The sequence below is a fragment of the Triturus cristatus genome, chromosome 5_1 (assembly GCF_964204655.1).
Source record: "Triturus cristatus chromosome 5_1, aTriCri1.1, whole genome shotgun sequence".
NCBI lineage: Eukaryota > Metazoa > Chordata > Amphibia > Caudata > Salamandridae > Triturus > Triturus cristatus.
In genome coordinates this window covers 557,841,629-557,913,717 of record NC_140587.1, presented here as the reverse complement: position 1 = coordinate 557,913,717, position 72,089 = coordinate 557,841,629, and the positions used below count along the sequence as shown (strand labels likewise).

General features: G+C 47.3%; 1 pseudogene; it reads left to right on the top strand.

Moving 5' to 3' along the window:
• The first annotated feature begins 37,952 nt into the window (after positions 1-37,952).
• LOC146831192 (cytochrome c oxidase subunit 4 isoform 1, mitochondrial pseudogene) lies at positions 37,953-38,471 on the top strand (annotated as a pseudogene).
• The last annotated feature ends 33,618 nt before the right edge of the window (positions 38,472-72,089 follow it).

The following is a 72,089-nucleotide window of genomic DNA, read 5'->3' as shown; positions in this document are numbered from 1 at the left end:
CTGCATAAAACTGCAAACGCAACGCCCCCCAATTCTGGGAGAGAGGAGGAAACACTGTTTGCCTGAAAAGGGGACACAGGAAGGTGCCAACGTTCCGGGTACCTGTGGCGGAGCTGGGAACCTTTGCCAACTGGTTGGGACCCTACTTATGGTCAGGCTGTGTCCCGTCACTGTATGGGCCACCTCTAAGGACTTTTAGCCCCAGCATGCATCTGCCTGGTCTGGCGCAGCACAGGACACCAGAACATCGTGGTGAGAGGAGGGGCGAGAGATCACCTGATGGGGAGTGACTTACGGTATTTAGACCTGAACGTTTGGCCCCCTAGAAAGAAGCGGCCATTGAAACCGGCACTGAAGAAGCTATTATGCGAAACGCGTCTGCCCCGGCGTTTCATGGTCTTCACTTACCTGTGCAAAATAAAAGCTGATTTAACTCCTTCAGTGCCCATGACGAGATGGTCTCGTCATGGAGCGCAGTTGTGCTGTGCCCATGACGAGACTATCTCGTCATGAACCCTGCCCGCTAATGAAAGGCGCGGCACAGGGCGGGGAAAGGGCGGGGCACTGAAGGGGTTAAGCCTTCCAATCCCCGGAGCTGAGTCGTCGCTTTTTTCCCTCCTGGGAGAGAAGTTTTGTGTGCATATTTTCACCAGCATACAGGCGCTGGCTGTGACGACCGCCCTCTCGTTCTGGTGCTTTGCGGAGGAGCCTGTGAACTCTGTTTACTGCATAAAACTGCAAACGCAACGCCCCCCAATTCTGGGAGAGAGGAGGAAACACTGTTTGCCTGAAAAGGGGACACAGGAAGGTGCCAACGTTCCGGGTACCTGTGGCGGAGCTGGGAACCTTTGCCAACTGGTTGGGACCCTACTTATGGTCAGGCTGTGTCCCGTCACTGTATGGGCCACCTCTAAGGACTTCTAGCCCCAGCATGCATCTGCCTGGTCTGGCGCAGCACAGGACACCAGAACATCGTGGTGAGAGGAGGGGCGAGAGATCACCTGATGGGGAGTGACTTACGGTATTTAGACCTGAACGTTTGGCCCCCTAGAAAGAAGCGGCCATTGAAACCGGCACTGAAGAAGCTATTATGCGAAACGCGTCTGCCCCAGCGTTTCATGGTCTTCACTTACCTGTGCAAAATAACAGCTGATTTAAGCCTTCCAATCCCCGGAGCTGAGTCGTCGCTTTTTTCCCTCCTGGGAGAGAAGTTTTGTGTGCATATTTTCACCAGCATACAGGCGCTGGCTGTGACGACCGCCCTCTCGTTCTGGTGCTTTGCGGAGGAGCCTGTGAACTCTGTTTACTGCATAAAACTGCAAACGCAACGCCCCCCAATTCTGGGAGAGAGGAGGAAACACTGTTTGCCTGAAAAGGGGACACAGGAAGGTGCCAACGTTCCGTGTACCTGTGGCAGAGCTGGGAACCTTTGCCAACTGGTTGGGACCCTACTTATGGTCAGGCTGTGTCCCGTCACTGTATGGGCCACCTCTAAGGACTTCTAGCCCCAGCATGCATCTGCCTGGTCTGGCGCAGCACAGGACACCAGAACATCGTGGTGAGAGGAGGGGCGAGAGATCACCTGATGGGGAGTGACTTACGGTATTTAGACCTGAACGTTTGGCCCCCTAGAAAGAAGCGGCCATTGAAACCGGCACTGAAGAAGCTATTATGCGAAATGCGTCTGCCCCGGCGTTTCATGGTCTTCACTTACCTGTGCAAAATAACAGCTGATTTAAGCCTTCCAATCCCCGGAGCTGAGTCGTCGCTTTTTTCCCTCCTGGGAGAGAAGTTTTGTGTGCATATTTTCACCAGCATACAGGCGCTGGCTGTGACGACCGCCCTCTCGTTCTGGTGCTTTGCGGAGGAGCCTGTGAACTCTGTTTACTGCATAAAACTGCAAACGCAACGCCCCCCAATTCTGGGAGAGAGGAGGAAACACTGTTTGCCTGAAAAGGGGACACAGGAATGTGCCAACGTTCCGGGTACCTGTGGCGGAGCTGGGAACCTTTGCCAACTGGTTGGGACCCTACTTATGGTCAGGCTGTGTCCCGTCACTGTATGGGCCACCTCTAAGGACTTCTAGCCCCAGCATGCATCTGCCTGGTCTGGCGCAGCACAGGACACCAGAACATCGTGGTGAGAGGAGGGGCGAGAGATCACCTGATGGGGAGTGACTTACGGTATTTAGACCTGAACGTTTGGCCCCCTAGAAAGAAGCGGCCATTGAAACCGGCACTGAAGAAGCTATTATGCGAAACGCGTCTGCCCCGGCGTTTCATGGTCTTCACTTACCTGTGCAAAATAAAAGCTGATTTAACTCCTTCAGTGCCCATGACGAGATGGTCTCGTCATGGAGCGCAGTTGCGCTGTGCCCATGACGAGACTATCTCGTCATGAACCCTGCCCGCTAATGAAAGGCGCGGCACAGGGCGGGGAAAGGGCGGGGCACTGGAGGGGTTAAGCCTTCCAATCCCCGGAGCTGAGTCGTCGCTTTTTTTCCCTCCTGGGAGGAGAGTTTTGTGTGCATATTTTCACCAGCATGCAGGCGCTGGCTGTGACGACCGCCCTCTCGTTCTGGTGCTTTGCGGAGGAGCCTGTGAACTCTGTTTACTGCATAAAACTGCAAATGCAACGCCCCCCAATTCTGGGAAAGAGGAGGAAACACTGTTTGCCTGAAAAGGGGAGACAGGAAGGTGCCAACGTTCCGGGTACCTGTGGCGGAGCTGGGAACCTTTGCCAACTGGTTGGGACCCTACTTATGGTCAGGCTGTGTCCCGTCACTGTATGGGCCACCTCTAAGGACTTCTAGCCCCAGCATGCATCTGCCTGGTCTGGCGCAGCACAGGACACCAGAACATCGTGGTGAGAGGAGGGGCGAGAGGTCACCTGATGGGGAGTGACTTACGGTATTTAGACCTGAACGTTTGGCCCCCTAGAAAGAAGCGGCCATTGAAACCGGCACTGAAGAAGCTATTATGCGAAACGCGTCTGCCCCGGCGTTTCATGGTCTTCACTTACCTGTGCAAAATAACAGCTGATTTAAGCCTTCCAATCCCCGGAGCTGAGTCGTCGCTTTTTTCCCTCCTGGGAGAGAAGTTTTGTGTGCATATTTTCACCAGCATACAGGCGCTGGCTGTGACGACCGCCCTCTCGTTCTGGTGCTTTGCGGAGGAGCCTGTGAACTCTGTTTACTGCATAAAACTGCAAACGCAACGCCCCCCAATTCTGGGAGAGAGGAGGAAACACTGTTTGCCTGAAAAGGGGACACAGGAAGGTGCCAACGTTCCGGGTACCTGTGGCGGAGCTGGGAACCTTTGCCAACTGGTTGGGACCCTACTTATGGTCAGGCTGTGTCCCGTCACTGTATGGGCCACCTCTAAGGACTTCTAGCCCCAGCATGCATCTGCCTGGTCTGGCGCAGCACAGGACACCAGAACATCGTGGTGAGAGGAGGGGCGAGAGATCACCTGATGGGGAGTGACTTACGGTATTTAGACCTGAACGTTTGGCCCCCTAGAAAGAAGCGGCCATTGAAACCGGCACTGAAGAAGCTATTATGCGAAACGCGTCTGCCCCGGCGTTTCATGGTCTTCACTTACCTGTGCAAAATAAAAGCTGATTTAAGCCTTCCAATCCCCGGAGCTGAGTCGTCGCTTTTTCCCTCCTGGGAGAGACGTTTTGTGTGTATATATATATATATATATATATATATATATATATATATATATATATATATATATAGATTGCACAATTCAGCGAGTTAGGCACAGGCCTATTCCAGCTCAAGGCCGAGATGCTTAACCTATTAACCATCTCCAAAGAACTTCTAAACATACACAGAGCCACCAATGCCACAGTGAACCAAATCAGTCTCCAAACTAGTAGATACATCCCCAAGGATTCACACCCAAAAAACACTAGTCAGAGTAAGCAATCTAGTCCCCAACCTAGTAGATACATCCCCAAGATCGCACATCCCGTGAACACTAGTCAGAGTAACTTACCTTCCCCATCTTGGCCTAGGAGGGCAAATAAGGAACAATCCGACAGCGACATAGATGACCTCCTCATATCTTATGCCTGGGCAACAGATAACAATAAGCCACAATGTAGCACTATGCATTCCATTCAACCCAACCCCTTCAGAGAACCGACTGTCAACAACAGATCCGTAAATAGAGACAACCTTACAAATATCAACATAGAGCATACCACCCTAAACCATTCTAGTAACAAGATGAAGTGCACACTCATTAAGTGCAGATCTGCCAGTAAACATGCTCCTGACATCTTCAACCTCATCCTAGAGAATGATTTAGACATTATGGTCCTCACCGAAACATGGCTGAATAGCTCCTCCTCTCCCATTCTTGACCTACTGGTTCCTCCTAGTCACAACCTGATCTGCCTAGACAGAAACCTGAAACCTGGTGGTGGGTTAGCTTGCATTTATTATAGCACAATCTCAGTCAAGCACGCAGACTACATCGATTTATCCTGCAAATATCTCTGTATCAATATCTCCAATGATAAGCGACTCGCCAGCAAGCTTCACTTATACTACCACCCCCCGGGTGACAACCTGACTTTCATAGATGAGCTAATGGAAGTCATTTCATCTGACGGCAGGTCACAAATACCACAAATTTACCTGGGTGACTTTAATCTCCACTGGAACAACGCAAACGATTATGGGGTAGGTTGTCTTAAAGCGTTCCTGTCAGACCATGATCCATCCCAAATCTATGACAGTCCAACTCACAACAAGGGAGACACACTGGACCTCATCATAGCAAAAACTAACACTGCCTCGTTAGAATCCATCACCGCATGTGACTGGACTGACCATCACTGCATCCTCTTCCCCATCATTATCGAGGTAATTCCAAAAAGGGGCCAACCCTCAAAAACAAAGCAATGGAAAAGGAACTTACAAAATATCAACCCCATCACCCTGGTAAACCGATGCAACTCCTCCCTGACCCCCACAACTGACATGGCTGATGTCAATGATCTCACAGCCTTTTACAATTCCACTATGTTCGAAATCCTAGACTCTACAGCCCCCTCCAGGGAAAAAACGTTTCCTCAAAAATTTCCAAACCATGGTTCAATGAGACACTGAACTCGGAGCGACGCAAGCTAAGAGTTGCTGAGCGACTTTGGAAATCAGCACCCACCACTGATCACCTAGATCACCTTAGAATGTCAACCCCTTGCATGCTCATGACGAGCTGGACTCGTCATGGCACACAATGCTTGTGTGCTCATAACCAGTCCAGCTCGTCATGAAACATGCAATGGCAATCCCTCTGGTGCGGGCACCAGAGGGATTGCCTTTCTTGCTGAAAGAGCCTCGGGAGCTGGGGAAGAGCCCCGAGGCCCCCCCCTGCTGTCCCTGTAATGACGATCGGCGAGCACGTCGCACTGACGTCATTGCAGTGAAACCGAAACTGAAATGAGCCAAGAGGCTCATTTCAGTTTCACTTTCTACGTGCTCAGGGGGCTATCTCAGCCCCCTGAGCACGTACAAAGACGGGAGAGGTATCGTTGGAAAGGGGATAATACCATTTCTAATGGTACCCCTCCCCAGTGGATCCCTGCTTGGAGATCACCACAGGAGGGCGATCCCTGAGCAGGGATCCACCCACTAGACACCAGGGAGGGGGGAGCGGCCCCTTGGGCAAGGGCCTTTGCTACCCCCAAATAATATTGGCATCATTTAGTCAGGGGGGGGGGGAAAGCCCACTAGACACCAGGGAATTTTTGGGAAATAAAAATAAGGGTGGGGCTGCCCAAAACAGGCATGCCCATGCCCCCACCCCTCCCGCAATGACACAAGTCTTTCTGCCCCCCCCTGGGGGGCAGATGGGGCATTGGCCCCTAATCTGTCCCTTCAGGGGGGCAGAAAGCTGACACAAATTTCCTACCACTCAGTGTTCCCCCATAAAAACGGTGCCTCACTGGCTGAGCCCAATGCTGTGTTACACCCACCAGTGCCCGCCGAGAGCCTCACACCTCTGTGTTGTATTCCACCAGCTAGTGTATATGCTATGACACTCTCTAGCCCATGTGCACTGTAACACCACCCTGTGAATATGTCATGCCACACTTGCCTTCGCACGGGTTATATTGCCCCATCTAACGTGTCTTCCTCGATGCCTATGTTATAACGCACAGCGCTATGCCATACATATTACAATTTGGGATCCATATCTTTGTCACAGTGCATATGCAACGTTACACTCCCCAGCACATATGTTATATTACAACTTTAGAGACTAGTTAGGTTACACAACACTGCCCTGTGCATATTACACTCCAAGGCGCATATCGCATAGCACGCGCTAGTGCCTGTGCTATATCGCGCTCTCCAATGAATCTGTCATTGCGCACAATGTATTGCATATTATATTCCACGCCCCGGTTCATCTTATATCACACTTTTTGGTGCATAGTTTATACCATATACTATATCTAGTTTTCATTTTCAACCGTGCTCTCAGGACTATGTTCTATATAACACTGCGTCCACCTACCCTTTTCACAGGCATTACATTTTGCGATGGGGGGTGGAGGGTCAGGGGTGTTTCTGACAAGTGAGCCCGGAGTCACAGTCACAAACGTCCTCTTCTTCCTGAATAAAAGTGAGATTATGCTGCATACTTGTTCATATTTTAAGTAGTTCGCACAGACACACATTTTAAAAACAATAAAGTTCCTAATACCCACCTTCTCCGAACAGTTAGCTTGCTGCCCCATCCACCTCCTCCCTATCCTCTGTTGTCTGAATCCATGGACTTGCCTCCTCCCTCCTGCCATGCATGGTCTGATGTGATGCCACTGCCCTCCATTTAGCATGATGTACCAGTCCACTCCTCCTGCCCTCCATTGCCCAATTCTATGGCCCATCATTGACCTCCTGCTTAGCCTCTGTGCTTAGCTTGCTGCCCCTATTCTCCTTCCCCCTGCCCTCCGATGTCTTTGTGCATGCACCTGCTCCATCCTTTTTGCCCACCATGTTCCATGGACCTGCCACTCCTATCTACTCTGAGTGTTCTGTTGAGCAGCCACTCCCCTCCCACCTGCCTAGCATTGTCAGATGACTGTAACCTGTCCCTGCCACCTCCACCCTGCCTGTCCACATGCCATGCCCCTATCCCCTTCCTCCTGTCCTCCATGGTCTATTTTACTGCCACACCCTTCTGCCCTCCCTGGTCTGTTGTGCTGCAACTGCTCCTCCTGCCTGCCCCGTGCGGTCTGTTGTGAGGCCCCTTCCCCTGAACTCTCTTGTCTGTGCCCAGGTCCTGACCCTCCCTTCTATCCTCCATGGTCCATTGTGCATGCCCCTGCACCCTCCTTCTTGCCCATCGTAGCCATTGTGCTGCCACTAACCCTCCCGCTTGCCATGCATGGTCTTCTGTGCTGCCATGGCCCCTCCCACCTTCCCTGTGTGGTCAGCTAGCTGCCCCTGACCCCCTCCCACCTTCCCTTTATGGTCTGTGTGTATGCCATCATAGTCTCATTGTTGCTCTCCATGGCGTGTCTTGTTCTAGTGCCCATCCTGCCTGACCTCCATGGTCATCTTGCTGCTCCTGCCCTGCCCCCTTGCCCCCAGCCCTCTGTTTCCATGTGCAGACCCCGATTCCCTCCCTCCTGGCTTGTCTGTTCCATTGTAATGCCCCTGATCAGTCCCTCCTGCCCTTGTCTGTTATGCTGCAGCTTTCTCTCCGGTCTGTCCATTATGGTCAGCTAGCTACCATTGCCTCTTTCCCCTCTGTTCTCTGTTGTCCATGTGCATGGTCCTGTCCCCTCCCTATTGCTTTCTATGGATTGTTGTGCTGCACTCCCGTCCCGCATGCGCTGTGTGGTGTATTGTGCTGATGCAAACCCTGATGCCTGCCCTGTAGGGTCAGTTTGGTGCACCTCTCCATGTCCCCCCTGTCCTCTGTTATCCGAGTCCATGTCCCTACCCCAATTCCTCCTGCCTACCATGATCCAATGTACCATACTTGCGAACATTTTGAACTTGGTAAGAGGGAGATTTTGAAAAAAAACTGGGGTATTGATTTTCCCCTTTGAGTTACATTGAAAAAGAGGAGATTGTAGATAGGAGACAGATCAAATAAAGCCCATTTGAGCTTAAAAACATTGGACGTTTCCTGGCTGAAACGGGTCTGTTGGCAGGTATGTTTGTACTATCACTGCCTCTTCCTTCTGCCCACAATGGTCTATTATATTGCCACAGCCTTCTTGCCAGTCCTGTATTGTTGGTTTGTTGCCCCTGCCCCCCTTTCCACTACCCTCCATAGTCTGTTGTGCTGCCACTGCCCTTCCTGCCTGCCCAGTGTGGTCAAATTGTTGCATCTGCACTCTCCTACCTGCCTTCAATTTTCAGAGTCCGTGCCCCTGGCCTCTGCCTCTCAACAGTATCCCAATGAACAACTGGATTGCTAACATTCTATATTTATTACAAAAGTGTGGAACGCCTGACGTCATGTTGATGTAATCAAAACTGTAATACCTAGAGTATTTCCTTTAGAAATTACATATATGAGAGGGTCTTATTCGCATCAAAATTATGGTTAGTGCTCTAAGAATCTAAAATGAGGACATATTTTCTGAGTTTCAAATAGCGACAAAGAACTTTTAAATTATTTGTAATCTTTATGTTGTTTTATCCAGTTGACCACTTGATTAAATGTTGCACCTAGGGGGGAGGATGTGGTGTTACTTCCAGAGCTGCAGACTTTGCAACTGGGGAACCAGGTTGGAGTTTCTGCTTCAGCTCAACATTCTGTGATTCTGGTCAAATCACTTAATCTCCCCATGTCTACAACCAAAATGAATGTGATCTTGTGTGATGTAACCAATGCTCATGTAAAGCACTCCAATACCTGACAAGTCTGCAATATATAAAACTGCAAATACACAACAAATAAGTGTTTTGCACACTTCTGTCATTGGGCTATACTTGGGCTACATCTGGGTGATATTTGGGCTACATTTGGGCTCTTTTGTCTCTGGTGGCTATCTTGGGAGATTTATTTGTTATGAAGTTTCCTAATTTCCTCATTTACTGCAGTGTCCTCAGTGGGAATACTTTCAGTTTTTTATTTTGGTTCCATCAAGAAGGCATTCAGATGTGTCACACATTTGCCATAAATTATGAATGTTAGCACTCTAGTTGCTCATTAGATCACTGTAGTAAAACTACTGCTCACCAGGGAAGTCCGCTGCTGGTATTCAAAGTGCATGTTTCAGTCTGCATGTCAGAATTTTTTCATGAAATAGAAGAGGATTTGAGAAGTCAAAATGTGCCCTAATTTTTCTTTCTGCAGAACTAATCATAATTTCTATTGCAAAATGAACCCCCTCATTTTGTTTCTTTGTAAATTACATGTTTTAAGTGTTACCACTTTATTCCAATCAAGATGGCTTCAGGTGTGCCATACTCTAGTTGTTCGTTAGAACACTCTGGGACCTTCTGTCATTGGGTTATACTTGGGCTACATCTGGGTGATATTTGGGCTACATTTGGGCTCTTTTGTCTCTGGTGGCCATTTTGGGAGACTTATTTGTTATGATGTTTCCTAATTTCCTCATTTACTACAGTCTCCTCAGTTGGAAATACTTTCAGTTTTTTACTTTGATTCCATCAAGAAGGCATTCAGATGTGTCACACATTTGCCATAAATTCAGAATGTTAGCACTCTAGTTGCTTATTAGATCACTGTAGTAAAGCTACTGCTCACCAGGGAAGTCTGCTGCTGGTATTGAAAGTGCATGTTTCAGTCTGCATGTCAAATTTTTTTTAATGAAATAGAAGAGGATTTGAGAAGTCACTCAAAATGTGCCCTAATTTTTCTTTCTGCAGCACTAATCTTACTTTCCATGACAAAATTAACCCCCTCGTTTTGTTCCTTTTCAAATTAAATGTTTTAAGAGTTACCACTTTATTCCAACCAAGATGGCTTCAGGTGTGCCATACGTTTGTCATAAGTAGGACTGTTAGCGCTCTGGTTGTTCTTTAGAACACTCTGGGAAGCTGCAGTAGAACACAAAGGAATCAACTGACAGTTTCTGCCCTTGTTGGATGTACATGTTTTACTGAGAATGTCAGACTTCATTCTCACATGACTGAGAAAGATAATGTGAATTTACAGAAAATATGCTCTCAGTTTAGCTTATAGATCACCTTCCAAACCTCTGTGGGAAAAGCATGAGAAAATAGTTTTCTCTCAAACATGATTCATGATATCACAGCAGAAGGCTTTTTCACATGGTAAAATCACCTTAGAACACACCACAATTCCTAAAATGGGTATGGTACCATCAACAAATGATTTATAATGTAACTAAAGTCTTAAAACCTTCTATTAACTGCAATGCTTTTAAATGAGGTGCTATCATGTATATTGGTCCCAAGATGGCTGCCAACACTTCTTGGATGAAGTGCTGACAGCCAATCAGATCTCACGATGAGATGTGTGATTAGGCTCCGCCCAGATATATATGTGATTTTACTTTTGATTTTCTCAGGAACTACTGAACGGATTTACACCATTTAAGCAAAAGGCACAAGTCTGAACTGAGGACTACCTCTTTGCCAAATTTGGTGTAATTCCGTTCAGCACTTCGGGCTGTAGCTGCGTCAACAGGTCCTATGGGAAAATGCATGGGGAAAACAGTTTAGGGACCCCCCTTTTTTCTCGGCCCCTGCTTGACGAATCACCGTGAAATTTTCAGGATAGGAGCAGACCGGAGCTGGCCAAAAGTTTGGAACATTTCGCGAAGATTCATCAATCGACGCCAACGCTATTCCAAATAGAATGTTGCGGATTTCCTATGGAAAATAGGTCCTAACTATAACTACCTACTGGCGACTGCCAGTAGGTAATATATATATATATATATATATATATATATATATATATATATATATATATATAACCATCACGTAAGCTTACCTTACTTGTGATCATGTTGTTTGAAAAAAATATTATCATTTTTAGAAAACAAAAATATTATTTACTCACTGAGCCCCACAACTTCGACACCCAGCAAATGGAGCAGGTCCTGCTCCTGGTCAAGGACATCTAACCAGCAGTGTGCCAGGTGCTGCTGGGTGCGCTGGATTCCTGGCTTGCAATACACACAATTCCGCACTCACCACCATATCAGCTGATGCTCCCACAGGGCATAACCCTTACCGGGCCTGCTGCTAGCATGTATGGAAGTGGCGTTGCACCCAAAAGATGGTGGCCACCTCCTTTTTGCTGAAGATAGGGCGGAGTCACACCCCTGTCCATCTGCTTCGACCACAGGGTGTTTGGTGGTGCTGCCTGCTTCTGCCTTTGTCATAGAAATATAAAATAAACAAAGGGAAAGTAAGATAGTAACACATCAATTACAAAAAAACAGGATTGGCGATATGGAAGATCAGAAGGCGTTTGATTGGGTTGGATTGAAGATAAAGCAGCCAACAAGGAGAAAGAAACAAAAGCAGGCAAAACAAAATGGCTGCACCCTTGCGTGGTGTAGCTTGCGCTGATTTTTCAGTCTGGAATGCACTACTTGTGGGAAAAGCAGCACAGACAGCCGAACAAGCATTTTCTGTCCATTGGCAGAATTCCATAGAATCTTGTGGAGTTTTGGGGGAATTCTGTAGAGTAAAACTCTGTGAGTTCCATCCAGGCCTACTTAGCAAGTGGACTGCAGTGATTATAATCCATGGTAACCTTTTGTATGATATGTATAGATGTCATCTTTATTTGTGGTTTGCACTATTCAGGTTCTGTACTTGTACAAACTTGTGGCAGTGGTAAAGTGTTTTGCTACCCTGGCGGACCTAGTTTGTGTTATACAAAGTTACTCAAAGGTACTGTGAAATAATCATTTAGGTGAATCATAGATTGTATTTCTGTACTAGTAAAACTTTGGTCCCATTGTGGATAGGCATGTGGAAAGGAACAGAAAAATAATTTGCTTCAGTATAATGATGATCACTCAGTTTGTTCCATACTCTCATTCACTGACAACATCATTTTCAGACCTTTATCTCCTGGAAAGATGGCAGATCGTTACTTTAACCCACTGTCAAAACTTAAATCTTCTGCGATATCCAGTCTATTGAGTATAGTCTCCTTATTAAAGGTGAAGGTGGTTTCGTAGCAGTCGAGACAGGTTTGACAGTACATTGATTGGAGTATTCTTTTAACTTTTCAACGTGCGAACAAATTCACTGTATGCTTGGTTTTAAAATGATTACAGACTTTTAGCTATCTTGTATTTGGTCCACCTGTTAATTATGTTTGATATATCTGGGAATGGCATCCGCTTAGCTCTTTTTTAACATAAATGTATCGTGCAGATGTGCATCTCATAATGTATCAATTTACATTGGGTCATGGGACTGTGTATACTCTGTTGATTATTCTTTGTTTTCTCTTCTATGACAGCAGCTTACCTGTGCCCTTACTTTTGAAGTTGCGAGAAATGGTCTTGGTTAATACCTGGCCATCACTACATGATTTAAGGAATGGGTGAAAATCCTTTATATTCTTTTTATGTTTCATTATTTTGTTATAGTGTATTTTAGGTGAGAGTACATTATATACCTTTTTCCAACTAAACAATATTCTACTGGGAGTTTTCGCAGAGTGTACTATAATGCTAAAAGTATAGGGTGCCCATGAATTGGATAGTTTAGGGTGATTAAATATTTTTATGTACATTGGATTTTATTATAATTTAGGAAGTCTAAGAATTGTCCACTTCATGAATACAACTGAAGAGGAGGTGTTGAGTACATGTCATGTACCTTGTTAGGCCCTGATGGAAGTCTGAGGACATATTTGATGTGGCATCATGTATGGTACACAACAGTGACTGTTAGAACGGGAAGTCTCTGGTGGACAGGTTTGTACCCAGTCCAAGTAGGGACCCTTCTTTCTTGTCAGAATACGGAGGATTATACTCCGTAAATAACCTCTGCCTACCCCCTTGGTAGCTTGGCACGAGCAGTTAGGCTTATCTCAGAGGCAATGTGTAAAGCACTTCCACACAGTAATACAGTGAAAACACTACAAAAGGACATCACACCAGTTTTTAGAAAGATTAGCCAATATTTATCTGTGTGAAACAAGACCAAAACAATAAAAATCCAACATACAGGTGCCAATTACGATCCGGCAAAAAAATTCCCCGTCCGACTCGTATCCGGTCTTTTTACCGTACGAATCGTACAAGTGCCGTACAAACTGGCAATCACGATTCGCATGGTAAAAAGTCCATACGAACCGCCTTGGGAATATTTCCCCACACGTCCTCGGGTCGGAAAATGTGTCCGACACGTCCTTGGACGATTTACCGTACAAATGTGAAAAGTCAAGTCCGACCGAGGAATCACGATCCAACCCGTGCGTCCGATCTCACAACCGTATGGTAAAAACACCGTCCGCACCAAACTCCCATTGCAACCATGGAGACATGTCCCCGCATACGTGCCCAACACTCCCCCCAGCACCCATACGTTCGAGTCGCACTCCCCGTTAATGTACACACCCCCCCCTGTATATACACCCGTGTACGTGTCGAACCCCCACCCGTGTATGTACACCCCTGTACGTCCGAGTCGTACCCCCACCCCTGTACGTGTCCTACCCCCGTGCATGTATACCCCTGTACGTTCGCGTCGTACCCCCACCCCTGTACGTGTCGTACCACCGTGTATGTACACCCCAGTACGTTCGCGTCGTACCCCCACCCCTGTACGTGTCCTACCCCCGTGTATGTACACCCCAGTACGTTCATGTCGTACCCCCACCCCTGTACGTGTCCTACCCCCGTGCATGTACACCCCTGTACGTCCGAGTCGTACCCCCACCCCTGTACGTGTCGTACCACCGTGTATGTACACCCCAGTACATTCGCGTCGTACCCCCACCCCTGTACGTGTCGTACCACTGTGTATGTACACCCCAGTACGTTTGCGTCGTACCCCCACCCCTGTACGTGTCCTACCCCCGTGTATGTACACCCCTGTACGTCCGAGTCGTACCCCCACCCCTATACGTGTCGTACCACCGTGTATGTACACCCCAGTATGTTCGAGTCATACCCCCACCCCTGTACGTGTCGTAGCACCGTGTATGTACACCCCAGTACGTTCGCGTCATACCCCCACCCCTGTACGTGTCGTACCACCGTGTATGTACACCCCAGTACGTTCGCGTCGTACCCCCACCCCTGTACGTGTCCTACCCCCGTGTATGTACACCCCAGTACGTTCGCGTCATACCCCCACCCCTGTACGTGTCGTACCACCGTATATGTACACCCCAGTACGTTCGCATCGTACCCCCACCCCTGTATGTGTCGTACCACCGTGTATGTACACCCCAGTATGTTCGCGTCGTACCCTCACCCCTGTATGTGTCCTACCCCCGTGCATGTACACCCCTGTACGTCCGAGTCGTACCCCCACCCCTGTACGTGTCCTACCCCCCTGTATGTACACCCGTGTACGTCAGAGTCGCACCCCCACCACAACCTCCTAAGTACGGAGCGCACCCCAGGCCCCAACATCACAACCGCATGTACGAGTCGTACCAAGCCACACACAAGGACAGCACCGTACAACCAAATGGCCCATGTACACACCGTACACACGCTCAAAACGCACGTACACAACCAGGACAAAACAAAACAACACAAGAATACACTATTCGAATGGCACAAAGCCACTTAACATGGCCAACAAACACTAAAAAAACACATTCACTGACCTGCAACTGCCAAAAACAAACAGAGGCCCAAAACACCACCACTCCTTATAACACACCCACCCAAACTTCAAACACAGCCACACCCACCAAAGGACCAATAAAAAGGGCCCACACACACAAACCATGAGCTTTTGCAACAGACTCACTGCTGCCAGACACCACAGAACCATCCTACAAGCTTCACCACACCTTACACTTGCACACCTTCACACAACCACCTTCACAAACACCCCCTCATCACATTCACACACACACACCTGCACAACCACACACACACCCACAACCATCCACACACCCCCCCACCATCCACACCCACACCCCTCACCATGCCCACTAACAAGAATCCAAAGTTCAGTAACCGAGAGTTGGAGGTCCTTGTTGATGAAATCCTCAGAGTCGAGCCACAGCTCTTTGGAACATTGGTCAGACAGACCAGCATTGCAGCAAAAACAGCCATGTGGCAGACCATCGTCGATGCTGTGAATGCTGTTGCGGACACCAGAAGGACCAGGCATGAATGCCAAGCCAGGTGGTACGATCTGCGGAGGAGGGTCCGAGCCAAGATGCTGGAGGAACACAACCAGGCCAACGCCACTGGAGGAGGGCCCTCCCGCAGACCCGTACACTACCAGCCCTGGGAGGAGAGGGTGATGGCCATACACCCGGTGGAGGCAGTCGAAGGATTAGGAGGACTCCGAGACCCGGGTGAGTACACAAACAACGCACCTCACATGGGGGGAACGTCATCCACAACCAAAATCACTAACAGGCACGCAACCACCCCAAGCTATCGCATGACTCAACCACACTCCATGAACACGCACATGCCACTGCCACCACCATGCCCCATGCACCCAGCTGGACAATGTCAAGTCACAGGCCACAGAAGACACCAACACATGACACGGTAACCCGGATGGCGGGAGGGTGGGCCCCAAAATTCACATAGTGCAACTCAGAAGCAGACAACAATGCCCTCTGCCCATATGGCCTAGGTCACAGCCATACAAACACTGTGTCCCCACACAGGAAAGACTCGCCAGCAAATGGCGGACGCCTTGCATCAACACATGGGGGTGAAGGCACTGTTTTGCACATGACAGCAGCTAATGAACAGCCAACATTGTGAAAGAGTGGCAGCACACACCACCACAGCAGCAGCGCAGAGACACACACTACACCCAATGGGTGCCTGGAGATCAGAAACAAACTCACATCAACAAGCCAAGGGCCATTCAAAGACCTGCTAACAGTGTGTGCCCAGGAAGCTGGGCTGAAGTGACAGAGGGTGACACACAGAGGGAGGGAGAGGGGGATAGAGAGGGAGGGAGAGGGGGACAGAGAGGGAGGGAGACACAGGGACACGGACAGAGGGAGGAGGCTGACACACGGAGGGAGGGAGAGGGGTCAGAGAGGGAGGGAGAGGGGGACAGAGAGGGAGGGAGACACAGGGAGACGGACAGAGGGAGGAGGCTGACACACGGAGGGAGGGAGAGGGGGACAGAGAGGGAGGGAGACACAGGGAGACGGACAGAGGGAGGAGGCTGACACACAGAGGGAGGGAGAGGGGGACAGAGAGGGAGGGAGACACAGGGAGAGCAAATCAGCCGTGTGGTGTGTGGGAATGTCTGCTCGTCAGCAGGTAGACCGCGTGCATGTAGCCAAGGGTGGCCAGTGCCAGAACCCCCCCTCTTCTCCATGGCCAAACACAGGGCCATCTCACAACTTGTTCACGAGCACAACGACAGCTACCTGCATTATATAAGTGTGTGGATCCACTCCATGTGCACATGTACAGTGCTACACGGAAGGCGCCAATGCATGGCTCGCCACACCTGCCCACTCCACTGCTGACTGCAGTCACACTTGACGCAGCAAGTAAGACTGTGCCACACATAGTTAAAGGGGCCAAAGTGGAGCACAAGGGACACACCCATGCACAAGTGCACTGTGAGTGGAATGCAAGACAGATCCTAATTCCAAGAGGAAATGTGCCAACGTTGAAACTGAGGAAACATGGATGTTGCATGGACCGAAATTAACATTGTCTCTCTCACACACAGGTCAACATCGTGGTTCACCCCCCAACACTGGGGGGGAAGACTCACAGGACCCGGATCTGCGGGAGGCCGATCCCACCGGCAGCGACGACTCTCACCACTCTGTGGACGACCCCGACCAACCTGGCCCCTCTGGTGTCCAACCACCTGCAGCACCTGCGTCAGGTACAACGGGGCCAACCACCACCCCCACTCCTGCCACATCCCAGGAGACACCCAGGATCCCTGCCCCACCACCACAAAGCAGCCAGGCTGGCCAGGAGGAACACGGTGTCCCGGGCACCCAGGAGGAGGCAGGCGACAACGCAAATGCCACCCCTCAGGCGTCTCGGAGACCCGATGTGCCCACAAGGGCAGGCCAGGTGCAAGTGGGCAGGGGTGGTGGGAGTGGAGGACGGCGGAGGCGCCAGCCTGACCAGTTGGCTGCGGAACCGGTGTATTCCCATGTCCGAAACATCCTGGACACATACCGGCAGGACACCACGGGCCTGGCCCAGGTTGTGTCCGTCCTCGAGGGGATCAAGACCCAGCAGGCCCAGCAACATGCGGAGCTACATGCCTGTCTACTGCAACACCAACGGAGGATGGAGGACGGACAGACTGAGCTTGTGACGGCGTACACGGGAATTCACGATACACTCCGTCGGATGGCCGACAACATGGCCGACCCTCCTTGTGCCAGAAGGCGGAGAACATCACCACCCACAGGGAGGGATCAGGAGGAGGAGGAGGAAACATCCGATGGAGCATCCCAGACGTCGTCACAGCCTGCTTCTGAGGGTCCCCGCAGGAGGGCGGGTCGTCCACGGAAAAGACCGTGAGGGTCGGCGCAACATCACCATCTCCCAGGACACCTGGCCTGGCACCTGGCACACTGGAGCAACAGCATCACAGCATCAAGAGACATTCTCTGCCACATGGCCTGCTGGTCACTGTCTGACCAATGTAGACAAAGACTGTGGCATGGACTCTGAGGACTTCCAATGGCAAGGACACCAACTCCCCTACTGAACTTTGGATTCCAAACTCCCGGAAAGCCCCTCACGTCATACCCCCCCCCCCCCCCAAAATAAAAATTCACACCATGAAGAGAAGATGCCTGCTGGTTGCATTATTACCTTACATGTGTCTTGTAAAGTCTAAACATGCCAGAGTTCTCTTTTGACTTCAACCATCCACACCCTGGGGCCTGAGTCTGGCACAGGACACACGGGCCACAGTGTATTAGGCAAGACAGACATGGAGCACCACACACACCCGTGATGGGCCCAACCAGCTGAGGGGGTGGCCGAACAACCGTGCTGACAGACACATTGAGTACAGCAACAGTCATGCGCAGAGGTCAGGGATCCAGTCCAGTGTCCTGGGGGGCACCCAGGTATGAGTAGACAGGTGGCAGAACCATGTCCTGCAAGCTTGAGTCCGGTGGATGCAGAGAATGGGGGCCTGGCCAACGTTGGATGCATGGGGATGGCACATGTCACAATACCCACACAGTCATGGACATCATGCATAATACACAGTCTCAGCCCACACACACAGCTTGCATCTTGCTACTCAACACATAGACACATAGCCTCTATCAGGGGAAACCATGCCAAACATGCTGGATGCACCGTGGCAACACACCAGCATTGACTGAGAAGAGGCACCTTGGAGGCATAGGGACACCTTTATTAGTCATGTTTTCGGGATTGCAGAGGCAACTTGAAGTACACATGAACAGTTCATGTGGAGTAACATGTGGGTCCAACACTGGCACCCCCCTTCTGCAGCACAAATGCGTGATAGCCATGGAACTGGCACACAATTGTCGGCCAACAGCTAAACACCCACAGCTGCTCACGGAGATCCTGCCATACACCATAGATCCGCTGATGTAGAAGTCCCACACCATGTCAAGCCAATGCAAACCGTATGTGTCCGAGGGCAGTGTTACACACATTGATGCCATCATCACAATCCACTATCCCATCACTGATGACTGTCAACAAGTCTGACCATCTATTCAGGTGTACCCAGCTGCATGTTATGTGTACCATGGTGATGCTACATGTCTGCAGAGGAACCAAACATCGACAGGGGCAGTGTGCATACATCGTGAACAACTGCCACACCCAATACACCCCTGATGCATCCCTTACCCTATGGAGACTTCCAAACGTGTCCGTGCCTGTAACGCTGAGTCAGCACACGATGACGTGTCCATGAGGAATAGCAGTGCCACAACAATGCAAGCAGCAGACGGCATGCGCAAGTACCTGGGGAAGAGAGACACACAAGAAGTCAGCCACAAGAAGCACAGCCACTTGCATGTGCATTTACTTGACACATGTATGGATGACAACATGCTAGGTCACAATTATGACTGGGGAAATACAACCATCACTGGCACCATCACTCCAGTGACACACCCACACACACCTCTGACTCACGTGCCATACATGCAGGTGGAGACACACATCACAACACATGCCACACGGGGACCAATGCGTGCACACTCAGACACTGGTACTCACCACTAAGCAAAGAAGTCGCGTATGAGCCGAGTCCGGATGTCCTCTTGCGGCTCCACATCCTCCACATCACTAGCCCCATTGCCAAGCCCTTCATCCTCCACGGGTGGATGGTCCTCGTCATGTTGATCCAGGATGAGTGGCACAGCTTTCTCAACTGCCATGTTGTGCAGCATGCAGCAGACCATGAAGATTTTGCAGACCTTCGCAGGGGCATATGGGAGCGCGCCGCCGGTCTTGTGGAGGCACCGAAATCGGCTCTTCAGCAGGCCAAACGTCCTCTCTATCACTTGCCTTGTCCGGCCATGGGCGGTGTTGTAGCGGAGCTGGGCCGGCGTGATGGGGTTGCGGAGAGGTGTGGGCAGCCATGGCATGTTGGGATAGCCAGCGTCCCCAACATGGGAAGCACATGGACATCGTTAGAAGTGGTGAAGCGGTCGTGCTGGTAGGCTATGCAAAATACAGGACAGACAGACTGTACCCACCAACAACACATGCTGGTTCGTTGCGCAGCTGCATCATCATTTCAGGCATCCTGCTACGCCTCATGATGTAGGCATCGTGTGCTGATCCTGGAAAACGAGCACAGACATGTGAAATCACCATGTTGGACAGACACACCACAAGGGCATTGATTGAGTGGTAGTGCTTCCGATTGCGGTACGCTACCTCCCGTGCGTGTGGTGGTACCAAAGCTACATGGGTCCCATCTATGGACCCAATGACATGGGGCATCCCTCCCAGGGCATAGAATCCACGCTTGACCCCAGTCATCTGTTCAGGGGTTGGGAACTTGATGAAGTCATCCAGGTGAATCAACATGACCTCTAAGAAATCATGCAGCACACGGCAGAACATGCTCTGGGACATGCCACCAACATGAGCTATGGTATTTTGAAAGGTACCCGTGGCTAGAAAATGTAGGGCTGCCATTACCTTCAGCTTGGGTGTCAGTGCCGTAGGATACCTGTGCAGCGGTTGCAGGTGTGGTGCCAGTCTCGCCGTCAACTCCAGAATCAACCGTCGTGGGAAGCGGTAGCACCGGATCCGATCATTCTCCCGCATGGCAGCCAAGTCCGGCATTGCTCGGGGAAGAGGCGGCGCTCTGCAGTAATTTGGAAGTGACAAGGAAGAGTGAGTGCACCACAACAACAAATCATTTGTACTGAGCACATGTTATTCTGTCTATACACATATGCTACATACAGAGTGAGGTATGTGCCACATGCCCTGGACACGTATGCCTGCCAGGTGACACTCCTACCAAGACCCAGCTACACACGGAGATTGAGAACCTCCCCATGCCATGCCATGGGATTAGCTGTGTCCCAGTGCAAGTGAACAGCCAGACGCAACACAGGAGTGACATACACCCACACATCAGCAGAAGTAGAAGGCCGATTGCAGAGACTGGTAGCGGAACACTAGAGCCACAGGTCACATGACATTACACTAGGACAGCCCACACACCTTGCCATGAAGGTGCACATGTCATGACTCACCACACATTCATTGAGAGGATGCAGACATGTCCTTGTCACGCTACTCCGTGTCCGATGCATACATGCGCACCTCACATCCGAAACCACATGTGGCATGGTGTGCGGAACAGTGTGCAATGTCAATCTACACACAGACACATGTTGGTTGCTGCAACAGCTGCAGCTTTTGAGGGTGCTCCAATATCAACCAAATGGGAAGCCCCCACACATACATGACATAGTCACATCGTGCACCGTGGGTAGTGACAAGTCAGGTGTGGTAACCCCTGTAACGGGCATCAGGGGACACTCCTGTGTGTTGGTGTCCGTGCCATGCCAGTGTCGGTCATCCCAAGTGTGCAGTACGACATGCACACATGTCCAAGGAGTCAAGGGCATGCCTGGCACACATTGCACCGTCACACATTACATCTGTACACATCTCATCATACATCTGGTGCCTTCTCGACTCAGGAGTAATGTGCCACATCACAGCCTGTCACACCTGTGCCCCACACATGTAGTAATGCACAGACAATGCCTCGATGTCCATTCATGGACAAGTATGTCCATCCATGGACAAGTATGTCCGCCCTATTCCTTCCTGTGTGCTGCCTGTCACCACTGTGATGTGTGAAAACCGCCGTACTGCTGCTAAGAGGGCCTGTGTACGTTCCCATATCACTATGGGAGTGCTGCCGTATGTGTACCCATCGTGATGGCGAGCGTACAGGCATGTGTACGGTCCGTACCACTACGAGTACGCATACGCAAGAACACCCATAGTGGTACGGGCCGTACACACGCCTGTACTCTCCCTATCACTATGGGTGTCCTCGCGTATGCGTACACGTAGTTGTACGGGCTGTACACACGCCTGTACTCTCCCTATCACTATGGGTGTCCTCGCGTATGCGTACACGTAGTTGTACGGGCCGTACACACGCCTGTACTCTCCCTATCACTATGGGTGTCCTCGCGTATGCGTACACGTAGTGATAGTGAGCGTACAGGCGTGTGTACGGCCCGTACCACTACGAGTACGCATACGCGAGGACACCCATAGTGATAGGGAGAGTACAGGCGTGTGTACGGCCCGTACAACTACGTGTACGCATACGCGAGGACACCCATAGTGATAGTGAACGTAGGCACGCGTGTACGGGCCGTTGCTATGCATTTGGGGTGCCCTAGGGCCCTGGAACGCACCGTACCTATGTGTGAAGCTCCAAATTACATAGGGGACACATGAGGGACAAGTATTAAGGCCTACATGCATGCTGGTTGTCATGGAGACCAAGTTCAAATTTTGATTTTGTTCAGGAAGGTGCACAGCAGAAGTCAGTTGGAATAAATCTACTTTGTTGCAATGTGTTTGTGGGGCTGACATCATGCAGGAGAAAAAAACAGATTGAGAACCCACAGACTGCTAGGTTTGAAGGGATTGGAGGAAACATAGGATGCATATGTGAGTGACCAATCACTCTGTACTCCTGTGCATGAGATGGGCCAGCAAGGCAGATATAAGGCAGCCAGGTCCCATGAGGGAGCACTTGCCTGCACATCTCTGTATTCCACGACCCAGCTGCTGCTACTGATTCCCTGGAACCATGTCAAGGGCTGTGGAGAGGTCACAGCCATTCACCCTGGAGGAGAACATGGCTTTGGTGGATGTGATCCTCCCACGGTACCCCATGCTGTATGGGCGACCAGGTTATCAGGTGAGTTCAGTGTCCACTGGCACAGACTGTGTCCCTTTTTTGTGACTGTGACTTCTGCCATTGTGTCCAGGTGTGACACACATGCTATGTACTGTAGGGGGGGTCCCAGGGGGGGGAATGCCTGATGTCTCCCAGCAGTGCCCAGAGACAGGAGGGGTGGGTGCCTATCACTCCCAGCAGTGCCCAGAGACAGGAGGGGTGGGGGCCTATCACTCCCAGCAGTGCCCTGAGACAGGAGGGGTGGGGGCCTATCACTCCCAGCAGTGCCCTGAGACAGGAGGGGTGGGGGCCTATCACTCCCAGCAGTGCCCTGAGACAGGAGGGGTGGGGGCCTATCACTCCCAGCAGTGCCCTGAGACAGGAGGGGTAAGTGCAGAGTCCTCCCAGCAGTGCCTAGAGACAGGAGGGGTGGGGGCCTATCACTCCCAGCAGTGCCCTGAGATAGGAGGGGTGGGTGCAGAGTCCTCCCAGCAGTGCCCAGAGACAGGAGGGGTGGGGGCCTATCACTCCCAGCAGTGCCCTGAGACAGGAGGGGTGGGTGCAGAGTCCTCCTAGCAGTGCCCTGAGACAGGAGGGGTGGGTGCCTAACACTCCCAGCAGTGCCCAGAGACAGGAGGGGTGGGTGTGATGCACAGTGTGAGCCTGGATCATTGCTTGTGTAGTTGCCCTCATTCCACCTGTGTCCTTTAAATGGCACGTACTGCTTTTGGCCTTCCCCCAGAGGATCATGTCCCTATGACAAAGGTGCAATGCGTTGGATGCATACTATGCCTTGTTGTAAACAGCAAATGTGTTATAATCTGTGTCCCTGTGACATGTGCCAGGTGTATTGAGGTAGTGTCACTTGTCCATCCTCACAGTTAGACGCCTCTGCCAAGGAGAAGATATGGCTGGACGCCGTCAGCGCCGTGAGGAGTGCGGATGGTCGGAAGCGGCGCCTGCCCCAGGTGAGGAAACGCTGGCAGGATATCCGGTGCTGGACGCGGAGGATCGCACGGGTCCTGCTGGGGGACTCACCTGAGAGCCATAAGAACCGCGGGCGCCGCCGTCTCTCCCACATCCAGAAACGTGTGCAGGCGGTGGTCTTTCCTGACTTGGACAGGCGCCTACAGGAGATGCAGCAGCCGGAAGGGGATAGGTACATGTGTGTGTTTGTTGTGTTTCACCAGCATTTGTAAGTGCACTGTTCCATGGATACACTTCCAGGGTTTATGGTGCTGTGCAGATCCTGTTACCCACAGTGTTGCAGGCCTCTCCTGCCTCCCTTCCCCACCTTGCAATGTGTTCACTGGTCTCTGTGTAGTCACTCCATCACAAAGTTATGTAGCCTGACACATTCTCCAAGTGTACAATGCCTGCAGCATCATGTGTGGGGGTGGTGTGTAACAGGTTCAGTGACCTTGCCTGTGCCCTGTCCAGTTCTGGACTTGTGGGTTCCATGTAAGTTGGCACTAATGCTGATTGCAGACATGGGAGTTAATCTCTTGAGTGCGAGGCCTTCCAGCAGGCATGTCCCATGTGGTGGCCTGTGATATGATGTGCATGAGTGTGCGTTACGCATAGTGCAGGGATGTTAGCGTGTGTTGCAGCCATTTCCATTCAGGAGCATGGAGTTGTGTGGCCACTACTGTCCCCAGGGGCATCTTTTCCTAGGTATCATGTGTGTAATCCGAGAATGTCGACAATCTCTGTGTCTACAGCATAGGTTGTGCTCTGTGCCATTGTCCCCTGGCACCATGTTTATTGACGTGAGATGTATTACAAGTGTCCACTGTCCAGCCTGACCTGATTTTCCAAGTACATACTCACGGTGGCCATTGCCTGTGTGTCTTGTAGCAATCATCTGATGATGCCCATTTGTACATGATTATTTGGACAGGCGCACCTTGGGTATTTGGTGTGCAATCTTGAATTATTGCATCCCATGTGTATTTCACCCAGACTAAGAGATGTAAGTCCTTCCTGTGTCTCCACAGATTTGTCTCATGTAGGGGGTGGGTGGTGCGGCCATGGCCTACATGTCAAGACCTGTAATCTCCTTGCTCGGACTGGCCAGTGTGTGATGTTTGTCTGGACATACACTCAAGGTGCAGCGTGCCAGTCAGGGTGGGCATGTTATCAGTATTACCTATGCTGCATGTGCCTCTAGTTCCTGGATGTGGTCCCTGCTCATCCCAATTTCCTGCCACGCTGTGTGGTGCAGATGCAGTGCTGTATTGTCCCCAGGGCCTTGCTCCTCAGTCAAAATTCCATGTCATCTCATTTGCTATTGTGTCATGCTCTCCATAGTTTTTCCATGGCATGGTGGGTCACACAACTGTGTCTTGCAGGGCCTACATATGTACCTTGTTTTGTAGTTGTAACTCATCCTTTGTTTCAGGCTATGCACTGTAACCTAAGTAGATTTGACTCATGTGACATATGTATACAGGTGTATGATTAATTTCTGTCTCTTCACCCTGCCCACAGCATCGTCGGGGGACACGGAGGGAGACATGGACACAGACGGCGCGGAGGGACCGAGCACCAGTGCCAGCGGTGACATCGGGGCTGGCACTTCGAGTGGGACTGAGGCGGAGGAGAGTGAACCCGGGGACCTGTCGACTGGCACAACAGAGTATGAAGCTGACGGGTCCGAGGATGATCTCTCCGAGTGGGCGGTGGCTGCACCACCATCTGACAGCAGCCCTACATCTTGCACCGCCCCCTCCATTGGCATCAGCCGCCTCCCATGTGCTCGTGTCCCTTCCCAATGTGCCCGGTCACCACATGTCTCCTTCCTGCCAGGCACCGCACCCCCTGCCCCTGTCTCCACTGCTGCCGCCAATGCTGAGTCTGTGGACATCCAGCGGCAGTTGCAGATTGGTCAGACTGCGATCCTTAATGTCCTCCATGCCCACAGCCAGGTCCTCAACAACATGGAGGCATACTTGGAGGGCATTCATTCATCGCAGGCTGACCAACGCAACTTGCTGAGGTCCATAGACTCCACACTGACTGCAGCAGTGGGTCTCCTGCAGCGCTACGTCCCACCCCCTACCCCTGCTCCTTCCACACTTCCCACTCCCATGCCTGTCCCACATACACCCAGACGTAAGCATGCACCCACCACAACAGACACAGGCACCACACCAGCAGGGAAGGTCCGCCGCACACCTCCTGACACGCACACACAGGGTGAAGTAGGCACACCCACTGGGTCGGGGGGCAAGCGTGTGACACGCAGCCAGAGTGGGAGTCCGCATTCCACCCAATCCACTCCCTCCAAATCCCCTCCCCTCAGCTCTCCTAGCCACATCTCCCCCAAAGACTCCTTCATGGCCGCTCTGTCCCTGAGCCCCACAGTGACACCACCCCGCAAGCGGTCAAGGAGGTCCACAGTCAGGGTGCTTGAGTCCCCCCCCTGTCCACACCCTCCCCCAGTGGTGCTGCGACCCATCCCTCTGACCCCCCCCCCCTCCTTGGGGCCTGTGGTTCCTTCGGGTGCAGGGGAGTCCCTGGAGGACCTTGCCGAGGTGTGCAGCGCGCTCCTAGAATCCACCTTTGGCCCTGCCCCACCCCCTGTGGTGGAGTCCTCCATCCCTGCACCCACGTCGCCTACCCTTCGCCCTCCTGTCCCTGCGGTGCCTGTTCCTTCCCCCCAACATGATGCCCTGACCCCTGTGGAAGACAACGGCTTGTAACTGTGCAGGCAAGCTAGGGGACACGCATCCCACTGTGTCCCCCATCCAGCTGGGACTCCTGGACTGCCCTATGGGCTTTGTTAATATTGGACTTACTTCATACTAGTTTTTTGCTCATGCTGAATAAAGCTATTTATTTTTTGCCCTTGGAACACTCCTGCTTTGCTGGCATTGCTGTTGGTGGGGCTGCTACATGGTTGTGGGTGTTGGTCATGTGTTGGGTGTGTGGGAAATGTAGTAGTGTGCTGCTCATAGGGGGGACCCTGGGATCTGTGTGCCATCACACAGTGTTAGCTACCTTTCTCCATTCATGTAAGCAGTTGCTGCATGTTGCAATTGTCCCAAGGTGTATTCCTTCCTCTGTGTACCCTGACTTCTTCCCTGCAGGGTGTCCCCTGACTTTAGCGCTGAGCTGTGTGTCCATTAGCTGGGTGTGTGACGTAGTCCTTCACCTTTGCACATGCATGCTGAGCCATTTTCCACCTGCATCATTCGTGGCATCCTTGGTAGTCATTGTACTTGTGTATGTGGCCTATTGACATGACTTCATGTGGACATGTTGTCTTTTTGGCCCTATGCATGCGTATACTCCCAGCCTCGCACACATGTGGTACATGTACTGCAGGGTCTTTGTGCACCTGACTGACATTTGTGGGCATGGTATCTGTGGCTACTCCACCCTTTGCGTTCCATGGGCACTGCTGGGAGTGATGGGCACCCACCCCTCCTGTCTCTGGGCACTGCTGGGAGGACTCTGCACACACCCCTCCTGTCTCAGGGCACTGCTGGGAGTGATAGGCCCCCACCCCTCCTGTCTCTGGTCACTGCTGGGAGTGATAGGCCCCCACCCCTCCTGTCTCTGGGCACTGCTGGGAGGACTCTGCACACACCCCTCCTGTCTCTGGGCACTGCTGGGAGTGATAGGCACCCACCCCTCCTGTGTCTGGGCACTGCTGGGAGGACTCTGCACACACCCCTCCTGTCTCAGGGCACTGCTGGGAGTGATAGGCCCCCACCCCTCCTGTCTCTGGGCACTGCTGGGAGTGATAGGCACCCACCCCTCCTGTGTCTGGGCACTGCTGAGAGTGATAGGCCCCCACCCCTCCTGTCTCTGGGCACTGCTGGGAGGACTCTGCACCCACCCCTCCTGTCTCAGGGCACTTCTGGGAGTGATAGGCACCCACCCCTCCTGTGTCTGGGCACTGCTGGGAGTGATAGGCCCCCACCCCTCCTGTCTCTGGGCACTGCTGGGAGGACTCTGCACACACCCCTCCTGTCTCTGGGCACTGCTGGGAGTGATAGGCACCCAACCCTCCTGTGTCTGGGCACTGCTGGGAGGACTCTGCACACACCCCTCCTGTCTCAGGGCACTGCTGGGAGTGATAGGCCCCCACCCCTCCTGTCTCTGGGCACTGCTGGGAGGGATAGGCACCCACCCCTCCTGTGTCTGGGCACTGCTGGGAGTGATAGGCCCCCACCCCTCCTGTCTCTGGGCACTGCTGGGAGGACTCTGCACCCACCCCTCCTGTCTCAGGGCACTGCTGGGAGTGATAGGCACCCACCCCTCCTGTGTCTGGGCACTGCTGGGAGGACTCTGCACACACCCCTCCTGTCTCAGGGCACTGCTAGGAGTGATAGGCCCCCACCCCTCCTGTCTCTGGGCACTGCTGGGAGTGATAGGCCCCCACCCCTCCTGTCTCAGGGCACTGCTGGGAGTGATAGGCCCCCACCCCTCCTGTCTCTGGGCACTGCTGGGAGGACTCTGCACACACCCCTCCTGTCTCTGGGCACTGCTGGGAGTGATAGGCATCCACCCCTCCTGTGTCTGGGCACTGCTGGGAGGACTCTGCACACACCCCTCCTGTCTCTGGGCACTGCTGGGAGTGATAGGCACCCACCCCTCCTGTGTCTGGGCACTGCTGGGAGTGATAGGCCCCCACCCCTCCTGTCTCTGGGCACTGCTGGGAGGACTCTGCACACACCCCTCCTGTCTCTGGGCACTGCTGGGAGTGATAGGCACCCACCCCTCCTGTGTCTGGGCACTGCTGGGAGGACTCTGCACACACCCCTCCTGTCTCAGGGCACTGCTGGGAGTGATAGGTCCCCACCCCTCCTGTCTCTGGGCACTGCTGGGAGTGTTAGGCACCCACCCCTCCTGTCTCAGGGCACTGCTGGGAGTGATAGGCCCCCACCCCTCCTGTCTCTGGGCACTGCTGGGAAGACTCTGCACACACCCCTCCTATTTCACAATATGTACGCTCATGACATACACGGATGTGGGTACGCTCCATGCATTCGAGGTGGGGGTACGTGTCGTACTTACACTGTTGGGGTGGGGGTACGCTCCATGCATTCGAGGTGAGGGTACGGGTCGTACTTACACTGTTGGGGTGGGGGTACGCTCCATGCATTCGAGGTGAGGGTACGGGTCGTACTTACACTGTTGGGGTGGGGGTACGCTCCATACGTACGCGGGTGGGGGTACGGGTCGTACTTACACTGTTGGGGTGGGGGTACGCTCCATACATACGCGGGTGGGGGTACGGGTCGTACTTACACTGTTGGGGTGGGGGTACGCTCCATACGTACGCGGGTGGGGGTACGGGTCGTACTTACACTGTTGGGGTGGGGGTACGCTCCATACGTACGCGGGTGGGGGTACGGGTCGTACTTACACTGTTGGGGTGGGGGTACGCTCCATACGTACGCGGGTGGGGGTACGGGTCGTACTTACACTGTTGGGGTGGGGGTACGCTCCATGCATTCGAGGTGAGGGTACGGGTCGTACTTACACTGTTGGGGTGGGGGTACGCTCTATGCATACGGGGTGGGGGTACGGTCCGTACATATCCGTCCCCACGATATGTGATGCTTGTGCGGCCCGTACCCAGGCCTTTGCCACGTGGGTACGAGCCGTCCCGCCATTGTTGGGGTGATGTGGGTGTGGGCGTGGTACGACTCGTACCCACACTCTTCAGGCGTGGGTACGGGACGTACCTGTCTGGTTGTGTTGCCGGTTCGCGTCGTGAAGGACTTCCGTTGTGGCGGTCGCTGGCTTAGCTGGACACGCCCCCACCCCCTCGTAGTGGCCAGGGCCTGGGAGTCAGGTATGTCCAGGGCATGTGTGCTGTGTGACTTTGGTGGGGGGTTTGTGGCCTGCCTTGGTCCTGCCACCCCCCCCCACTTTCCCCCCTCCCTTAGTTGTTCTGACCTTCTGCGGCGTCTGCGTCCGAACCTGTAGAGGAGGTCGACTGCTATGAGGGCCGGGATGACACGTAGGTTCGGGTCCATGTCTGTCCATCGCGTACGGGTACTCCTTGTTCGCGTCGTCCTGTCTGTCCATCGCGTACTGGTCCTCCTTGTTCGCGTCGTCCTGTCTGTCCGTCGCGTACTGGTACTCCTTGTTCGCGTCGTCCTGTCTGTCCGTCGGGTACTGGTCCTCCTTGTTCGCGTCGTCCTGTCTGTCCGTCGCGTACTAGTAGTCCTTGTTCGCGTCGTCCTGATTTCCCGGCAGTTTTTGGCAGCCGGAAAATATTCACCGTGCGGGATGACGTCGGTGCGAATCGTAATTCCTGGTTCGTGAATGGCAGGCTGCGAGCGTCCCGACGTCAGGTCGGCGCTTTCCCGGATCGCATTTGTAGGTTTATTTTGTTCGGTCGGGGTGTTTTTACGATTCGTACGGAAATGGTGTTCCTGTGCGAATCGTAATTCCATGTTTGTATATTTTGCCGACCGGGTACGCGTCGGACGGAGAATATGCTCCGTCCGACGGTTCGTACCCGGTTTTTACAGGATCGTGATCGGCGCCACAGTAATCAAAATACGAATATCGCAAAAATAGACTTTAAAAAAGTTCCTTGAAGTCGATAGCTCTAGTTGGGGCTATCATGGCATCATAAACAAACAAATACCAACAGTTCAGGCGTCGGGGACCCGCTATGTTGTCGGGGAGACCCGCAAAACAGTACCTTCAAAATGCAGGGCATCGTGGGCCTTGCAATGAGCTCCGAAAAGGCAGCGTCATTGGTGTCGGTTCTGGAGATCAGTGCAGGAATTGTTGGGCCCTCAAAGTCACACGCGTTGCAGATCGAACTCTGTGAGGCTGAAGTCAGGAGCACCGGCAGGTGTTAGGGCTGCCGTGTAAAGTGGAGCAATGCGGCCTGCGGTGACCTCAGGTTGTGGTGCAGGCAGCGGCTTGGTGACAGCATCCAGCGGCATTGGTGAGGCAAGGGATGCGATGCAAAGTGGGACAGTGCTCATCGTAGGGCTGGCAGATCACAGTGCAAGCAGCGTAGTTATCACTGAAGTGCTGTCATCAGTAGATGATCTGGAGTTGATGGTGGTGGAGTCAGTGGGCCAAGGCGGTGTGTCATGTAACTTACAAGTGGTGCTCCAGGCCACAGTGTAGGCAGTTGAGGTTGGTGTGGAGCGGCGTCATCGAGTTTACCAGGCGGCAATGTGAAGCGAGGCAGTATGATATGTGGTGCCCTCAGGTCAGAGTGCAAACAGCAGCTCGGTAGTGGCATTTGGCATCGGTGTCACGGAGCCAGCGGGGACATTGTTGATGGTTTCGGGTAGCTTTTTCTACTGTTGCAGCACAAAACACACGTTCCCAGTGCTGGTAGCAGATGATCTTAAAGTTTTTGCTGTTCCTGAGACTTCTTGAACAGGGGGCAAGCTCAACCTCAAGCACTTGGAGAAACTCAGGAAAATAAGTTGCAGAAAGTCCAGACCTTTCACTGCCCAACGCAGAATCAGCCACTGTAGGCCAACAAAGCAAAGCACACAGCAAATTGGTAGTTCCTCCTGACAGCTTCTCCAGCTCTGCTTCTTGGCAGGATCCTTAGTCCAAAATAGTTCTAAAGTTCTGGGGTCAGGGCTCCAATATTTATACTACTTTTCCCTTTGTGGTTTTAGGCAGCAAGTCCCTTGTGCCTAGTAGAAACCAGTTATGTCCTCTCTAGTTCAGCTTCACTACTGGAGGAAGAGGCAGCATTGTGCAGAGTATACACAGACTATTCAGGTATTAGAGAAAACTCCTCCTACCACTCTAAATGCAGAAAGGTCTATTCAGCCTAGCTATGAGTCACCCAGGAAAGGCATGACACACCTCAACCCCCCTTGTGACTGTCTAGAGTGAAAGCACATCCCCAGCTCCTGTCACTCCAAACCCATAGGGTAAATATACAAACAGAAGAAGGCACACAGTATGGTTAGTTAAGAAAATGCACACTATCTAAAAGTGGCATTTTCAAACACACAATTTAAAAACCACCTTTACTAAAATAAGTTCTCAGGAAGCCTAAACTCAATTTCTCTATATTTTCCCAATTTAAAGTTACACTTGTAAAATTTTACAAGGCAGCTCCAATGATCACCTATGGGAAATATAGCCTCTCCTCCATCAGTCAAGGCAATTGGCCAGTACCCAGACAATAAATCAAATGTACTGAGGAACTTAACAGCTCCCAGACGATCTAAAAGCTTATCAGCTCTGGGGATGGGGTGCGAGTCAGTCCTGGTGATGACATTGAGCCCATGGTAGTCCACACAGAACCAAAGTTCAGGAGTGGCACTTGGTGCAGCAGCCTTTGGGACCAAGACCACTGGGCTGGCCCAAGGATTGTTGGAGGGCTCTATCACCCCTAACACCAACATCTTAGAAACCTTTTCATTGATGCTGGCTCTGACCCTCTCAGTCAATCTGTACATTATGTGCTATGTAGGAGGACTGTCCCCAGTGTCCACTTCATGGGTACACTAGTAGGTGACACCTGGGGTCAGGGAGAACAGTGCAGCAAACAGCCCCAAGAGCTGGCAAGTTACTCTGCTGTTCTGGGCTCAGTGTAGGAGATAGGTTTACAGCTTCCACTGACTCATCGTGCTCCTTGGCAGAAAGGAGGTCAGAGAGAGGTTCACTCTCCTATTCCACCTGATCATATGTTGTCAAGAGCATCCTTTCACACTGGTAAAGCCTCTGTTTCCCTTCCCGAAGAGAAGGGGGTACACCATGGAGCATGCATAGACCTTTGCCTTACTTTTTCCCTAATTGCCGGAACCACCAAATCTATGGTGTCCTGAATCCAATTCATGAACCAAGCCTTTTCCTCTTCCACATCCTCTTCCCTATTTGGAGTATTTATTGAGGCCCATAGGGAATCCACCAGATGAGTTTTATCAATTTTAGACCAGCTGCGTACTGTATTCCAAACTGGCAGACAGCATGCAAGCTGAGTTGGCAGGTAGATAGCAAAACTAATCTGGTAATGATCTGACCAGCTGCAGGGTTCAATCACTGCTAACCTGGCCGTCGACTGAGTGGACCATAATAGGCCCAGGGTCTGACCCTTATTGTGAGTCTGTAGCTCAACTAGTTGCTCTAAGCCAAACATTTCCATCCCTTCACTGAACACAGCAGTGGGGGGATCCCTCTGGACAATATCCCACCAATAGTTCAAATCCCCCAGCACTACTATCTGGTTATATCTAGAGTTCACGTTACTCATCAATTCCAAAAGTAATTGACTAAATAGGAGTCAACTGAGGTGGGTGGTCATCTACCACAGTAACCTTGCTCTCAGGACCACTTTTACCCCCAAGAACTCTGCCCCATCTATGGTTTCGGCAGCCACTATTTCTGCAGCGAATCACCTCTGGGAGACCAGTGCCACCCTTCCCTCACTCTTCCCACCCTGCTGACTATACGCAAGAAGGGGACAGTCCGGGAGCAGAGCCGCTACTATGTCAGTCTCCGACCCTGCGTCCGACCATGTGTAAGTCAGTGCCAGTAGATCCAACTCCTCCTCCTGCAGGAGGAGAAGATTTCCAAATTATATTTGTGCAAGGCTCGTGTGTTTAGCAGTATCCTCCTTAGCTCCTCACCTCAAACCATATTCTTAGTGATATTATCATCCTTCTTCTCTTGCCCTGATCCCCCTACCTCCAGACTGTACTCATGCTGGACTGTTCCACCTCGCTGCTACTCTTTACTGATGTAAACCTGGCCTAACTCTCCAGCAGGAATAATTAGTTCTTCTGCTCTTAGCCTCCCCACCACCCCGCTTGATAGCAAATGGACAACGCACACCTCTCTCATCTCCATCAATTCCTCAGCAGTATACATAGGAGATTGGCCAGGGTTCCTGGCCCGTGTCCCATTCGGGAGTGGACGTGTGCAGACTAGCTTGCCTTTGGCGTGCCATTGGCTCGCCCACTGTGCACCCCCACTGCTCATCCACTCCACCCTGCCTAAATAGGCACTCTACCCAATCCCACCTATCAGCTCTGCTCAGCTGATGCCCAAAAAGCTAGATCGCTCACAATCGCCAAAACAAAAAGGCAGCCGGAAACGGGAGGGCGCAAACGACCAGAATAACGTGCAAAATACAAAGTCAACACAACATAGATAACAAATTAAAAAATTGTGCAACTACGAGTCTATTAAACAAATAACAATTTCCACGTGTCAAACCCTCATGTCCGATATATCTCTTCCACCTGGACTTCAAATTCGACAGCTTGAGTCTGGGTGTCAGCACAATGCATGTATTGCACTGGTAGTGCTGATGTTGCTTGCACAAACAAAATTGGTGGCTCATGTGTTTTCCCCTATTTCTTTAATTTTCATTGGTTGATTTGGGACCCACATGGGCAGGTCTGCAATAGTAGTGGAGAGACATTGTCTTGAATAAATTGGATTCACCAACTTCAAATTAAATTTTAGGGAAGGGGATTCCTCCTTTTAGATATCTTCTGGTTCAAAACATTGCCTACCAGCTGTTGCGGTGTCTCTTCATTCTGTGATCGCTGTAGATGTGATCTGCAGTCCGTGGGAGTCTCTGACAGGCTGTCCAGAGAAGCTTGAATGATCTGGATCATCACTGCCCTTGTAGGTCACTTCCATCCACGATACAGATGGCAATCTAATCTGCAGACTTGCATAATAACCTAGCCTGGTATAAATAAGAGACATAGGGGCACATTTACAAGCCCCTATCGCTACAGGAACGTCACTGGCCAGTGATTGTTAATATGCAGGAAGATGTACCTTCCTGCAAATGCACAATAATTTAAAAAAAGACGTTTTGCAACTTCTATGTGTTCTGCATTAAGCAGCACACATAGAAGTTACCAAACGCCATTTCAGATTATTTATGTGCAGTAAGGAACACCTTCCTGTACATAAACAATCTTCCCCTCCAACAAAGGCACTATGGTGCAAGGGTGTCTGCCTTGGCGTTAGGCAGCTAAATTAGCACCTGGGCAGGGGAAACGCAAGGCTGCACCGTATCTTTGAAAGAAGTGCAGCACTGCGTTTCATAAGTGGCGGAGTGCGGCTTTAAGCCAAGGAGGGTAACGCGGCACTCCACCACTTCCTCGTGAATAATACCCGAAGTGTGCTGAATTTGTCACTAAAAAGATAGGTTTTGAGGTTTTGCCTGAATAGGCGATAGGTAAATTGTCCTGTTGATGGTTGTTCAATCTTCATTCCAGAGGCCATGACCCAGAACTTTTATGATATATATCGAAGCTCTCTCACATAAAATTAATCTATTTGGGATGCCCCTTCATTTCATCTCAAGTCTACATTTACATTAGAACATCACCTATTGTTTTAGGGTTCAGTTTGAAACTTCTTTACGGGGTACTGTAGCTGAATGAAAATCCCAGTTATGAAAACTACTGCCCATCAAACGAACATGAAAGAGCATAAGTGTGTTGAAGGAGGGCTGCTACTTATGCACCGAAGAGCACAGTGGAAAAACGCCAACGACATTAAGTAAATATTGATTGTGGCTGATGGAGGCATTAAGGCAATTTTAAATGGTTTAGCAAACGTGTTTATAAGGCGAAAAAAGCGGATGACTGGGACAGATAGCGAGAAAGAGCAAATGAATCACACGTCTATTTTTGTAGGACTGAGCAAATAAAAATGTGTAGAGCACAGAATATAATTCTATAAAATAAAGGTAGAAGTGTACTGCCCAAGACTTGAGTGACCACACAGACTTGGGCCCATTCCAGCGCAGGCACCGCACCTCGTTTAGTTGAATGGGTTCCAGGAGTGTGAAGCAATTTCTAAATAAATAGAAGAAATCACGTTTAGTGGCTGCATATTTCCCGTTAATTGAATATGAATGACTGTCATGGTGATTCATGTGTTTGCTCCATGGTCTTGAAAACATGTTCTAAAAGTTATGGACTTCTGCTGTCAGAAGATATATGAAGCGAACTAAGTTAGAGTAGAGGATGCTTAATATTACAGGATTCTGAAACAGATTGGACTCCAGATCAATTATTAATATGAATGGATATATGTATAGCAGGATCGGGTGGGGGGGGGGAGTCAACATGCTGCTAAATGCTTTTAGGAAGAGACTGAAACTTTGATAAAAGGCTACCAATGACGTTTGAGGCAGTGTCTTTGAGGCGGATGAACAAGACCAATATGCGACGTAAACTCTGTGATTCGCAAAACCACACGGTTGGGGATCACTAAAATAGATTTTGCAATTTTTTTAACTCATTTTACTATTCGGTAAAGCCTTTGAGAACTACAAAATGGGCAATCACAATTAGGCAACCAAATGTTTAATCTCAATTAGGTAAGGGCACAAAAGGAGCGATCTTCTTAAAAGCGAACTGCGATGAGATGTGTCAGTGGTTTGTGACAGCAACTGCAGCCAGCAAGTATAGATACGTTTCCTTCAATATCCTTCTGAAGACCCCCCTCTCTAAAGAGCCCTAATTTGAGCCAGTCCTCATATTCTGAAGCCTCTCCTTTCTGAGTCTTATTATTGCTTAGTGTGTTTTCAAAGACAAGGGGACCCCACAATTCGAGAACTTGGGGTGTATACATTTATTGAGTGAACAATGGTTCAATCAGGTCAAACATTTGTGATTTCTAATCAGGACGTAGCTCCAGGAGAAAGCGACCTGTTGACTCATTCCAATATCGGAGCTACGTCCCGATGGAAATAGATAACTGTTCCCTGCACTAACTGAACCTTAACCACGACATGTGCCGCCGTCCCTGCGTGGCTTCCATTTACTCCCGGAGCTACGTCCCAATTAGAAATCACGCATGATCGCTGCCCCAAAAGAACAGAATACATGTACGATGCCATCAAAATTGGTTCTCATCAACCCAAGGTGGCCATTTAGCCGTCCAATAGCCACACAAAGATAAGATTATGCATTCTCTAGAGTCCTAAATGAAAATGGATGGAATCTATTACTAAGAAAATCCTTTTCCCTTCCCTGAAAAGGAACTTGTACGGGCCTGAGTGAACCTTCGTTTCACCTAATAAAAATATTATTATTACTTATGCAGCACACAATAATAAAGTGAAAACACAATGCAAGAAAAGTCCCAAAACAATTTAGAAAAATAGGGTACATTTTAGTAAATTATTTGACATCAAAACAACAAAAGTCCAGTCAGTAGGACAGAAGTTCTGAATTTTATAATTGTAAGGTTAAGGACATCTAATTGCACATGACCGGGTCAAAGTCAAAAGTTAAGGCTGACCATGATGGAGTGCAGTTCGGATACAAAAAGTGGATTGAGCTGGTAAGCGCTTACCTTTGGACTTAGAAAAATTCTGAAGAAGATGTCTGAGAAGGTAAAGTTCAGTGAGGTAAAGTTGCAGTGGGTGTCGGAGGAGGGAGGGTCATTGTCTGATGGCCTAGGGTTGAAGGCGCAGTGAAGATTTCTATGTTGGGACTTAGTTGCTGAAATGTACGTTGAAAAACTCCAGTGAGACAAAGCAGAGGATTGTACCTGAAGACATTCCATGAGGTCAGAAACCCCTTTTGCAAAGATCTGCTTATACTGATTTGATGCTGGGGAGAAGAGCGTAGCAGGAGAAGCCGTGAGATCAATCCGACTGGCAATGCACCTCAGGTGAATAGGTGAGCAGGTTGGTCCCTGTCTCTTCCTGGTACTCAGGGCACTTTTGCCAAATTTTGGCTAAGTCCTCAGATTTGGAAATTGCCCATTCGGAACATTTAGCATCTCACCCAAGGGTCCAGGACTGTTGGAACATCTCTTGGGGGTTTAGGACTCACCTGTCTGGGTCAAGGTGCGGTTCAAGATGGTGGAAGCCTGTTATGTCCCTGTGGCTCTGAGTAGGAGGGCAGCAAACTCGCCCTTGGAGTTACTTCTGATAGTCCTGGGTGCAGGTGTAGATGCAGGCATCAACAACAGAACGAGCCTCTGAGGGTTGAAGGAAGGCTCCAGGCAGCAAAGCAGTTCTTCCAGGTACAGCAGCAGTCTGGCAGAGTGCACAGTATGTCATGGTAGCAGGGCGACCTCTGAAAGTCCTTCCACAGGGCCAGTACTGAACTGAAAGAGTGGGTCTGACTGTCCTATAGTTATACCCTGGTGCCCTATTCTGGAAGGTGAGAGAAGCTTCTGGAAAGGTTATTTGAAGTACAAGGAATTTCCTAACTCCCCTGCCCTGACTGCAAGCAGGCTGCAGTGACAATACAAGATTTGTTAGCCCTTTGTGTGGGGGCAGAGCACAAATTATTCAGGTGTAAGTGAGGCTGTGCTCAGCTACACCCTCTCATCCTGTCAGCAGAGGCACACCCAATCCATCTATTGTGTGACTGTATGGGAAGAATTTGCAAAGTCTGACTGTCAACTACACCCAGTCATGTGACACAGACTTCTGCTCGTTCCAGAAGGGTGCAAGATGCTGATCCTGCAGTCCTTGCGCGTGGAAGTTGGCCTGAGGAGAGGTCTTCAGGCTTCTGCCAATGTCCGGGTGGCCCACAGCCACGAAGCAGTAGTCTCTCAGCAGGTGGACATCCCAGGGGAGAACTACTTCGACCACAGGATCTTCCCGCTGCCGATGCCCCGTTCCAAAAGGAGCTGACGGCGGAGAAGAAAAGCGCTGAAGGAGAAGGAAAAGGGATCCTGGAGGCAGCTGAGCAATGAAGAGAAGGATGCAATTTACCGCATCAAGTTCAACCAAGCGTACACTGAGATGAACCAGCGTGGCAACAAATGGAAGACGGTGCTTGGCGGCATCTTCATCTTTGTTGGCTTCACCGCATTCTTTGTCTGGTGGCAGAGAGTATACGTGTACCCACCAAAGCCGCACACACTCGCTGATGACTGGAAGGTCATGCAGACCAAGCGGATGCTGGATATGCATATAGGCCAAAAAGGGAACATCAGATTGCGCCTTATACCAACACCAGTAGGGTAGTACCTTTTCACAACATATTCTTGCCAAACTCCATTTGCACCTTAATTGTTTGCATGTAAATATAGTGTTCTAGTGCACGTTCTGGTAATTTTTGTAGACCAAACCTATACTTTGTTGGTGGATTTTGGGGAAATCCTTATCGATCTGCATCCTTGCCCCAAGTGCTACATAAGTGTCTTATTTTTGTAGAAAAACTTCTCCAAGTTGGAGCAATGTAGTTCGTAACTCTGCCAGCCCAATCGCTGGAAATAAAACACGTTTGACACAGAGCAGGCTACAGGCTCAAAAGGGCTATGGGAAGGAAAATTCCATCTTTCTAACAGTGGCATTTTCAACATTTTTATAAAAAATATGACCTTACAATTGAAGAAGGTTTATTATTACAATTTCATAGTTACCGAACATGATATATCGACCTGCTCCCAATTAGGAATTATGGATTATTAAATTTAATAAGGAATCCACAAAGCTATCCTATGGGAGGAGTAGGCCACTAAATAGTGAAAAACGGATTTGGGAGTTTTCACTACCAAGACATGTAAACTAAGGGTGGGCGTAGTTCGCGAAGTAGCACTTCGCGAAGCTACGCAAAGTGCAGTTCGCACTACGCGAGCTTCGCGTAGCACTTCGCGAACTGCGTAGTAACATGTTCGCACTGTGCAAGATGTTGTTTTCAATGATTGCACAGTGCGGACAAGCAACCGGCACTGTGCAATCATTGAAAATGGCATCTTGCACAGTGCGAGCTGTAGTTTTCTGCTGCTCGAGGAGATTTTTACTCGAGCGGCAGCTTTCTCAATGCGAACTGGTAGTTTCTCATCGCGAGCGGTCGCGAGCATACGCGACCCCTCGCAATGAGAAAGCTGACCTCCTCGCGTTGGGAATCTCGCCGGGAGGTTTATTTTCCTTGTTCGCGATCGCCAACTTGATGTTGCTGATCGCGAACAAGGAAAAAGTCTCGCCGGGATGTCATTTTGCTTGCTCGTCGTCGCCAACTTGACGTTGAGGACCGCGAGCAAGCAAAAAATGACCGCAGCACTACGCAAGACTACGCTACGCGTGTTCGCACTGTGCTACGTGCAATTCGCGTAGTGCGAAGTAGCGCGAACTTCGCAAACTTCGCGAGCGTAGCGTAGTGCTTTGCCCAGGCCTAATGTAAACCTTAAAACTATATATCCAACCCTTAATTTACACAGGAACCTGCCTTAGGTGCTGCCTAGTACCTATCTTAGGAGTGACCTGTAAGTAATAAAAGGGGACTTTAAGGCTTGGCAAGGAAGTTTAAATGCCAAGTCGACATGGCAATGTAACACTGTTTTCATGTTGCAGTGGCAAGTCTGGGGCATGTTTTGAAGTGCTACTTAAGTGGGTGTCCCAAGTACTGTAGGCTCACTGGTAGCATTTAATTTATAAGCCCTGTGTATATGGTATGCCACTCTACTAGGGTCTTATAAGTAAATTAAATATGTCAATCAGGTATATACCAATCAAACTATGTTTAGGGTAGTACGCATAAGCACTTTAGTACTGGTTAGCAGTGGTGAAGTGCACAGAGTCCTAAGGCCAAGAAAAACGAATTCAGCAAACAGTGGAGGGTAAAAGGCATAGAATTTGGAGGTGACTCTGCAGAGAGGGACAGGTACAACAATTACCTATGTAGTATCTGCAGAAAAGCACACTTTTACTTTAAACTGCTAGAGTAAAGTTGAATGTAATAAGAACAATTGATGGACAGAATGCAGAACAATGATACATTCACCCCAGTACAGAGATCTGAGCCTAAATCCATCATCGCTTTGCTCCTCATGCCATTCCAGTTTGTACCCAGCCCTCTGCAAATCAGTATTGACCCTGCTCACTATGGGAACAGCCCAGCCCGAACTGCCAGGCCAGGTCCTCCCTGGACTGGAAACAAGCATCCTGGTACCGGTTTCTGTGTTTCACCCCTCATCAGCCAGGCTAGCTTGATTCCAGTGGCATGGAGAGCACAGAACCCACGTCTGGGCATACTCGTCCCTCTCAGGGTGACAAATGCAAAAAGAACAATTGATGGACAGAATGCAGAACAATGTCATATATTTACCCCAGTACAGAGATCTATTCCTAAAACCATCTTTTGTTTTGCTCCCCATGCCATTCCAGTTTGAACCCAGCCATATGCAAAACAGTCTTGATCCAGCTCCCTATGGGAACAGTCCAGCCCGAACTGCCAGGCCGGGTCCTTTTCTTGTATTTGCTTTGTTTACCCTAAGTTGGAAGGGAATGCCCAGACGTAAGTCCCCTGCTCACTTTGCCACTGGATTCATGCTAGACTGGCTGATGAGGGTGTTACCCTGAAACCGGTCCCAGGATACTTGTTTCGGTCCAGAGAAGACCTGACTTGGCAGTTCGGGCTGGACTGTTCCCATGAGGCACAGGATCAAGACTGATTTGCATATAGTTGGGTCTGAACTGAGGTGGCGAAGTGAGATAAAGAGCGATGATGGATTCAACCCAGATCTGTGACTGGGGGTGAGTGTCTGAAAAGTTTCAGCACTCTGTCCATCATCTTGTTGTGCTGCTTGCTTTGTTTGCACTAAGTTGGAAGGGAATACCCGGACGTGGGTCATTTGCTCACTTTGCCACTGGATTCAAGCTAGCCTGGCTGATGACGGGTTTTACCCCGAATCTGATCCCAGGGTGCTTGTCTCTGGTCCAGGGAAGACCTGACTTGGCAGTTCCATCTGGACTATACCCATGAGGCACAGGGTCGAGACTGATTTTCATGTAGCTGGTTCTGAACTGGGGTGGCAAAGTGAGTTAAAGAACGATGATGGATTGAACCCAGATCTGTGACTGGGGGTGAGTGTCTGAAAAGTTTCAGCGCTTTTTCCATCATCTCCTTGTGCTTGCTTTGTTTGCCCTAAGTTGGCAGGGAATGCCCAGACATGGATCCCTTGCTCACTTTCCCACTGGATTCAAGGTAGACTGGCTGATGAGGGGTTGTCACCCTGAAACCGGTCCCAGGATTCTTGTTAACAGTCCAGGGAAGACCTGGCTTGGCAGTTCGGGCTGGACTGCTCCCATGAGGCACAGGGTCAAGACTGATTTGCATATAGCTGAGTCTGAACTGGGATGGTGAACTGAGCTAAAGAAAGATGATGGATTCAACTCAGATCTGTGACTGTGGGTGAGTGTCTTAAAAGGTTCAGCACTCCTTCCATCATCTCCTTGAGTTTGCTTTGGAGTAAAGTTGAAAGAAGTTTAATATATAAGTTGAATAATAGGGGAGAGAGCATGGATGCTTGAGGTACTCTCCAAAGTAATCGGATGAAGGCGGAGCAGAAGTAGCCTAACTGAGTTTGTTAAGTTTTGCTCATAATGAAGGATTCAAGCCACAAAAAGTGTTTAATTCCAGTGTAGGAGGATCCAATGATCAATAGAGATTAAAAGGGTGTAGGAGGATGCAATGATCAGTAGTGGACAATGTGGCAGGTACCTTCAAGAGTATCACTGCTCTTGAATATCCATCATTTGAAATCCACCTTTGATCAACAAAGGCTGATGTTACGACTGGTTTGGTTCCAAAACTCAGACAAAAACCTGTTTGTGATGTGTAATGAAGCTCAATATAGGAGTGAAGTTATTTAGTGACAACATTTTCCCTTAACTTAGGAGCATATTAGAGGAAATAAATTGGTTTGTAGTTTGCCAGGTCGTCAGGGGTGACCTTTTCTTTTAAAATGGGTCATATCACAGACTTTTTAAGGGAAGGAAGAATTAGAGGTATCATGATTATTACAAGTGTCAGTAAGTCTTTTTTAAAGTCATCTCTTCTTTTCATTATTTTGTCCTAGAAGAATTGGGATAAATAGTCTACTAATTGTTGAGTTGCTGTAATATCACTACTTAGCCATTGCAGGGTTGACAAGTGAGTCAGCTATTTTGAATAATTTTTGTGTGACGTTTTTGCTCAAAAGGAGTTTACTGTAACAAACTTTTTTTCTTAGTTTTTCTGACCAAATCATTTTATTTACGCATGTTTCTGTGATAAGTTAGATTGTCTTGCAGACCATAAAGTTTCTGTCACATTCTCTCCATTTTTGAATGATTTGTTTTCCTCCATAAGGGCCTCCATGTGCCCTGGCTTACACATGTATATTGTTTTTTTTATTATTTTGGTCTCTAAGCTTTCTGCCATCAGTGTTCCTCCCAGAGGTGAAAATGTAATCAAGTTTGCTAATAATATAATTGTTTGCTTCAGTCTTCCCTTATTGGTTATATTCTTAAATGTTTTGTCAACATTCAAAGGAGTTACTTACTGCTTTCTAATCAGATGTACATCAACTGTACCATTAAGAGCTTTAATCAAAATTTGTCAACGAGTGGTCTGACGTGAGTGGCTTAAGTGTGGAATGAAATATAATGCGTTTAGAGGTTGTGAGTAGAATATCAAGGATGTGGCCAGCTTTATGGGTAGATACATTTACAAGTTGGCATAATCCTAATGAGGTGAGGGCCCTCAGATTTGTTTGTGTTGGTGGAGTTACTCGTGGATTGAGCCCAAATGTTAAAATCCCCTAATACTATGATATCTGAGAAGAGGGACTAGACTTGCAGTATTAGCTTTTCTAGCCATTGAAAATAGTCAGCCTCAGTTGGGGATGGTGATAACTTCCTATTCATCACAAACAACTATTCTGCTTTAAGTCAATTGTCCGAAATAGTGTTTCAGTACAATAAAATTGGCACATAGGTTAAAACTGAGTTTTGGTGATATTATGAATTTAAGACTACTTCACCATCATGTTTATTGATGCAGTCAAATCTGTCAGTTCTAATGTTAGGGAGTACTAGGACTTCTAAGATGGAACTACAGTCAGGTGTGAGCCATGTTTCTGTTATAAAAATGATATCAAATTGCTTGTTGTAAATTAAGGAATGTATTAAAGCACAGTCTTTCATTGCTGAATGTATATGTTGGTACCTACGGTGCCCACAAGAACATCACCTAAAGGCCACCATAGATAACAATATAGGGGAATGTGAGGGTCACAGTGGTTTTCCAAAATGGATCTGAGGTGAAGGTACCACCAGATTTCCCTCCAACCAGACTCATGGTCTATTACAACATTCTCAACCCACGTTGGCCTTAGACGATATACCAGACAGAATTTCAGCATCTCAAGTACTTCTGAGGTATTCCAAAACATTATGAGGGACAAACTCGCTAGACTACCTGAGGTCCTCATTGTGAGTGAAGATATTATAGTCCGCTCCCCAACCATTGACTGTCACCTCAAGTGCCTCCACACAGTTTTTCAGAGACTCAAAAACAAAAGCCTGATGTTACATCAGGTAAAATGCAAATTCCTACAGCAGAGTACCAGCTTCTTTGGCTATCAAGTCTCAGGAAAAGACATTGGGCGTATCCGCAGAAAGTTCAAGATATTCAGGAAGCGGCTGCCCCCACATCGGTGTTTGGAGCTTCCAGGGCTTGGTGACTTATTGTGGCCACTTTATGCAGAACTTTTCAGACCTCACAGGGCCGCTCCATAAACTAATGAAAACATTCAGTCCCTGGGTATGGGGCAAGGAACAAGAGGTGATGTTAAAAAACTTAAAGGATGAGCTATCTGTCATGAATACCTTGGCATATTTTGCCCCAAAGAAGGATCCCGAATTGGCCGTAGATGCCAGCCCAACAGGATTATAAGCCATAATGTCACAAAGGCACTCAGGATCTACTGGGGTTGTCACTATTTCTACATATATATCCTTGGCCATCCGTCCATAGTCAGATCACAAGCCACTGATTACCCTCATTAAAGGATCACTATCCAAACCACCCCCAAGCATCGAAAAATTGATCTTGCAGCTGCAAGAGTTTAACTTCACCATAGTCTATAGGCCTGGCACCCAGCGGAAATGCCTTCACAATGCGAGCTGAGCCATGTGTGCCATTTCTCCGCAAGCATTTCAATGCTTGCCTAAACCACACATCTGCCTTAACATGCATATGCATGGTTAAGGCAGACAGCGGTCTAGTGTCCAGATGGGCAGGGAGAGGAAGCATCGGAACAGGAAGCTCTGGATGTGGTAAGTGGGGCCAGGGCCGGGTTTGGGGGTAGTTTATAGGGGTGGGGTTGGTTTTAGGGCTCAAGGTGAGTGGGTCGGGGTAGTTGTTGCAAGGAGGCAGTGTTTTAGGACTCAGGGAGGGGAGGGTTGGGGTAGTTTTAAGGACTGGATCAGGATCAGGTAGTTTTTAGGGGTGTGATCAGTTTTAGGTTTCAGGGGGTCGGGCAGTCTTTTTAAAAGGGAGCAGGGTTTTAGGTCTCAGGTAGAGGGGCAGGGTAGTTTTAAAGCCTGGCTTTGGGGGGAGTTTTTAGGGGTGCATGGATACGTTTTAGGGCTCAGGGCGGGGGGCTCAGGTTGGGGTGGTTTGTGGTAGGGGGCATGGTTTTAGGCCTCAGGGTGGGGGGCGAGGTAGGGGAATAGGATTTTAGCGCTTAGGGCGGAGAAGGGGATCGGGGTGGTGGTAATCTTTACCATGCATATCTTTTCACATTCATGCCTTTAAAACAAAATTACGTGATAAAGGAATAAATGGTAAAGGCATGAGTGCTTAAGACGCATTCATGGTTGGGACTGCAATGTGGAGGCACACGTGGTTCAGCAATGCATGTCTCTCATACAAGCAACCCATAATCCAGCCGATTTCCTGTCATGGCATGCTGGGCCAGCCACCCCAGCAGAAACCAGAGAAGCGCAAGACAAGAATATGTTCGCTTAGTAGTGGAGAGGTCAAGGCCTTTACCCATGTTCCTGATGGATGATGTGGAAGCCACTGAACAGGATGACTGCCTGCAGCTGGCCATCAAAGCAATGGAAGCCAGTGACTGAAAAGCAGTACACAACCACTAATCCTGAAGGACCGAACAAGCCAAGTTAATGTAACAAGCTCTATATCTTGTGAGGCTAAAACTCTTCATAACCAGGAGAGGGCCACGATTGGTTGCACCCAGAATCCTCCAACAACAGGCAGTCTAGCTAGCTTATTGAGCACACCAGGGAGTGGTACAGACGAAGAAAAATCTGATTTCCGGGCCTGCATCAAAGTGTGTAAGCAGTTTACAAGGGACTGTACCACCTGCCATGCAAGCAACCCCCTGGAATCATCAAGGAAGCAGGCCCAGGGACTCCATGTATGCGCACAAGAGCCGACTTTGGGAGCCTCCGAGATGGCACCCACATGCTCATTATAATTGATGACTACTCTTGCTTCCTAGAGGTGGAAATAGAGACCTCCACCTCAGCATCAGAAGTGATACTGTAAACGGAAAAATGAATGTATATCCACGGGCTGATAGGAGAACTCTACACTGACAAAAGGCCCCTGCTCAGCATCCAAGAAAGAGCCAAGTATTTTCAGTATGGCAACACCAAACACAGGAGGATCACCCCATGTTGCCTAAAGCCAATGGAGAGGTGGAAAGATTTGTAGGAACAGTAACCAAAGTCATCGGGGTAGCAACAGACAAAGGCAAAAATTTGGAAGGTGCCATCTATTAGTTTCTGCAGGACTATCGTGTGACTCCACGATCCCCCACAGGGATAGCATTCTGCAGGATGTGATTAGGGCGAACGATCAGCAACACTATTACCCATCACCCTTCATGTGCCAAACACCTTAACCTTACTAATCAGTTGGATGCCTACTGTCAAGCAACAATGCATATGCCTCCTGAAGGAGGTGTGCAAAACAACATCAAGTATGACCAGGGGATTCAGTGCTAGTACGAGGCCCAGAGATCAATATCTGTCTGTCTTTCGAGACATTCGCATGGGTTGTGACAGCAGTGAAGGGGACCATGATCACTGCCAGCTGCGGAGCTGAGACTGTCACTCGAAACATCTCACATTTCAGGAAAGTGGCAAGAGTCCCAGGATGCAGTCTGCCTTAGCTGGACTTGTGGGGGGATGGCATGAAAGACGAGGCCGACTCACACTTTGAAGTAACTGTCACTGAGCAGAACGATGCAAGCAGTTTGACCCCACCCCTGTCTAGTTTTGCTTCACACTGTCCACACACGCACAAAGCAGTCAGGCAAGGTCACCCCCTTGCGACTGGGTCTCGTTCCTCTGTTTAACTCAGGGTGGAGGTGCTGTGTGATATAGCCTCATGCCAATCCGGATGCAACACAATGACTCAAGGATCTTGTGTCAAATTACTGACTGACTCCTCCACCTCTGGTTTGCAAACTAAATTGCTTTTATTTAGTTAGCACAATTCCTGTTTTGTGGCTTGTTTTAGTGTTTTTTTGTGTGAATCCTAAATAAGGGAGGGATGTAGTGTTGTGGGCTAGAAGTAGGCCTGGGCCGTAAATTCCATTCCGCTCGCAGAATTTGTGGAATTTGGGTAATTTTGCATTCCGCGAAGAGCGCTGGTGAAAACAACCTACAAGCTTTTGTTGTGCCTTCCGTTATCACTGATCGGCATCCCCTGACATGCTGAATCCAATGAATAGTTTAATTTATTAGGGAATCCTCGTTTTCTGGACTTTTGCTTTCGTCAAGCTTTGGTACGTGCACCATAAAAATTCTATGAGTACTGGGTAAAGCTATGGAATGATGGACTGGTTGACTTTGTCTCTGCCAGACCTATGGCTGAGTAGGATGCACTGTGGTATTTCATTATGCAGTGACGGAGCCCTCATGAGTGCTGTTTTATAAGAGCTGTCGATGTTACTAGCAGTAGGATGTGGAGTGAGTCTAGGCTTTGATAGAAGTGACCTCATATTATCTATCCTGGTCCTGCCCAAACTGGATGGAACCCTGCCTTCAGTGGTTTTTGTTACTTGGGGGGCAGTGACTGGTGTAACCCTAGGTGTTACCTGAGTGGCAGGAGTAGCACCCTGTAAGCATACAGTACAGCTACTCTCCCTTCCATCCCCATTTTACGATGGAGCAGATGTGAATAGCTTGACCATCGATGTTAGCTCCTCTATCTGACTTCTCATTGATCCCATTTCCTGTCTTAATATAATGAAGTGCTGTAACATATCTTGGTGCTCCATAATCATACCTGGCCCTACATCGCTTCTCCGCACGGGTGAGGTCTGTGTCATCTGTGTTGACTCTAGTCCTCCTTCTCCACTTATTTCGTTATCAGATATGTCTAACAATGGCAAAAATCTATTAGTACAATGTACAGAAGACACGATTTAGTCTGTATTAGCTGCGTCCCTGCTACTCCTGAAAAGTTCATTTAGTGACATATACAGCACTGATGTAGCAAACACCATAAATAAACCATGTGGCATATTTTTTCATAGAGTTCAGCACCTGAATCATAAAATTCAAGACTGCATAACAGATTGTTGGAGACTCAAGGCATTGTGAAACTAATAACCCCTCTTGGTGTGCTTATAAACATTTTTCACTTGAAATCGGTCTTACAAAACAATATCTGAAAGCGGAATACAAATTGCAAAATAGGATAAAGTGCTTAGATGACTGACTAGAAACGCTGTCACAAAGGCAGCATGGTAATAGAGCAAACCAGGACACAGTAACAGGAAAATCCCCTGAAAAGTGAATTATGTTGGCTCTAAGCCATGATAAATAAAACCTGTTTTCTGGTGTCTGTATCCATCGTAAATTCGGCTACATGCTATTATAATTTGAGAGTGTTATATACAATTGCACTGTGACCCAGTCAAGAACTTTCATACATCTCAACTTTTCTTTGTGGGCAAATTGCATTTCCTTTATCAGGACTTTGGTATGAGGGTTAATCTTATATGTATTCTCAAAAAGACTGCTCAATCCTGGGTCTCTGAAAGTATTTTTACATAGTTAATCCAAGAAATAGCTAGCATGTTACATTGTTTCAAACAATCCTCCACAATTCTACATGTGGAACACAAGTCCGGTGTGGACCAGATTTGAACCCATAACAAAATGGGCACCAGTCCCACCATGTCTTCTATAAAACCTAACGCCACTACATGATTGAAAATAAAACTCGATGTGGCTCTGGAACATCATACCTCATCTTAGGAGACCTTTTTAGGTCGAGCCTGAGCCTGCTCTGTGAGGCTTCATGTAATCACTCGAAACTTTTCTGTGTGGGTCTGCCCACGCATTTGGTTGGCTGTTGCCTGTGTCAATTTGAAATAGGAGGCTGCAAATGGCTAAAAGCGGGCGCATGTCCTACCTTTTTAGCAAATGTTCACTCTCACGGCATTTTGCTTGCAGGAGCGAGCAGCGGCGTGCAGGGCAGCAGCAGCAGTGACTCCTTGTCTCCCCCACTACTCCTATTGAGCAGTTTGTTTATTTAACCTTGTGCTCCGCAGCCCTGGTGTTTCTTATCTTTAGGGCTTGCAGATGGACACATTCCTTGCAGCGCGCACGCACCCTTACAGCGTGTGAACATCGCACACCACTCACGGGACATGGAACGCTCACGGAATGCAAAGTAAACAGTACCCAAGTGCACAGTGAGGCAAATCACAGGCTTAACCCAGATGCATGTAACAGACCGTGATGGGATCAGCAAATTAATATGCGGCCGCTTTATATTTACACAAAAAGTGGTTGCAGCACGCCACAACATCAGCTTTACCTTCTAAACCTTTCGATGATTGTTCAGTGAGCGCTCTCGCTGCTCGTGTTGACTTTAACAGTGCTTGTTCTTAGTTGTCATGAGTTACATTTTGTAGTTTCTCTGTGACTGGGTTGTGGGGTTTAGTGGCTGCTCTGGCATTGCTTTCCCACTTTGACGAGCGCCCTATACTTTTATTATTTCAGTGCCTTGAGCAGACGCTGGGTCACTGCTAACTTTGCGGTTGCCATGGCCTGCATACTACATTAGGAGCAGCTTCAGGAGCAGTGCATGTTTATTATTAGTGCAGGTCCTATAGGCGAGACCTATTGGCTATGCCAATGCTTGTTAATCTAATACTGTTATCATTCTACATATCAAAATGATCCTATCTTCGGACCTACCATCAACCTGTGCATGACCTGCAGCTGGCCTATAACAATTACTGTTCTGTAACCTAAATCGTTCTGAAATTGCTCTGGCAAAAAAATTGCTATTTCCACTACAGGAGCCTCCAGATTCCTCTCCACATGCCAATAAACCCATTCTGCCCGAATAGGACATGTTACAATGCAAACTTTTACAATGCATGCCTTTACAACGCGTTTTTTTCATCGCAACATCCATTACAATGCATGAGTTTACAATGCATGCCATCACAACGCATTTTTAGAAACTACACTTACAACGCATTCCATTACAACGCATTACAACGCATGATACTTTTAGGGCAACAGTATTGTAAGTGTTGGATAGTGTAGGGGTAAAAATTACTATTCCTACTTCTGTGAGCGCAACAGTAGGGTAAGTGTTGGATAGTGCAGGGATAAAAACGACTATTCCCACTCCAGTGAGTACAACAGTAGGGTAAGTGTTGGATAGTGTAGGGGTAAAAATTACTATTTCCCAATACTTAACTTATAATGCGTTGAAATGGCATGTGTTGTAGTGGCATGCATTGTAATGGCATGTGTTGTAGTGGCATGAGTTGTAATAGCATGCGATGTAAAGGATGTTGTGTTTTAATGACTGTGTTGTAAAGGTAGTGCGTTGTAATGACTGCATTGTTATGATTGTTTCCCATTCTGCCCATATGCCTTTATATCTGTGTCTTGCACTGAGATCCCAGGACTCCTTGAGAAGTTCTGCAGCCCCTCTCAAAAGCCTTGAGAAACATCCAGGTCTCCTGGAACTTCCACAACAAAATCGTTCAAAATCCTGGGCATTACCAAAGGATGTCCTTGTTCCCCTCAATTTTTTAGCAGAAACTTTCTTGTTAGATTCAGAAATGGAATCTCAGAAGCAAGTGCCAAAACTGCAGAGAACTTTGATTGAGAAATCCAAAAAGGTGTTAACAACACCAGTTGACATCTCTCTCCTCATTTTAAGAAGTACTCTCTGTGGCACTCCTTGTCTATTTTCTTGAAACACCAATGATCTAGTTTCCTGTCACTGTAATGCCTCCAATACCTGGAATTCCAAACCTCTACTGAATTCTCCTGTACTGGAAATTATTCAGCGTTTAGTGTTATTTTGTGTTTCAGGTAAAACAAAACATACCTCCTTCACCAGATCTTTCAATAAATAGAATCTGCTCCTCCCTAGTCACTTTATTAAAGTTACAGCTGACAAATTGTTTGTTCGAATTTATACCACTTCACCTTTCGAAATGTCTCTTCAGCTTGTCAGTGCCTACAAACGCACTGTCAATTACAAAAAAAATTGTGTTGTTTCCTCTTCAATCCTAAACTGTGCATAGAGCCTTAAACTGAATACACTTATCTACCTGGAGTCAGTGTAATTTGCTAATTGTATCCCCAGAGGAGAAGTACTTAGGAAGGGAACTTAGCAACCTTGCAGCTGCATTTTGAGCCATCTGAAGCCTTCTAATCACAGGCGTGTTTACTCCCAGGTAGAGGATGTTACAATAGACCAGCTGGGAGAGGAAAGCAGCCTGAACGATGACTTGATGAATGTGGAGAGCAAAAAGCCCAGACGGGTTTGAGACCGCTTAGTAGCCCGAGACAGGTGCCTGCCACCGCTTTTGCTTGTGCTTCAAAGAAAAGGGCATTATCAACCCAGACACCTAGATTCTTAACTGCCGAATTGGGACAAGAGTCCCAAGGGAAGCGGGCCACCAGCGGTCGTGCCAAACAGTTAGTTGCCGTTCATTTTGCAACAACCATCATACCTTTTTGGAAGTTGACCATAGCTGTGAGAAGGTGGCCTAGTATATGCTGTCCATTTATTAAAGTGGGCACCCTGTACTAGACCACACGACCCTTATGATATATGAGGTCAAAAGATAACCTTTAGAAAGCTATCCTGGTGGTAGCTGTGGAGAGCAGCCTTCAGGCTTAATCTTGAAGGGATGTAAAGCAGCTTGTTTTACCGGAATATCACCTCCTGAATGACTAAATGAAAGGGAAAACACACAGTAGTTGTATAAAAATATATATATATCATTATAACACTCTCTACTAGACTCTACATGAGATTAGGGCACAAAGCACACAATTCAGAATCAATAGAACATTCACAAGTAGCAAAATACACAGCGGGCTCTAGGGGGAGGCTGAACCATATACAAATAAAATGGTATAACAATCACGATTTGACTAGGCACAGTGCCTAGAGCACATAGAGTCGCTGAGACCCCAAGGAACCACCCAGAGGAGTGACACAGGGAGCCCGCGTTGGACGGGTGCAGTGAGGAAACACGACCGCGTGCTCTGTACAACTCTATGGGAAAGTCGCTGTTGCAAAGTTACAGTTTAAGGACACTTTTATGAGGACTTGGAGCAAACCCTACGGAACATAGGCAGTTCTAAGGCCAACCCACCAGTGAGTACTAAGGTACCCGTGTTACCTATCCCAGAGGAGCCAGGTGCATAGGGGACAAGTGGTGTCGGAAACCTTTGTCGTACTCAATGGAGAGTTGCAACGAAGTACTGCTGCCTGGAAGGCAAATTGTGTTCGGTGGAATCCAATCCTGGATTCTAGGTGAGAAGAACCTGAAAGCAGAGGGGACAGAGTCTGGGTCACTTCAGGTGACCAGGGGCTTGGTAGTCGAATGCCCGCCGATGTTGGATGCTTCAGGTGTGAAGAAGGTTTGCTTGACTCTGCAGCCACGAGGACCAGGAGATGTCGATGATGAGCAGGATCCGGAGGTGAGCTGTCCCATGAAGGATGTCGAGTGCTGAGGGGTCGATGTCTGGCTGGAGTACCGACACGCCTTGGCAAATGCAACCCACACAGTTAGAGTAAACAGGTTACGGTGTGGATCAGCAAGGTCCAGGGGACTCCCCAAGCAGTGGAGAGTCAGGGCACGTCTGGAGCAACCAGGTAAGCCCAAGAACAAACAAGGTGACCCTCGCCAGGACCCACAGGTCAACGGACCAGGGATCGCGAGGAGACCTCAGGCTAGTTTGCAAAGTACCAGCCCACAAGACACTCGGTGGGTGAGTGGAGGCCGGCTATCTTTGGTGCAACTACTGCTCTGAGTCAGGACTACACGGAGTCCAATGCACAAGCTCGGAAATTGCCAACAAGCATACGCACTTGCAAGTGTACGCAGTGCACAGGGTTTCAGGTTGCATGGCCCCCCAGCAGGATACTGGTCTCAGAATCACAAGAGGTCAGATCTACCTCAGGAACCATCAGGAACCCACCTCCTGTGTTGCTGAAATGTTTTGAGTTCTCAGGAGCTCGGGAGAAGCAAACCGGTCAGATGCGCTTAGGTGCCTGCTTTTGCAGGGGAGTAACTCCTTTACTCCAAGGGATATTCTTCAGTCGTCCAGCATCGTGCAGGCAGTCAAAATACTTGGTTTCTTCTTAGCAGAATCTTATGCAGGTAAAATCTAAAGTCCTGTAGCCAGGTGACCCACTTTATACCCATGGGAAGGGACTGGAAAGATCCTAGGGACCCTCCCAGGGGAGGGGAAGGACAGAGGGGTGGCTACACCCATATCCTTTGTCCAGTTTTGCACCAGAGCAGGAGCCAATGGCTCCCAGAACTGGTTGAGCTGGACTATCCACAGGGACACCAAACGTGCCCCCAGTGCAGAATTTCTGGCACTCTCAGAGTGCACCCACCCAGTCCCAATACACTGAACCCTGTCTAGGAGGTGGCCACACCTCCCTGTGATAGGATGCCTATTGTCATGCCTTCCTCTGCTCAAGCTTGGCTCAGCAGCAGGAGAGCATAATCGTGTCTGTGGCTGGCAGCGTCCATTTTGTGCTGCCTGGGTCAAGGAAGCTGGTACCGGGTAGAACGGTGACCCACACATGTCCCTTAGGAAGGGTGGAATCATACCTTCCACACCAGGTACTGGTGTGGAGGAATGATTCCAAGGTGTTTGAGACCAAACACAACATGTTTTCAAGCAGCCGTTTTAAAGTTAGCATTTACCGCGAGGTTATAATGCACTTAGACATATATGTCTGGCTGCATCACAGACAACCCCGGAGAATGGTCTCCGAAGGCTGCAGAGGGGCTCTGCTCATGCAGGGGCACCCTCTCATGTAAAACCCAGCACCCTGCCTTTAGGATTGATAAGACCTGCCAAAGGGGTGACTGATTTTTACGTGTAGTGATTTAGATAGATATAGTGAACCTATATCTTAGTAAGTGGTGCAAGCACTATTTTACACAGTCTGCTGTAGCAGGCCTGTCATGTCATTTTGAATGGCCTCTCATGGGTGGCATAATACATACTGCAACCCCTGGGAGGCCGCTGGGGTACCTATGCCCTGGGTACATGGTGTACTATATACTAGGGACTGATAAGAGTACCCCAGTATCCAATCTGGAAGGTACCTAAAGTACATACATAGCAATTTAATGGAGAAAGCAGATACACTGGGGTCCTGGATAGCTGGATCCCAGTCAGACTAGTCCAAAAACAGAGTGACATCAGCAAAAAGTGGGGGTAACCATAAGAAGCAGATACTACTTTCCTACAATAGCCAATAAAGGGTTGCCAGAAAAAGCAAACACAAGCTGGGTGTGGCCAGCATAGGACACCATCGTGAACCCCAGAGCTTTCGCATCCTGAGCCAACAGCTGGATGTACATGTTAAATAGCGTATGGCTCAGGGAGGAGCCCTGGGGGACACCGTGAAATGGTGGCAATTAGGGCTGCGGTGATGCAAAATCATCTTGCATTAGATCTTTACCAAAAGAGGGTGGAGTTTGTAGGGTGATTAAACAAAAGATGTTGTACATATTTTGCTGATAATAGTGGAGTTATTGATTTTTTTGATTACTAACCTAACTATTTTATCCCATGAGATTAAGTCTTTGGAGAAACCTGGTTTATGGGAAGCTTTAGGATTTTGGTTTAGAGAGTTAGGGAGGAGTTTGTTAGGATTGGTGAGCAGTTAGGTAATATAGGTGGTGGCGTTTTTCAGTCATTTCTAACCCCTGAAATAAGTATAATGATGTGTTCAATTGTTCTTTTCCTTTTACTAAAATTGTTACAGTACAGGATTAGCAGATATAAATATAAAGCAAAGGAGGGCGGTGACTCTTATTGCTATATCAAGAGTGTTGGAAATCATATATTTTTTGTGGTGATTAAAATATTGGGGTTCAGGAACATATCTTTCGGGCTTCAAGCTCCCACCGATATGTGTTAAAATATTTTCCTATATGAGATTACACCTGTTCTTCTAACATGATACATAATTAACAACAAGTTTTAACTAATAACAACTGACTGAAAATGTTAAAGACGGAGATAATGGTCATGACTATAAATAAATGAAATGTGTAAATAAACAAATGTTACTGGAAGTCTTTCTTCTTTGTTAATGGATGCAGGTATTGCAAGAGTGAGGTGAAGTGCTAGCAAAGTTGGCTGTAAAGAAGGTATCCTGCTGACAGCTGTGGACCATGTTTGTTTATATGCTACTATAAAGTAAATAATTTTGAAGAACTTGTCAGCTGGACAATCTGTTTGATTTGGAATTAATTTCTTCTCAGATATTGTTTGGAGAAGGGGCAGCAGCTTCATGAGTTGCTTGTGGAGCTCTTCACAATACATGGCTTTAATTGGATATATTAATCTGTGGTGGCACACAGTCCAGCGCCAACAATTTGGGGCATCATTTTCTGTTTGGAGTTCCCTATTGCTTATTGAGGCACCACGACGGACTGCGATAACCATCAGGCCGGTCACCTAGAGTCATAAGCGGCTAATACACACCTGCATTAAGGAGGAGGAGTCGAGAGACTGCTTCATAGGGAGTGGTCTCTTAGTCAAGTCCAGGAGAAATCAATCAGCCTGTGAGACCGGCACTGATGACGGCCATTCCGGCTAGAAACGTGTCTGTCCAAGCGTTTCACAGACTGCAAGGACTGTGCTGTGATTATTCTCAATAAATCCTGTGTCTGTACCCGGAGCTGTGTCCCGCTTGCTTTTTTTTCAAGGTGAGCACTTGATGTGGATTTATAGCTGTGTACGCTAAAACTGGCATGGGACATGCCCTCTCAGTCTGGTGCCCCATGTACATCAGCAAACCTTTGCTAAAATACGAGTAGTACATACACAGTGCCCCCCCGAGCAAAGTCATTGCCATCAGGCGGTCATTTTTAGCGAGGGGATAGAGGAGGCAGCACGGTGCTGCCTGATAAGGATACAGACAGAGGTGTGAGCTGGACCCTCATATCTGGGAGTTCTGTTATGGCACACAGTCCAGCGCCAACAATTTGGGGCATCATTTGATGTTTGGAGTTCCCCATTACTTAATGAGGCACCACAACGGACTGCGATAACCATCATGAAGTTCACCTAGAGTCATAAGTGGCTAATACACACCTGCATTAAGGAGGAGGAGTCGAGAGACTGCTTCATAGGGAGTGGTCTCTGAGTCAAGTCCAGGAGAAATCAATCAGCCTGTGAGACTGGCAATGATGATGGCCATTCCGGCTAGAAACGTGTCTGCCCTAGCATTTCACGGACTGCAAGGACTGCGCTGTGATTATTCTCAATAAATCCTGTGTCTGTACCCGGAACTATGTCCCGCTTGCTTTTTATTCAAGGTGCAAAAACAACAGTTGATGGACAGAATGCAGAACAATGTCATAAATTCACACCAGTACAGAGATCTGAGCCTAAATCCATCGTTTTGTTGCTCACCATGGACTGTTCCCATGAGGCACAGGGTCAAGACTGATTTGCATATGGCCAGGTCTATACTGGGGTGGCATGGTGAGCAAAAGAATGATGGATTATACCCAGATCTCTTGACTGGGGGTGAATGTTTTGATTTGTTCTGCATTCCGTCCATCAATTGTGTGTCTTTTTCTTTCTCACCCTAAGTGCACCAGGTATGCCCAGACGTAGGTTCTGGGCTCACTGTGCCACTGGAATCAAGCTATCCTGGCTGAAGAGGGGTGGAACCCCGAAACTAGTCCTAGGATGCTTGTTTCCGGTCCAGGGAGGACATGGCTTCGCAGTTCGGGCTGGACTGCTCCCATGAGGCACAGGGTCAAGAATGATTTGCATATGGTCAGGTCTAAACTGGGATGGCATGGTGAGCTAAAGAATGATGGATTTAACCCATATCTCTTGACTGGGAATGAATGTTTTGATTTGTTCTGCATTCTGTCCATCAATTGTGTGTCTTTTTCTTTCTTGCCCTAAGTGCGCCAGGTATGCCCAGACGTGGGTCCTGGGCTCACTGTGCCACTGGAATCAAGCTATCCTGGCTGAAGAGGGGTGAACCCCCAAAACCGGTCCTAGGATGCTTGTTTCTGGTCCAGGGAGGACCTGGCTTGGCAATTCGGGCTGGACTGTTCCCATGAGGCACGGCGTCAAGACTGATTTGCATATGGCCAGGTCTAAACTGGGGTGGCATGGTGAGCAAAAGAATGATGGATTTAACCCAGATCTCTTGACTGGGGTGAATGTTTTGATTTGCTCTGCATTCCGTCCATCAATTGTGTTTCTTTTTCTTTTATTCAAGGTGAGCACTGGGTGTGGATATATATAAATATATATATATATATATATATATATACATATAGGGTGTGCGCATAGTGAAAAACCAGAAAAAAAATAAAAAAAAAATACATAACTTAGCATTTAAAAAACCGTACAAATTCACTGAAAAAACCATAGGTTTCACACACGTTATAGTTAGGAATTATCATTTACAAAACCTTGCAAATTCACTTAAAAAACCATAGGTTTCACACATGTTATAGTTAGCTGTACATTTCACTCGTAAAAAACCAATGAAATTCCATGTTATAGTTAGATCAGGTAACTATAACTTGCGCGACCGCAATCCACAATGTGTAATTTCAGATGTCAACATTGATGTCATGAGTGATGTCACTGACCATGTCATGAGTGATGTAATATGTGACGTCATCAGCAGTTTATTGTGGGCGCGCAAGTTATAGTTACCTGATCTAACTATAACGTGGAATTTCATTGTTTTTTTACGAGTGAAATGTACAGCTAACTATAACATGTGTGAAACCTATGGTTTTTTAAGTGAATATATATATATGCAAACACCAGGCGCATTCTCCCACTTCCAGGCGGGCGAAGAAGAAAGCACACAGACACCAAATCGTGCTTTGAAGGGTTTTAATAGAAGCCAGCACCAACACAGCACGTCATTACGCGTTTCGGCCACAGGGTGGCCTTGATCACATAAAGTAACCGCCATTATTAGTACCCTTATATACCTAGCACTCTATGATCATGTGATAGTTGTGATGAAGGACATAGAAGAAATCTATGGTAAGTAGTACTTATACAAAATATACAAATATACTTGTAATTACTACGCAGAAAGTCTGTAACAGAAATCCTTGGTATGGGCTGCAAATTTGTCTTTCTCTTGCCATAATGAATTCATGGAAAAGTGCAAAATAGCATGAACAATCTTATTACAAAGTGCAAATGCTAGTTGTGCAAAATACGCAAATTAAAGTGCAATTTGCAATGGCATTGTTGTGCAAAATACGCAATGATAGTGCAAAATGCAAACACCCGCATAAAGTATATGCAGAGTAGCGATATTGTCGAAAAGCATCATTTTTTGTTGGGAATTGCCATGAGGACTTACAAGCCAATTGAAGTGAAAACTGCAAAGGTTTTGTAGTGCAAAATACGCGATAATAGTACAAAATGCAAACAATCGCATAAAATATATACATAACAACAATATTATAAACCAAATGCAAAATATTCATGAATATATTCAAAGACATCTCTTTGAAAGTTGGCAAGGGAGCAAGAGATAAAAAAGACTAGTGAGCAGGCCCAGGATTCTGTGAAAATCAATTGCAAATACGTCGATCATAAAAACATTATCAAAAAGAAGTGAAAACAGTGCAGATGTGAATAATAAAAGGATGGAGAAAAGAGGGAAAAAGGAAATGTGGAAATGCTGGAGTGCATAGAGACAAATAGCATATGTGCACAAATTCAAAAGCTGATTTGACGTTCATGTGTAGAAACAGAGATTGTACAACTTCTGTTGAGGTGATCCCACATGGGACACGGCTGGCAAAAGCCGGAAGAGCCAAACTGTATGGGACATCAACTAAGGAAAACAGAAGTCGCCGGCACCAAGGAAAATATGAAAAACAGAAAAGAAAAGAGAAGAGAAAATGAGCAAATTTTAACAATGATAAAACAAAGATTCAGTTGTCAAACAATCATGGAATAAAAACATATTATTATGCAACATGTATCTTGATATGACCCCTATAATTAGTATGGATAAAGGACCAAGAACAAAGAACAGAAAACATCCGCGCGAGTTGTCGATGGATTGTCTACTAGTATCTGGTGGAACACTAAAGGATGCTACATGTAGTGAACTGCCTGTTTTCATATAAAATTGTGTAAGTCTTCAGTATTGTTGAGCCTTGTGGGTGCTTTGCTGTCGAACTCAAGGATATACCTTGTTTCGAGCTGTATGAGAAGCTTTTCTCTGTTGCCACCTCTGCGTTGTATGGGAATGTTATCGATAACGAACTATTTGAGGCAGCTAAGATCATTGTTGTGGCATTTCTTAAAATGTCGCGCTACAGGGTAGCTAGAATCGTTGTTCACGATCGCTCTTAAATGTTGAAGAATTCTAACATGAGCTTGAAGTTTGGTGCTACCTATGTAGTTTAATCCACATGTGCAATTGAGGACATATACCACGAAATCAGACCTACAAGAGTAATGGCCCTTAATTTGCCTGATGTTGGGGCTAAAAGGAACAGAATATTCAGTGGTGTTCTGGCCAAATTTATAAGCCCTACAGCTGGCACATTTAAAAAATCAATTTTTGGGTTTAAGCCATGTGCCGCTGGAAGAGCTCTCAGTATTAGACCTCATGAGTTCTCCTTTCATAGTCTTCGCCTTCTGAACATGAGAACAGGTTTAGAGGGTAACGTGGGTGCCAGAACTCCATCAGTAAGCAAGATGGGCCAATTTTTGGTGACAATGGCCCTGATTTTGTGGTGTTGCTTATTGTAGGTTGTGATAAAACGTGGTGCGTCAGGGAATGGACTGTCTGACCCAAGGGCGGGCTCGTTAAGACTTGAATTGTTGGACTTATCATTTAGCAGTGTATCTCTAGAAATGGATTGCACTTTTTTGTAGGCGTCCCTCAGAGTCCTCTCAGTGTAACCTCTTTCCTTCATCCTCATTATTGCTTCCTCTGAGCATTTAGTCCTCTCCTCCGTCGTGCTACAAATGCGTTTAATACAGAGGAGTTCCCCGTAGGGGATACTTTTTATGAGGTGCTGGGGATGAGCACTGCTGGCATGTAAGATTGAATCGCCAGCAGTGGGTTTTCTATAAAGGGTTGTGTCAATCTTATTGTGAACAATCATAACTTTAGTATCTAGAAACTCAACAGAAATTTTGTCAATGTGAGAGGTGAATTTGAGATTAAAAGCATTGTTATTTAAAATCTCAATGAAATTCATCACACTAGTAAAATCACCATTCCAGACCATAAAAACATCTTCAATATATCTAAACCACTTAACAACATTGGAGTTAAACACATCAGCATGGGTCCCCATGAGAACCTGCTCCTCCCACCAACCAACATGGAGACATGCATAGCTGGGGGAGAAGCAAGCTCCCATGGCGACTCCCCTCATTTGAGAATAAAGGTCATTTCCAAACATAAAATGGTTACTACACAAGGCCCACTTGATCAGTTCTAAAAGCATGACATTGTGGTTATGAAATTTGATAGGTCTAAGGTCCAAATAATGTTTGGTTGCGGCAATACCAGTGACGTGTTCAATGCAAGTATAAAGTGATTCAATGTCTAGGGTCACCAAAAGGAACCCCTCTTGACATTGAATACTGTTCAGTTTCCTGATAAAATCCCCAGTGTCTTTAATGTAGGCAGACAAATCTTGGACTAATGGTTGTAAAAAATATTCCACATACCTACTTGTGTTCTCACTGATGCTTCCAATGGCCGAGATGATGGGTCTGCCTGGTACCGGCTTCACTCCTTTGTGAATCTTTGGTATAAGGCGGAACATAGGGATGGTAGGGAATTCATTGAATAAAAAATTGAATTTGTTGCTCGAAATCAGTCCCTGTCTTTTATAGGAATGCAGCATTTTCTGCAAAGACTCCTTGGAGGTGTTGTAAATCTTCATGTTTATTTTTTCATAGCAGTCTTCATCGGAAAGCTGCCTTTTGGCTCCGATCACGTACTCCTCCCTGGGCCATATAACCACGTTGCCCCCCTCATCAAACCCGGGTTGTTGTTTAATTTACAAATAAGATTCTTGTATTGTAAATCCTGTTGATTGGCCTTAACGTTTTTGTGGCTGGTAACCCGATAAAGATTTTTTTAATCGTTGATGACCATCTCCTGGAAAATGTCAATGGCGTCCTTGGGCATCATGGGGATGAAACTTGATTTCCCTCTGAACGGGCTGAGACCAGCACATGAATCTGTGTTGATAAGGGTTGAGAGCCTGTCCTTTGAGGACCGTGTATCATTGAACCAGCTTGAAGAATCGGCCTCCGTGTTGTTAAGTTCAGCCAGGGTGAGGAGCAAATGGGCATCTGCTGCTGCCAGATTGTAATCATTAGTGGCGGCCGTAGTTTCGGAGGAAGCGTGTGAATTATTGCCGCCTTTGATGGTAAAGAATTTCTTGAGTTTAAATTTTCTTGTAAAGCTGAACATGCCAACTCTGGTCTTGCAGTAATTAAAGTTACTGCCTGCACAGTAAGAGAGACCCAAGGATAACATTTTCTCTTCTGCAATGGTGAGAGCGATTTTAGAAAGGTTGACTATCGTGTTGTTGTTGTTGCGTTTGTTTAGCATCGTCGCCATTGTACTTTTTTGCCTTTTTGCGCCATGGGCCTTTCTTCTGGCGTTCCGTTTCTTGTTTCGTTTGACCCTGCGGACGCTTGCGGATTACGCGGCCTCAGGGTCTGGCGGCGGTCCTCGGCTAAAAAATTCAGCTCTTCTCCTGGTTGCAAAATACTTGACATAATGTTGGAACCTCTGCGGTCCATTTCTTCCCCCTCACTGCCACTGGTCAAAGAAACAGAATCGACTGTGTCTAATTCTACCGGCGTGGAGTGTCCACTTGTGGTTGGTACATCCTGTATGGTGGTAGCCAATTTATCAGAGCGTTTTTTTCTGGCAGTATCATAACGACGGGCGAAGGTGAAAATCTGCCCTAGCTCATAGTCCTCTTTATCCCTTGTGAATTTGCATATTTTTCTTTGTTTTATTTTCTCTTGTTGTTTTTTAATTCTGTCATCGATCTCCTTTCTCTGTTTGAGAATTTCTTCTGTTTCAGATCGTTTATATATATATATATATATATATATATATATATATTACCTACTGGCGGTCGCCAGTAGGTAGTTATAGTTAGGACCCCTTTTCCATAGGAAATCCGCAACATTCTATTTTGAATAACTTTGGCGCCGGTTGACGAATCCTCGCGAATTTCTCAAAATAGGTGGGGCGCTACGCTCCGCTCCTACCCAGAAAGTCTCGGGGGGATTCGTCAAGCGGGGGCTGAGATAAAAGGGGGGTCCCAAAACGCGTTTTTCCCATGCATTTTTCCATAGGACCTTTAGACAGGGCTACAGCCCGAACGGCTGAACAGAATTACTAGAAATTTGGCAGAGAGGTAGTCCCTAGGTCAAGGAAGTGCCTTTTGTAGGTTTGGTGTAAATCTGTTCAGTAGATTCTGAGAAAATAGCCTTTAAATCAATATATATATCTGAGCCAGCTTACGGTACGCTTACTGTAAGCTTACCGTACGCGTACGGTGGCGTGCGCGAGCGCGATTCTGATTGGCTGTTACATCTAAGTAAACATTCGAATCGGTCGAAACCAGGAAGCGGCGGCCGACATTTTCTCTCTCGCACTCTGAGGGGGGGGGCTGTAAACAAAGGCAAAAAACATATAAAGGGGCTGGTTAGACAGCGCCCATGCACATAGCCATGTTAGTTGAGTCCTCAAAGGCCAAAAACGGTAAATTTTTATTTTTTGAAAATTTCGCCGATTACGCTTACCGTACGCGTACGGTGCGCTTACGCTAAAAATTTTAATAAAAAAAAAAAAAAACACTCTCTGTGCATATTATTGTCATCACTTACAAATTAAATTTAACAGATTACCTATCACAAGGAAGCGCATAATATGTCCTCCATGTGCGCACGGTGCGTAACGTGGGCACGCGGTGCGCGTAGCGCACTGCGTGCCCACCTTGCGTGTACGGCACTAACTGCGTAAAGTGGGCGTGCACGCCACGAATGGCGTAAAGTAACTTAGCATTTAAAAAACCGTACAAATTCACTGAAAAAACCATAGGTTTCACACACGTTATAGTTAGGAATTAGCATTTAAAAAACCTTGCAAATTCACTGAAAAAACCATAGGTTTCACACATGTTATAGTTAGCGGAAATTTTACTGATAAAAAACCAGTGAAATTCCCCCGTTATAGTTGGTGCAGGCAACTATAACTCACGCGACCGCAATCTTCTGCTGATGACATATGTGTCTTTATGAAAAAAAAATATTTGAAATATATGTATAGCTAAAAATGTATGGAAGAAGACATGGGCAAATAAGTGTCTAAATACAGTATTAGCATCAGCAGAGGATTGCGGTCGCGTGAGTTATAGTTGCCTGCACTAACTATAACGGGGGAATTTCACTGGTTTTTTATCAGTAAAATTTCCGCTAACTATAACATGTGTGAAACCTATGGTTTTTTCAGTGAATATATATATATATATATATATATATATATATATATATATATACGCATAAAATTGTCACTGCTCAGTAATAATTGTCCAGCACTCCAAGGGGTAAAAAGTCACTCATACTCTTTATTTGCAGTGATGATCACATCAACGTGTTTCAACAGCCTCATGCTGCCTTGTTCACGATGTAGACACACCATCTGATTAATGTTAAAATAGTCATTCAAAGCGCTAGACATCAACAAAGGACTACATTCTAGTACACGGTAGTTTCAATGTGAGTTTGGTGGCCATCTTTAAACATATTGTAAAAAACAACATTGATGAATAATTCAAAATTTTCACAGTTCTAACCTGTAGATTGTCATTTAGTGCTTTTGTAAGGAGTATGCTTGTATCGATTTAAAATACTTGGAAGTTAATATATTTCGCAGAAAAATAATTTCTTGCTTATTTCTATAACATTTCCACAGTTAAAAAACAATTTTATAAGCATATAATTCCTTATCACCCTTTCATTTACAATATTGATTATATATGATCCATCAATACTTAGTTAGAGGGCAAGTGCCCCGTTTTGACGTTTATACAAAAGTGCCAGTGCACTTTTCTATACAGTACAACATATATCCAAAAAAGTGCTTGTGCCTTTATTCTCTGAATCAATGTCTTCAATGACTTAAAGTGCAGCTTGCTACAGTACTATATATCAAAAGAAGTGCTAGTTATTTACTCTTTTAGTTCAGTTCATTCGCTAACCTAAAGTATATATGTATATATATATATATTACCTACTGGCGGTCGCCAGTAGGTAGTTATAGTTAGGACCCCTTTTCCATAGGAAATCCGCAACATTCTATTTTGAATAACTTTGGCGCCGGTCGATGAATCCTCGCGAATTTCTCAAAATAGGTGGGGCGCTACGCTCCGCTCCTACCCTGAAAGTCTCGAGGGGATTCGTCAAGCGGGGGCTGAGATAAAAGGGGGGTCCCAAAACGCATTTTTCCCATGCATTTTTCCATAGGACCTTTAGAACGAGCTACAGCCCGAACGGCTGAACAGAATTACTAGAAATTTGGCAGAGAGGTAGTCCCTATGTCAAGGAAGTGCCTTTTGTAGGTTTGGTGTAAATCTGTTCAGTAGATTCTGAGAAAATAGCCTTTCAATCAATATATATATCTGAGCCCGCTTACGGTACGCTTACCGCACGCTTACCGTACGCGTACGGTGGCGTGCGCGAGCGCGATTCTGATTGGCTCTTAGATCTTAGTAAACATTCGAATCGGCCGAAACCAGGAAGCGGCGTCCGCCATTTTGTCTCTCGCACTGAGTGTTATTTATCAAACATGATGCCCAAAAACATGTTACGGGGCTGTTTTGACAACTCCCTCCCACATAGTCATGTTGAGGGAGTCCCCAAACATCCCCCAAGAGCAAAAACGGTTTTATTTTTTCTCCGGCAATTTCGCCGAGTACGCTTACCGTACGCTTACCGTAAGCGTACGGTAAAAAATAGAAATAAAAAAAACACTATCCACACTTACCCCACCCCCTGTGCTTTTGGTGGCGGTAGGCCACCAAATGTACAGGGCTTATTACATCAGTAAAAAAACTATATTTTGGCAACATGAAATTATAAAATCGAAATAAAAAAAACACTATCCACATTGACCCCACCCCCTGTGCTTTTGGTGGCCGAAGGCCACCAAATGTACAGGGCTTATTAAAGTTGATAAAAACCGTGCACGGAATGCACTGCGTTAAGTGGGCGCGCACGCCTCGAATGGCGTAAAGTAACTTAGCATTTAAAAAACCGTACAAATTCACTGAAAAAACCATAGGTTTCACACACGTTATAGTTAGGAATTAGCATTTAAAAAACCTTGCAAATTCACTGAAAAAACCATAGGTTTCACACATGTTATAGTTAGCGGAAATTTTACTGATAAAAAACCAATGAAATTGCCCCGTTATAGTTAGTGCTGGCAACTATAACTCACGCGACCGCAATCTTCTGCTGATGACATATGTGTCTTTATAAAAAAAAATATTTGTAATATATGTATAGCTAAAAATGTATGGAAGAAGACATGGGCAAATAAGTGTCTAAATACAGTATTAGCATCAGCAGAGGATTGCGGTCGCGTGAGTTATAGTTGCCAGCACTAACTATAACGGGGCAATTTCATTGGTTTTTTATCAGTAAAATTTCCGCTAACTATAACATGTGTGAAACCTATGGTTTTTTCAGTGAATATACATATATATATATCTATATATATATATAAATATATGTATATATATATATATATTTGTTTTTTTCCTACTGGCGGTCGCCAGTAGGTAGTTATAGTTAGGACCTATTATCCATAGGAAAATTGTAACATTCTATTCCCAATAACATTGGCATCGGTTGACGAATCTTCGTGAAATTTTCAAAACTCGTGGGGCGCTCCGGTCAGCTCCTATTTTAAAAGTTTTGGGGTGATTCGGCAAGCAGGGGCCGAGAAAAAAGGGGGGTCCCAAAATGTGTTTTCTCCATGTTAAGTTCCATAGGAAACTTTAGACACGGCTACAGCCCGAACTGCTGAACGGAATTACACCACATTTGGCGAAAAGGTCGCCGTTGGTTCAAAAAGATCCCTTTTTGTTAAATGGTGTAAATCTGTTCAGTAGTTCATGAGAAATTAGTAAAAGAAAAAGTTTCAATATCTGGGCGGAGCCTAACGACACATCTCATCGTGAGATCTGATTGGCTGTCAGCACTTCATCCTGGAATTGCTGGCAGCCATCTTGGGACCAATATACATGATAGTACCCCATTGAAATGCATTGGAGTGAATTGAAGATTTTGAGGGTTACCAAAAGGAGAACTATAAAGGGTGATAACAGACTTGAGTTACATTAGAATTCATTTGTTGATGGTACCATACTAATTTCAGGAATTGTGGTGTGTTCTAAGGTGATTTTACCCTGTGAAAAACCTTCTGCTGGGATATCATGAATCATGTTTGAGAGAAAACTGAAGCTAAAATGAGAGCATATTTTCTGTAAATTCACATTATCTTTCTCAGTCATGTGAGAATGAAGTCTGTCATTCTCAGTAAAATATGAACATTCAACAAGGGCAGAGACTGTCAGTTTTTCCCTTTGTGTTCTACTGCAGCTTCCCAGAGTGTTCTAAAGAACAACTAGAGTGCTAACAGCCTTAGTTATGAGAAAAGTATGGCATACCTGAAGCCATCTTGATTGCAATAAACTGGTAACACTTAAAACATTTAATTTAAAAAGGAACAAAATGATGGGGTTCATTTATTCATAGAAATTATGGTTAGTGCTGTAGAAAGAAAAATTAGGACATGTTTCAAGTGTGATCTCAAATATCTTCCTGTTATATTTCAACAGGAGCAGCCTGTCAGTTGATGCCTTTGTGTTCTACTGCAGCTTCCCAGAGTGTTGTAAAGTACAACTAGAGCTCTAACAGTCTTACTTATGACAAAATTATGGCACACCTGAAGCCATCTTGATTGGAATAAACTGGTAACACTTAAAACATTTAATTTAAAAAGGAACAAAATGATGGGGTTCATTTTGTCATAGAAATTATGGTTAGTGCTGTAGAAAGAAAAATTAGGACATGTTTCAAGTGTGATCTCAAATATCTTCCTGTTATTTTTCAACAGGAGCAGCCTGTCAGTTGATGCCTTTGTGTTCTGCTGCAGCTACCCACAGTGTTCTAAAGAACAACTAGAGCGCTAACAGCCTTACTTATGACAAAAGTATGGCACACCTAAAGCCATCTTGATTGGAATAAACTGGAAACACTTAAAACATTTAATTTAAAAAGGAACAAAATGATGGGGTTCATTTTGTCATAGATATTATGGTTAGTGCTGTAGAAAGAAAAATAAGGACATGTTTCAAGTGTGATCTCAAATATCTTCCTGTTATATTTCAAAAGGAGCAGCCTGTCAGTTGATGCCTTTGTGTTCTGCTGCAGCTTCCCAGAGTGTTCTAAAGAACAACTAGAGCGCTAACAGTCTTACTTATGACAAAATTATGGCACACCTGAAGCCATCTTGATTGGAATAAACTGGTAACTCTTAAAACATTTAATTTAAAAAGGAACAAAATGAGGGGGTTCATTTTGTCATAGAATTTATGGTTAGTGCCTTAGAAAGAAAAATTAGGACATGTTTTAAGTGAGATCTCAAATATCTTCCTGTTATATTTCAATAGGAGCAGCCTGTCAGTTGATGCCTTTGAGTTCTACTGCAGCTACCCACAGTGTTCTAAAGAACAACTAGAGCGCTAACAGCCTTACTTATGACAAAAGTATGGCACACCTAAAGCCATCTTGATTGGAATAAACTGGAAACACTTAAAACATTTAATTTACAAAAGGAACAAAAGGATGGGGTTTATATTGTCATAGAAATTATGGTTAGTGCTGTAGAAAGAAAAATTGGGACATGTTTCCAGTGTGATCTCATATATCTCCCTGTTATATTTCAACAGGAGCAGCCTGTCAGTTGATGCCTTTGTGTTCTACTGCAGCTTCCCAGAGTGTTCTAAATAACAACTAGAGCGCTAACAGCCTTACTTATGACAAAATTATGGCACACCTGAAGCCATCTTGATTGGAATAAACTGGCAACTCTTAAAACATTTAATTTAAAAAGGAACAAAATGAGGGGGTTCATTTTGTCTTAGAAATTATGTTTAGTGATGTACAAAGAAAAATTAGTAAATATTTCAAGTGTGATCTCAAATGTCTTCCTGTTATGTTTCAAGAGGAGCAACCTGTCAGTTGATGCCTTTGTATTCTACTGCAGCTTCCCAGAGTGTTCTAAAGAACAACTAGAGTGCTAACAGTCTTACTTATGACAAAATTATGGCACACCTGAAGCCATCTTGATTGGAATAAACTGGTAACACTTAAAACATTTAATTTAAAAAGGAACAAAATGAGGGGGTTCATTTTGCCATAGAAATTATGGTTAGTGCTGTAGAAAGAAAAAATAGGACATGTTTTAAGTGAGATCTCAAATCCTCTTCTATTTCATTAGAAAATTCAGACATGCAGACTGAAACAATCACTTTCAATACCAGCAGCAGACTCCCAGTTAACTCCCTGGTGAGCAGTAGCTTTCCTAGAGTGATCTAATGAACAACTAGAGTGCTAACATTCTGAATTTATGGCAAATGTGTGACACATCTGAATGTCTTCTTGATGGAATCAAAGTAAAAAACTGAAAGCATTTCCTACTGAGGAGACTGCAGTAAATGAGTAAATTAGGAAACTTCATAACAAATAAGTCTCCCAAGATGGCCACCAGAGAAAAAAGAGCCCAAATGTAGCACACATATCACCCAGATGTAGCCCATGGATAGCCCAATGACAGAAGTGTGCAAAACACTTTTTATTTTTAGTATTTCTGCAGTTTTATATAATGCAGACTGGTCAGGTATTGGAGCGTTACATCTTACTTGGACCCCTTATTGCGTATTTTGCATGAAGTACATGAGATCAATCTTTACGATTCTGTTAACCTGAAGTTGCTCTGAACCGGGCTTTGTAACACCCGTTTTTACCTACTGGTTTTAATTAATTCTCACTGTATTGTATTAGGAAGGAGGATTTACTGTTTTTATGTACACTTTTATGATTTATGTGTCTAAATCAAATAAAGTTTAATGAATTCTATGGCAGGACGGAGGCGAGGATTATGCATATCTTTCCTCACTTTATTTGCATAGCAGTTCAAAGAAAAAGTAACACAACAATCATTAAACAAAAGACTACACAACCCATGAACCATTAGGGGAGTAGTCTCCAAGGCAACTATAGTCCAATCATATCACAGTCCATCGTATATAATATCGTGACATATCTTCCGCTTCCTCTTTCTTCATTGATCATCAGTTAAGTGCATTCCTTACATTCTTGGCTTAATCTGACGTTGTTGCTGTTTGTATAGCGGTTTCTTGTGCACGTTATTAGCACTATTGCCTTGGTATTGTTTCATATTCCCTGCACAGCAGGCTCTTGCCCGAGAGCGATCTCCCCCTTGCAGTTTCTCCAGTTGTGCGCTCTGCATGTGGTCTGATCCTGTCAGGCGCTTCTGATCCGAGCGAAGCAGCTCTGTCGAGCGCTCCCACTGGTTTTTACGCGCATTTGGGAATCTGGTCACTCCTTAAGTGTCCGCTTGATTCCCGACCAACCCTCGCCTAATTTTGACATCGCTACGCAGTGATTTCCCCACAAGGCCACGTTAGTGACCAGCGCCACCTGGTGGTGGTAATTGGTATTACGCCTCAGTTTATTCTCATTACAGCTTCGGGGAAAGCCCAGCTGTTGGACCACCGGCGAGGGGGCTGCTTTAAGGATTTTAAGGGCATTTCTTCTGTGCTTACACCCTCTGCTATCATGTCTTCTCCATAAGACCATTTTTACTCCTCCTACCAGGAAGTGGAGGAGGAATGACCCCCCAACTTCTCCCTCCAGCAGTGGACTAAGCCCTCTCCCTGACTATTTCTAGGGCGCTGGCTCCTCTTAGGGATCAGGTTGATAAGCTGGCGAAAAGCATCCCTGGGGTTATCAGTGACCCAGATCTGGTGGTGGCGGGTCCCAGTAGCTCCCAGATGGGGAAAAAAAGGGCAGTTAAGCATAACGCGGGGCACTTGGAAGAATTTGATAAACTTACGGAGACCTTCCTCAAAAATGCGTGAACGCTAAAAGATGCACCCTGCCGGGAGGAGGAGGGGTCCAGTGAAAATTGCGACGCTGTCACCACTATTGTAGACCCGGACTTTGGGTTTTCCTTAGAGGGAGATGGTGTATTGGAGGATGTTTTCTCCTCCAATAAGGATAAGGACTCGGGGCGTCCCTGGCATCCAGAGTCCCATTCCTCTCAGTCCCGGGTTGGGGACGGGGTCCACTCTGACATGTTCGAACCTACCATCCTAGGTCAGCGGAGTGGACCCCTGACACCAAAGTAGCAGAGTATGTGGTGGGGAAAATCCATCAACCCCTTGAAAGGGAGGTCAGGAATAGGATGAGGGGAGAATGCCCCAGGCCCTCACTGAAGGGGAAGGTGGCACACACGCCTGAAATTGATGAGAAATGATGTACCTTTTTCTCCAAGTATTTGAGGGATCCCAAGAAAGGAATTGATAGGTCTTGGATGTGGTAGGGCCCTTGACCCAAATTATTCAATTGGCGGAGCGTTCAAAAGAGTCAGGATCCCCTTTGCCCATGGATATTGTGGCTAGTTGGGCGCACAACCCTAAACCCTGAAACACTACTCCCTCCACCACCCAAACACCACTGCACTAACCTAAACCCTAAAACACTACCCCCAGCACGGCACCCTACACTACCCAAACGAAACTGCACTGCCCTAAACCCTAAATCTACCCCCAGCACAACCCCCTACATTACACAAACACCACTGCACTACCCTAAACCCTAAAACACTACCCCAGCATGACCCCTTCACTACACAAACACCACTGCACTGCCTTAAACCCTAAAACACTACCCCAGCATGACCCCCTACACTACACAAACACCACTGCACTACCCTAAACACTAAATCTACCCCCAGCATGACCCCCTGCACTATACAAACACCACTGCACTACCCTAAACCCTAAAACACTACCCCCAGCACAACCCCCTTCACTACCTAAACACAACTGCACTACCGTAAACCCTAAAACACTACCCCTAGCATGACCCCCTACACTACGAAACACCACTGCACTGTTCTGTTGTTCTGTTCTGTTGTTGGACGGGGCCGGCACGACACGTCATCAGAAAACATAGCTAATGGAAAGTGTCCTCCATGAAGTGTGGAGCAGTGCCATGAGAGGTCAACGAGTGTGCGTCCCACCGCAGTATGACTGTACCGCGTGACCCATGTGCCGCCTCCAGGGTACGGGAGGCAGAAGCGGCATCGCAGGTCCTCTTGAAGACCGTTGTAGCACTAATTCTACATTTTGGTACTAGGGCATTTTAACTTTATTGTTCCTGCCAGATACAAAGAGAAGATCCTGTGTTATTCAGTGCCCTCGTTACCTTTTTTGTGGGTTGTGGTGCTTGTCGCTTCGCTGCCCCGTCGGTGCACACGAATGGGCACCCCACCTCATGTGCCATCTGCAGGGCCTCTGCTCTCGGATCACTGGTTTCGGTTTCTGGAGTGGCAACATAAACTGTTGCTCCCAAAGGACTAACCTGAACACTTAGGTGAATATCCGCTGCACCAGCATTCCACAGAAATTCTTTCCTAGCTCTCCCACGTCGACGAGGATGTCATAATAGCACGTCTCCGCTCGCGACACCGTATGAAGTTATCGGAGCCATAAGAGGACCTCGTCGGCGTGCTGACGTCAGTTCCACCCATTTTTTTCTGAGCCACCGAAGCAAACAGGCGGACCGAGACATTTTCACATGTATATATAGTATAATAAATATATATATATCTTCACTGAAAAAAAAAATAGGTTTCAGGCACGTTATAGTTCAAAATTAGCATTTAAAAAACCTTCAAAATTCACTGAAAAAACCATAGGTTTCAGGGACATTATAGTTAGTTGGACATTTCACTCGTACAAAACTATAGAAATTCCCCCGTTATAGTTAGTTCAGCAAACTATGACTCGCGCGCCCGCAATGCACTGCTGATGACGTCACATATTACATCACTCATGACATGGTCAGTGACATCACTCATGACATCACTCATGACATCTCAAATGACATTACTGGTGACATCATCCAGTGAATGTCTGTTTT